The sequence below is a fragment of the Dermochelys coriacea genome, chromosome 3, assembly GCF_009764565.3.
Source record: "Dermochelys coriacea isolate rDerCor1 chromosome 3, rDerCor1.pri.v4, whole genome shotgun sequence".
Classification (NCBI taxonomy): domain Eukaryota; kingdom Metazoa; phylum Chordata; order Testudines; family Dermochelyidae; genus Dermochelys; species Dermochelys coriacea.
Window position 1 is genome coordinate 105,867,998 of NC_050070.1, and position 72,089 is coordinate 105,940,086.

Here is a 72,089-nt window from a genome sequence, read left to right on the forward strand (position 1 = left end):
TTGCATCTATAGGGTGTCAGTGTGACCTGTCAGCATTCTGTGGTTTCCCTCAGCAGATCATCCTCCCTTTCATGTATAGGAAAGTGACTGCTTGGCACCATGGCTCGGGGTAGGGTGACCAGACGTCCCAATTTTATAGGGACAGTCCTGATTTTGGGGGCTTTTTCTTATATAGGCACCTATTACCCCTTACCCCCATCCCGATTTTTCACACTTGCCCTCTGGTTACCCCTATCAGGGGTCCTTGTGACCCCTTGCTGGTGCAGTAGCTACACAGTAATTGAACTCCTTTCAAGGGACTGGAAAGGGTGAGGGATAGTCCCATTTCCCCAATGCATTCATCCACTGAGCTTCTGCAAAAGACTCATGGTATTCTTATACTCTGCCAACTCTTGTTTAACTCAGCTGTCCTTAGCAGCCCTCCTCCCTGCAGCTGAACAACCATGGCTTGGCTCAGAGAATTAATTAAAGGGAGTCCCTATGGCTGCTTGTGTTATTTGGAAGAAGTCATCCTGTATCTTGGCAGCAGAAACCTCCACTGTCTCCCTGGCTTAAATAGTGGCTTTGATGCTAGTACACTACAGCCCCTGCTGGGCTGCGACATTGCACTGACATTACAATGAAAGGACTGCAATGTTAGCCTGTACCTGATATAATGAGAAGTCTAATAGGTGTTTTTCCTACAGGCAAGCCAGGAGTTAAAGCAGCAGTCTAATGTAGGATGCAAAGTCAAGGATAGACCTTGCCTGATGTTAATGACTCAGCTTTACAGTCAGTATCTAATTGTAAAGGACTTGAACCACAGGCAGGCAGTAATCTGGCTGGCACAGTGAAAAAGGGCCATTTAACTTGCCCAGCACATTTGTGTATTCATAGCTTAAATACTAATGTGATGTAACAGTTACAGCCATCAATCACTGGTGGGTCTGCCAACAATCCACAGATCATTAAATATAAATACTTGTTAAGGTAAAAGTAGTTTGGGAGGGGGTAGAGACATATATCATGTCTGAAATAAGCCCTAACACTTTCCCTGGTAAAGAAAAAAAAGTTCTAAAATGATTTTAAACAGTTCTTGAGTTTAATCTGATAATTAACGTTGGCAGGATGTAACCACAAGGGGTTTTGCTACTCAGTAGGAGCAGTGGCTGTGCTGTGGAAGGCTCCAGAAATAAGGACAATTTTCTCCAGCTGATTCAGCAAGAGCATTGAAGAGCCCATTAGATGTTTCATTAATGACCCAAATGAAGTCACTAGATGCAATGCCAAGCTCTAGAAAGTCATGAAGAAAATGGGAAGGTGGCAAGCGCGGGCAAAAAAGATTTCTCTCTTCTCATCAACACCTGGCTTCACTTGATTCCATAGTTTTCAACTCACTCTTTCTCCCATCCACTAAAAACATCAAACGCCTATGGTGCAACCATCTAGGTCTATAGATACAACCACAAATGCAAGGATAGGGTCAACAGCCTGTCTTCAAATGTGACATTTTGTTTAGATATCAGTTTTCCCTATGTGGAAAGATTCCCCCCATCTGTCAAAATTCTTTGTCACTGGCCTCTATCATGGTATTTTCAATCTTCAAGCTGTTATCCCTCCTCCTCACTTTTAAAACAATTGAAATAGTTTTGTCTATTACATAGGGCCCTCATTTGGGAGTCAGGAGACCTGGATTCTCCCACTGATCTGCTTTCTGACTTAAGGCAAGTCCGATCACCTCTCTCTGCCTGTCAAACCTTTCCACCCTTCATTTGTCTTCCTATTTAGGTACCGTGTGGGACAAGGAGCATCTCTCACTATGTTTGTATGAGGCTTAGTACAATGGGGTCATAATCTTCAGGCTTCTAGACACTACCATATCATAAATAGTAAGGTAAACTGCTCGAAACAGGAACTCAGTTTTTGCAGAGCACCTATGACAATGCAGACCAATTCTGGCTGGGGCTGTTGGGCACTATATTTTTATGAAGACCCAATACTTAACAGAAACAGAGGCACAGAGAAGTTAAGCAACTTGCTTCAGGTAGCACAGGAAATCTGTGTCAGGAACTGAACCTAGACCTCTTAAGTCCCAGTCCTGTGCTGTAAACAAAGCCATATTTCTCGAACCTAATCCACCCATCTACCTTGACATTTATACCACACTCATTACTTTGGTCTCTAAAAATGAATGTGTTTCAACCATGTTTTCCAGGTATGATGAAGGAATCCAATCATTTTGGGGACATGGACTCCTGTCCATGTGAATACCTGCCTGATGCCACAAAATCATTTCACATAATCCACTGAGCAGCCATCAGATGGGTAAGGATTTGCTGGGTGCAGGTAGGATGCTGATGGAAAGGAAAGTGGTTTGGAAAGCACAGTGGCATTCTATGGTCATCAAATAGGGAAGATACATTTGTCCAAGTCAATTTGGATTAGCTTTCAGAGATGCAAGGCTATAAAGCTTCTGCAGCCTAGCAGCCATTAAGCCATTAGGTTAATTATTTGATCACTTGAGGAGCAAGCCCACTCAAGTACAGCTACTTTGTAAAATAAAATAAAGAAATCCTCTAGAAAATTCAAGTTGAACTGATCTCACTTTTCATATAAAAGTGGCTTAGCCCAGACTCAGTGGCTTTTGATTTTACTGTAGCCCCAGTCCCTGCAAGAGATGCTTGGTACGTATTGGTGAGTCTATGGTTAGACTAGGCTACAGCTGAGCTGTCTCCTACCTCTCTGCAGGTTTTCACGTACTCCACTGAAAAGCATGCAGAAATAAGTAGTAATCAAATCCAACTGGATGAAACAGAGCCATCTGCTGTGTATCTCAGGGATCAGAAGTTAGAGAATACACTACATTTACAAAACAAGTATCACTAAGGTCGCATGTTTGGTTCTTTAAATAAGTTTCTCAGGAACACTGATGTCAGTTCTGCAGCAGAAAGCCTGGAGATAAATGTTAACTGAATTATGAGAAACAGGTCTGTCATCTTATTGATGAAAACCATAAGCAGTAAAAAGCAAGTAAAAACACTATACTATCCAGTTAATTGATTGTGATTACTGTGGTTTTCCATTTACTGGAATATTTGGCTTTTGATCAGAAATGTCACGGTCGCATCAGAAAAGAGCCTTCATTGTCCATTCCCAAGATGGGCATTTTAACATCATCTCTGGCACTTAAGATGCCAATCGCCCTAAATAACTAGCAACATTGCCCCATCACCTCTCAATCTGTGCCTGGTAGGTAGGATAACCTTTTCTCACATATGCAATTGGAAGGGGTAGCAGGTATTGGAGGATACCACTAAGTAACATCCCAGCTGGTATTTCATTATGACGCTTCATAGAAGCCCTTGGAACCCATTCTGTTCATATTCTTGAAATTTTTGGAGTCCCCATTTCCTTCTCTACATTTTGAGGTAGATCTTTGTTCCACATAGAAATACCCCACCCATCTGCCTAACACTAGTGGTGTAATGGTCATCTACACAAACCAGGGGGAGGCAGATATGGTCTTTGCTTCTGACCACTTTTCACACTCTCTTCTGCGAAAGGAGACTACAGAGCCTGACCCCTTTTTGGTGAAAGTTCAGGGTGAGGCATGTTCTACTTCACTGTTCCCCGACAGGCCATGGATACAATGCATTGGGTCTGAGGCAGGAAGTGAAAGATCTTGATAGGATCTCCCTTGAAACTGAACAGCAACAAAAGGAAGCTAACTTTACTATTCAGTGCTTAAGCCACATAGCTGGACTTGGGGGTGATGTCTTAAGCAATAGGGTTAAAACATCTGTTGCAATAAGAAAGTAACAGCATTCGAAGAATTGGCCAGAAGGGTGTATCTGCAAGGCTCCCTTTGCAGGATCGGGGTCTTAGAGACCAAGATTGGGCTTTTACTCCTATGGTATGTCCCTCATTTTAAAAAGTGAGGATTTTTTCCAACAGAAATAGGCCTCAGTCAAAAACCTGGATCCCAAAACCCCACACTCCACCCAAGGGTGAGAGAGAAATCTGGATCAGCCTCTAAAAAAAAATGGAAAAGAAAAGCCAGGCTGTAACAGGTAAAGCTCCAACTGTTTCAATATGCAAAGTAGCTGGGATTTCCCTCTGCTGTTTGGGCTGGAACAGCTTGCCAGCGGATTGCATCAGCTTGCAATATGTTGCTTTTAATTTCACTTTTAATTATAACAAAATTGCTTTAGGGACACTATATATATATACATATATGTAAGATTACAAATGGAAGTTCAGGTTACTGTGTTTGCAATGTAAAGGTAAATAAAACACTATTAGCGAGAGAAGTGATTCCCCAGTTTATCATACATTAAACAGAAACATGACCTTCTATATGTTAAAATAATCTTTAAACCTTATGAAATATAATGGCCAGGGGAAAGATAATAGTGGTCTGGGGATCAGACCATCTGGGGTTGATTTCTGGCTCCACAGTTTACCATATTTCCTATGCGTCTTCAGTCAATCTTCCCCTGCCCTCCACTTTCCTGTCTGGAATACTGGGGTGGACAAACTTTTTTGGCCCGAGGTCCACATCTGGGAATAGAAATTGGGTCTGAGGCAGGAAGTGAAAGATCTTGATAGGCTCTCCCAGGATTGCTCACAAAATTGGGGTTGGGGTGAGGGCTCCGGCTGGCGCTGAGAGGTTTGGGGTTTAGGAGGGTGCTCCAGGCTGGGATTGAGGGGTTCAGAGGGCAGGAGGGGGATCAGGGCTGGGGCAGGGGATTGGGGCACAGGGAAAGGTTCAGGGGTGCAGGGTCTGGGGCAGCGCTTACTTCAAGTGGCTCCTGGAAGAGCAGCATGTCTCTTTTCCGGCTCCTACATGGAGGTGCGGCCAGGTGGGAAATAAGAAACTACAAGTAATTTTCAACATTGCTATTATGCCAGGCTATTGCTACCATGCTGACCTGCTTTTGATCAACTGGCACACAACATTTCTTAATGCCATTTGAAGCATTTGTTATAAATCAATCCTGATAATGCCTGTTTATGTCAGGTGCTGCCCCTGATAAGGACAGCACCTGCATAAATCACTAACGTAAATGAGAATTGATTCTGGCACTGTGAAACTCACTGTGAGAGTCATGCTGGTGAACTATTCCTTTCTCAAGCTGCCATTGGACGGCATAGTCGGTAGTATCTTTGACCTTGATGAATGAGTGGTTGTAACTTTCACAAGGGAATAATTAACAGCCTGCCCCAAGTCAGATTTATGCTACTAGAACTTCTAGTCTTTGAGTGATGGAGGATCTTACACAGCTATTGGTAAGCAGTTCCAATTGTTAATTACACTTGCTGTTAAAAAATTGTACTCTAATTCCAGTTTTAATATTTTAGCTTCAACTTCCAGCCACTGGATCCTGGTCTATACTTAAAATTTAGATCAACCTAGCTAGGTCACTCAGGAATGTGAAAAATTCACTCCCCCCCCTCCCCCCCGAGAGTTGTAGTTCAGCTGAGCTAACCCCCAGTGTAGACACAGCTAGGCCAACAGAAGAATTCTTCTGGCAGCCTAGCTACAGGTGCTTGGGAATGTGGATTACCTACAGAGATGGAAAAACCCCTTTTGTCAGTGTTGGAAGTGTATACACTACGGCACTACAGTGGCATAATTGCAGTACCATATCTGTGCCACTGAAGTGCCTGTAGCGGAGACATGCCCTGGGTCTTGTTATGCTTTCATCTACTCCTCTATTATAATGGTATTGTCTCCAGATGTTGGTACTTATGGACCAGGATCAAGTCACATCTTAGCCTTCTCTTCAATAAGGCCCAAGGCCTTATTCAAGACATCCCTATTCAATACAGTACATAAGCACAGGCTTAACTTTTTAAGATTTACCTTGAATTCAGTAGGACTTCAGTATGTGCATTAGTGATGTCCTGAATAGGGATGAACTTAAGCATATGCATTCCCAGTTAGGCAATGTGGTCTTTTATTGTAAGGTGTGTTTTCCAGACCTTGAAATCTTATACCTCTTTTTTTAACCCTTTCTAATTTTTCAATATCCAGTTTGAAATGTGGATGCCAAAAGTGGACACTATTCCCATAAATGGTTTCACCAATGCTGAATGCAGAAGCAACAGCACCTGCTTACTCCAATTTAATGTTCCCCGCTTATCTGTCTGAGGAATGCATTGATTTTTTTAATCTACAACATTTCACATGATGCTCCTATTCAGTTAGTTAACTCCAGTGACTCTCTGTAGCTGCAACTATGCTTTCACGTGAAAGTCTTTATTTTGTTGCTGGTTATTTTGGCTTGATAAAAGTACTTCGCCTATTTTAATAAGATTGATTTAGGGTAATTAGAATGTTTAAGGGTAATATATGCACTTTCCTTGAAGATGTTAAAAGTGTCACCAATAATTTACTGCTACTGCATTGACAGAGATTGGTGTAGCGACTGGGCGTGGGTGGTCAGGCAATAACAATATTTCTGTTTTTCCACCTTGGTTTAGATTGTAAACATTTTGGTGTAGGGACACTCTTTTACTAAGTATCAGTACAACACTAATGCAATGGGGCCCAAATCTCATTTGGGGCCTCTAAGAGCTTCTATAATATTTAATGACTATTGTAGATAATGTTTCTCCAAAAACAATATACAGTGGAAGTTGTTAATTCCCACAAAAAATTGGCCTTTTCTCCCCACCTCTCAGTAAGATTTTATAGTAGAGGCTGTAATGAGTTTATTAAAGCTTGATCCAATTCCAAGGAACCCTACAGCAGTCTGTCAAGCGACTTCAATGGGGGCTGGACTGGGCCTTTAAATAAGTCTACTTATTTTACCAAAATATGTGAAAGAACTTTCCCCTGTAAATCTGTCATGGCCCTTAGAATTCTTGTGGCAGAAGATGCCTCAGGTTCTCTCTCTGCTTCCTTCCTATTTTTTAATGATTTAATTCATTGCATAGTGAGAAAAGCTTCCCAACATTCACTAAAAATAATTGTTTTCAAGCACAGATAATTTGTTTTAAATGTGTATAGCACAAAGAAGACACCAGAATAATCCTTATAGAGCATCCACTTTACAAGTCTTCAAAAATATGACAACATAGCAGAGATTAGATAATTCCAGTACAAATCCAGCCTTGAGGCTAAATCGAGCCATGACTTGGATGAAATAAATACCTCTTGAAGGTATGAACAACAATTTACATTTAACATTTTAAGATCTTGAAGGAAAACTGTTCAGTCTTCCATTTTTACATGCAATCCCCATTGCTCCTTGAATTGCAGGAGATACGGTTCTTGGTTTTCTGATGGTTCATCAGACGCCTGGCTCTCATAGAGTTTGGACAAAAGCCCCTCTTTAGCAGGCTGATCACATGCTTCATGCTCAAATACTTCTTCAGGTGTATCACTCTCAAAACTGGACAAAGTAGGTATATAAAGTCTTCCAGTATGAGGATCCCAATCTACTAATATGGTCTGTTCATCCTCCTCTTCTACTTCTGTTGTCCCAGTTTGGTCTTGGAGGCTCTGTGTTATTGTTTTTATCTGGGGACAGTAAGACTGTCCTATTTTTTCAGTACCCAAATCCGTCTGTGGATCATCCAGTAGTTCTTCTGATGCAGCAGCCTCTTCCTTCCAATTGAGTTCTTTTAGTTTCTGCACCGAACACATGTCTGTAACCTGCACATCAAGCTGGGGACAGTATGGCTGTCCCATTTTATTGTCAGTGAAATCCCTCAAAGTGATCTGTGGCTCACCTAACAGTTCTCTTGGTGCAGACTTCTCTGTTAAACCACATTCTTTTAAGTTTTGCACAGGAAAAAGGTCTGCAGGCCTCACATCAAGTTCATACTCTACAACCCCTTCATTCCTTTGATCCAAAGCATAGTGGAATCCATGTTGGCATATACCATATTGCTCCAAGTCAGGTAAAATGCTCACAGCTTCAGAAGTATCAACCAAGTCTTTCACTTCCAACGCTCTTTTCACAGGCTTATCATCAACTCTGCTTTCATCATGAATGGAATTGCAACTGTGGCTGGTACTGTCTATTAAATTAATGGTTTCCTGGGAAGTCTTATACTCACCCATCATATTAATAGTGATGAAGTTAACCACTATTTTTTCAGAAGGGATAAAAATCCTTTCATCACGTTTGTCGGTGCAGTGCAATACCTGTAATGGAAAGACATTTTGATTTAAAAAAAATACAAGAGATACCATCTAACTGCAACTTATCTGGCATCTACTTTTAAAATGTACAATTAGGTCCCATCTGGTCAGGGTTCAGGAGGAGAGGAAGGGAGAAATATAAAATGGCCCACTCTCTTTAAGCAGTGACAAGAGGAGCTGTAAGTCCATTGGTAGGATCATTCAGAAAGTTTCTACCTTAAGGCAAAGTTCACAGTGCATTCAGTAATCAGGCTTAACTTCACATTGGAAGTTGTGGGTTCAAACACAGGACTGAGAGTCCAGAGATTTGTGTTCTACTTTCAGCTATGCCACAGAGTGCATTTGTGACCCTGGGGCAAGTTACTTCACCCTCTACGCACCTCCATCTCTCCATTTGTAAAATGGAGATATTACTAGTTACATACTCCTCACAGAAGTTGTGTGTGTTATAACTTGCTTGTTAGCATTTGCAAGGTGATCCAAGATCTTCCAATGGAAAATGTTACAGGATTGCAAAGTACTAGTTAAATTATAGCTGTACTTAGGTTTCTTCCAGTTTGAGAGAGATTACTGGTGTCTACCAGCAATCCTCATTTAAGTACAAAGAGCCTCTCTCCAATCAGCAGATCCTTTCAAATGCAGTAAGTGCAGGCACTGTAAATAAAATATACCCAGGGGGAAAAAAATCCCAAAACCAGAAACCATGAAGCTGTCTTTTTTTATTGTAAGTGTAGTGCTTTAATGCTCAGTAAAATGAGAGACTAATACCACTAATCTGAGAAAGGTGTAGTGTAGCACGAAAGCTATTTAAGAAAGTTCTCCTAATGCTCTTCAGTTCTGACTTGAAACATCTTGGGTATTCCACCTCCCCATGGCTGGAGACTCCCAATCCGGGGAGGAGGTTTGCAGATGTGGCCAAATGGTGGTTGGGATATGGACTAATTTTCACTTGTTACTTAAGTCATGATTTTAACCCAGATGTTGAGAGCGGGAGGTTGCAGAAGATGTACCTTCATGGGGTCTGACCACAGCAGCAACCCTGAACTCCCGAGTGCAAAGGCTGCCCTATGCTAGTGACACTGCCAGGTCCAGTCTCCCCAGATGAAGCTAGCTCCATATAAGACGGAAGGAGTGGCACATTTTTGGTGGTCCAAAAATAGCACAATGGTTGCACTTCCCCATGGTTTTTGAAAGTATTGCACCCTCCTGAGGCACAATCACTGCAAGAACTCTTGTAAAATGCTGCACCTACAGCACCAACCCTGCTATGGGCTGGCTTCTTTCAGATTTAATCGCATCATTCTCTCTACCTTCTTCAAACCCTCCATGCCATCCCCTGTCACAGAGAGTGAGTTAACATCACAAATGAGAGCTAATCCACACTACAAAAGTAGGTTGGCTACTATGGCTCAGGCCTGTGAAAAATTTCCCACCCTGTGAGATGTAGTTAAGACAACTTCAGTCCTGTGTAGACACTGCTAGTTGACGGAAGAATTCTTCTGTTGACCTAGTTACCATCTCTCGAAGAGGTGGATTTACTACAGCAATGGAAGAACCCGCCTGTCGCTGTAGTACATGTCTACATGACAGTGCTACTGCAGCTGTGCTGCCATAGCATTTCTAGTGTAGACATACTCTGAGTAAGGTATTTTTTTTATGATGGTGCATCAGTGTTTGTGCAACTTGCTGTGCAATATCTAGAAGATAAAGTTATGCTTTTAGGGATTAAAAATGAAATCTCCCACACCCTACCCTATTCTTTTAAAGATATTTTCTTTAAAAAATTGTTGACATAATAAAGAGAAAAACTTGTAAATGCTTTTACATACATCTTTGGGCTATCTAATTAGTAGTACAGTTGGATGCTAGTAGAATAATATACAAAACAGACCTAACTGAGACTGTATTGTTTTTAAAATACACTAAAATTGAAAGTTAAGTAATCTGCCCAGTGCAGACATGCTAAATCCTCCAGAAACATAATTAAACAGTGAACTGGAGTAATATCTAGTAATAGTCCAAGAGAGCATCACTATTTAATTTGGTCTTGACTTTTTCCATTTTTAATTCTCTCCTCTATTTGGTGATGAATTAATCCAATTAATAATTTTTGCTCATTGAATCCTCTCCATAGAGCTCCCTGGGTAAATATAGAAATCGTGCCAGCTTAGTAATGGCATTTGCCTCAGTGCACCTTAGTCCTTGCTTATAGCAATGACCCTTTCCAAGACTAAGAATAGTTCCATTTTGATGTTCAGTAACTTTGGGCATCTTTTTAGGAAAGACTGCCAGGCAGTCATGCCTAACACAGGCACAGCTGTTAATATAAGAAATACAGAAGAATTTACAATTATTTACAAAAATTAACAACCAGCATGTGAATACTGCGTACAGATGTGGTCCCCTCATCTCAAAAAAGATATACTGGCATTAGAACAGGATCAGAAAAGGGCAACTAAAATGATTAGGGGTTTGGAATGGGTCCCATATGAGGAGAGATTAAAGAGGCTAGGACTTTTCAGCTTGGAAAAGAGGAGACTAAGGGGGGATATGATAGCGGTATATAAAATCATGAGTGGCGTGGAGAAAGTGAATAAGGAAAAGTTATATACTTGTTCCCATAATATAAGAACTAGGGGCCACCAAATGAAATTAATGGGTAGCAGGTTTAAAACAAATAAAAGGAAGTTCTTCTTCACTCAGCGCACAGTCAACCTGTGGAACTCCTTGCCTGAGGAGGTTGTGAAGGCTAAGACTATACAAGGGTTTAAAAGAGAACTGGATAAATTCATGGAGGTTAAGACCATTAATGGCTATTAGCCAGGATGAGTAAGGAATGGTGTCCCTAACCTCTGTTTGTCAGAGGGTGGAGATGGATCGCAGGAGAGAGATCACTAGATCATTACCTGTTAAGTTCACTCCCTCTGGGGCATCTGGTATTGGCTACTGTCGGTAGACAGGATACTGGGCTGGATGGACCTTTGGTCTGACCCAGTATGGCCATTCTTATGCTCTTATGCTCTTTTCTTGATATGAGTGGGATTTAAGGCACTGATCCTGCAATATATGGCATGCAGGCAGGCTGTAGCGCCCACATGGAGTCTTAGTGAATTCAATGGGGCTCTGCACAGGTGCAGTGTAAATGGCAGGAATGGGGTCTTAGTGAGTAATGAGGAGCACTTACCAAGTTAGCCGGATGCTTTTGCTTGCTGACATGAATATACCTGTGCACATAATAGCCTGTCATAGACATAATGACGCCAGTTAAAATGATGGGTAGGATACATCCAAATACGATTGTTACAGTCTGCTCTACTGTTGGGTCTGTTAATAAAACAGAAGTTATTGTATTATGTAGTTTACTTCTTAATATTATGAGCTGTCACAGGCACCTGTCACGCTGCTGTCTGGATGGATGATGTAAGTGTGATGCATTCAGGGATTTTTGGCATCTGTAGGGGATGAAAATGGTGACATTTGATCCCGAGACCAAATTTTGATAATTCCACTTGTCTTTGCAGGTGGAACTAGTTAACCTGGTGGAACTAGCTCACCCTCACTGTGAGAAAAATGCCTACTGAAAGAACAGTTTTAATCCTGATTTATCTCAGATACAGAACCCCTTTTCTTCTGATAAAGCATTGTTTTATCCAAAGACCCCAACTTCACGTAGCAGAGCTGAACAGTTTGCTGTGTTTCCTGCTGCTACTGGTGTAGGCATACTCCTGTTTGATTTGAAGACTGGGTGAGTGGGTAAGGAGGGAGAAAGAGAGAGCGTGCGCGCACACAAACGTATTCTAGAATCCATTAAACTGCAACAAAGACTATAGGGCTACCGGGGGAAAAGAGAATAGAAGGTGATGAGCTTTATGCCCCGAGGAATAGCCTATTCACAGATGAAATCATTTCATGTGAGCCCCAGTGAGTGGGACCATGTGTATTTTACAGCCAGGGAAAAACATTTTGGGAGATTCTTCATCAGTACAATAGATCAAAATCTGGTGGGGGAAGAGAGAAGGGGAAACTTTCCAAAATCAGAATTGCCCCTTTCATTTAGCACCCTAGGCAGTTCTTACCTGCACCTATTCTTAGAATTGTCCCTGTTTTAACAAGACATATAACTGTGATAATTTCAAACTCTGATCTAAGTTTCATTCTCTGAACATGTTGCAGATTTGTACATACCTTTCAGAGTAGCAATGCAATGTTCTTTGGAAAATCCACTGAGCAAAAGTGGTGTTGTAACATATGTCTGTACATTGACACAGTAAACTGTATTGGATTCCAACCGGGGCACAAGCAGTGTATTGTTTTTAATGGAGAAGACCCACTAGAAAAAAAGAACATGGTAACTTTTATTTAGCGCCTACCCTAAAACATAGATGATGGATTTTATTAAAAACAAACAAAAACAACTTGGAAAGAGCACTATTCTAAACATTATCGTGAGCGAGAGCATGAATCCTAAATTATTTCCATTTTTCTGAACACTAATGAAAACAGAATTAGTTTTACATTACCTCATCTGAGCATTTTACCTTCTATTTAATGCAATATTCTGTAACATTACTGACCAATTCCCCCTTTACAGAAAGGAGAGAAAATGGAACACTACTAGCATATACTCAGATGAATAGTGTGATATACCAGAAACATCTCTCTAGTCTTTCTGTAGGGCATCCTAACAAGGTCCAATAAAGTTACATTTAGTTGTCATTTTAGTTAAACTCATTGAGGTCAACCCTGCTTCTACCAGTGTTAATGAGAGTTTTAACTTTGACTTAAATAGGAACAGAATTAAGCCCTTTCACTTCTCTATTGGCTTGGAAAGCCATACCATTATTGAACAGCACTGTTGGAGTCCCACTGCTGTAAAAAAGCAAACTGACATCAGAGGAAAAAAAGGCTGCTAAGAATGTCTCTCCATAGTTCATCTGTGGAATAATTGTAGCTTTTAGGCATTTTAAAGAAACAGCATAATATTAATACGGCGCAGCTGATAGGGTAGTATAAAGAGTGTAGATTAGTATAATAGTCACGAATGGTGAATTATGCAGGACAGCTCAAATAAGTATTAATAGAACCTTCACATTACACCCTTTATTCTCTACGTGCCACATGTTACAGGAAGACTGCTTAAGACACGTATTCAAGTTTTACAATACTTTTTTTAAAATTAGAATAAGGGTTTATTAAACTCTGCTTGTTAAACTAGGTGCCTGATCTTGGAGGCAAATTAAAAATAGCGATTACATTTAAAACAGGGGCAAAGAGATCTAAAAAAACTTTCCTATATATAAAATTGTTATTGCATCATTGGCCAATATTTTGGCACTTTGCAGAGCTTGCACCTAGCGAGTCCCCTTTGAAAGTTGGGCATCTCTCCTCCCCAATGATATAAATGCACCTGTTTCTAGCCCTGCAAAACTGTGAGAAATTGGACCTGGGCAGTGACTAAATTTGCTTATCCTGGACTTCACGGCATTGTAATTTGGAAGAGGTATTTTTGTGTGTATATGTTGGGGGTGGGGGAGTGGTAGAAATATTTTTATAGCAAGTCATTGTTTTTTCTTTTCTCATGTGCCAGATTGAAGCTGCTCCATGATTTGGAATGTTAGATTGAATCAGGTGAGATGGATTGGTGGGCAGTGTTCAGATGTGGTGGTCAAAGGATGTTGTTTATCACATAAGTTTTACAGCCAGATGTGTGGCATTGTGATGGGGTAGACTAGGCCCAGAGGGAGGCCTCAGGGTCCCACAACACTCGTCAAAGGAAAAGAACAGTGGAGAGGTCCTCCAAGCAGGCTAGAGTGGCTGCAGGGAAAGCATCCAATCATGGCTCAGGAGGGCCCTATAAAAAGGAGCTGCAGCGGCAGAGACAAGACAGTTCCCTGCTGGAATTAGAGGAGTGTAGATGGTGCACCTGGCTGGTCAAAGGAAACTGCAGGACAACAGACAGCTCAGTGGTAGTATGGACTGGAGGAGCAAGGAAGAGCTGGCTGGCTGCTGGGCCTGAGCTTAGAAGAGTAAGAGAAAGGCATCGGTGAAGTGTGGGGCTGCAGGGAAGTGGCCCAAGGAATTGAAGGCAGTTTTGCTAAGGGGACATGGTAGTGCACAGCTGCTATTCTTAGGGTCCTTGGGCTGGGACCTGGAGTAGTGGGTGGGCATAGAGCAGTTAAAGTGTTATGGTGGGAGTGTAATACATGAGCATACACTGGAAGGCTGCCTGGCTCTTCTCTCAAGGCAAGGTCAAGCAACCAGTCGGGAGGGGCAAGGGGGGCTTGGGGAGAGAAGGTATAAAATACTAAAAGACCAAAGAAATGCCTGTCCCTGACTGAAGCACAATCTCACTCCTTACCCCTCCCATGGGGTACAAAAGGGGTGAGACTGTGGGCATGCCTTGCAGGTATATTTCAGCCTCCTAAGGAGGAGGAGGTGGGAGTGGGGAACTGGAACATAGGCAAGACTCTGTAGCATCAGAGCTGGGAAGGGGGACATGGCACAAATGCTCTGCAACGTCACAGCTGAGAACAGACCACTGGGAAACAGACTCTGCTGGTGTGTCGAGCTATGGATATGTTTGCTTGGAACTAACCCCTAAACATTGCATTGCCTGCATTTTGGACTTCTGCTTTCTGTCTGTGTGACAAGAACCAGACGAGAGGATGAACGAAAAGCCCTCTAACAAAATGAAGTAAACCAGTTATGCTATTACTTACAGTGCAAGTTCCATAAACATGTGAAAAAATTTAATATGTACTGTTCTACGGCCTTTTCAAGCTTACCCTTTTCTTTGTTTTTTGATTGAGTACAGACACACTATATTGCAGGCCAGAGTAGACTTTATACAAAGGTATAGATTCCTCTTCAGGGGTTCTTTTCCATTTCTCAGGAGCAGTCAAAACTATTGATATAGATTTTTCAGTGGAAGACACAGTAACTGCTGGTGGATCAATTTTAGCTGGAAAGATAAGTTTATACACTTACATAAAGCAATTTCAGACAGCAATGGTACATTTGATATGACTACTATGATATTAAAATTTCCCAAACAGTGGATGATAAGTTTCATTATAGATTTTTGGGACTTAATATAAAAGGAATTACTCTAAGTTACAGTTATCTGGATAAGCAACTAAGCCTTAATATCAACAGCGTGTATACTACTGGATTGGGAGTTTGGGTTAGGAATCTTTGTGCCTAGCAGACTAAAAAGCCTTGAAATTTACATGACTTGACTTATGTCAATGTGCATAAGATTTCAGCTTACTAAAATGAGCTAGATTACTGGGAATTTCTGGAGAGCACGCAGATTGGCTGTCTGGCACAGAGGAGAAACATTGCACTATACGTTATTATTCTGGCTGCTGCCTGGTTAGTAGGAGCTATAATGGAAAAATATTATTATGGACACAGAACATTTTTGCTTCTTAATAGGTGTTCTCCCAACCACTCTACTTGAAAAGCTTGCAACAGTGCATGTATGAAGTATTACCATACCTTCAAATACTGGCCACCTATTATTCATCACATAGTAGATATATTTCCAAACATATTCAATATGCAATTGGCACAGAAACTCAAATTCTTATCAGATACACTCCAACTAGTTCTGCCAATAGCAAAAACAATTTTAACATGCTATGAAATTTCCTTCCTTTGTACTCTATGGCGAGCATGCATTGTTAATAAATGTTTCACAATGTAATCACAGCTATGAACCCCTAACTTTATTGTCTTTCCTTACTATCAGTGAGAGGATTGAACCGTGCAGTTTCTGTCCATCTGGAACAGCTGCCACTGAAAAAGGCTTTTACACTTGCATAGTATTGGTCCTCGTGGTCATACGTTTCATTGGAGAGGTCACACCATGTTCTACTGATGTTCTTGCATTCTGACTTTTTAATCCATTTACTTATGCCATATCTGCGTGAGAGAGAGAGAAAAGAGAGAGCTGAACAAGAACCATGGCCAGAAACATATTAGTCACGTGGTAAACTGCACACATGAAGAACAGAATTCGGAACCTTCTGCTCCCAAACTTCAGGCAGCTACCATTTGTATGGAGATTTCCCAGTAGCTGGTTGTAATTACTAAGGGTTTACGTCTTCTTTATAAATCAGTGCAATATAATTGCTTACCCGCCATCCAACAGAGGGCAGTAGTGAACATACACACAAGCTTACAACTATACTCCAGGGATGTAATTAAGGGTATGTCATTGCTCCCCTGACAAAATCCCTATTTTAAGGGGTTATCATTTGGATGCAAAATACAGAAAAGAGATCTCTTTATAGGACTACAAAGTTCTGTTCCTTGGGTCCTGTTTGTCAGTCTGGTTGGGCCATTTTGTTCCCGAAACCCGGCTTAACCAACCACTTGAGGATCTCACTACACTGAGGGAATCCTGAAGTTACGAAGACCCAGATGCAAAAAGATACTTAGGTGTCTAAATGCCAGATTTAGGTGCCAAAATCTGTTTTAGGCTGAGATTCACAAAACTCCCATCAAACCCTGTAGGTGCCTAAACTGACTCAGTGCCTCAATTTTCAAAGTAAAAGTTCCCTGGGTACCTAATTTTTTGTCTTTGAGCACACACACTGTCACATTCCTCTAGGCATCCAGACGCCCATTTGAGAAACTGCCTACCGGATCGGGTCCCATTCAAAAAATCTGGCTGCTGGAGGAGCTTATGGTGCCTGCCTTGCAACTTTTAGACCAGTGGTTAGTACACCCAGCTGGGATGTGGGAGACCCAGGTAAGGTTGAATTCGCTGCCTCAGGCAGAGGGGGAGAAAGGATTTGAATTTGGGTCTCCCATCTCTCTAACCACTGAGCTCTGGCATATTCTGATAGGGATCTCTGTAAGTCTCTCCTGTTGAAGCTCTTCCACTTTGGAATCTTATTTAAATAGCCATTGGGCCGGAGAGAGAGAGAGACAGAGAGAATGACTGTAGTCTAGTGAGCATCACAACACCTAAATACCTAAGGGTATGTCTACACTACAAAATTAGGTCAAATTTATAGAAGTTGTTTTTTAGAAATCGTTTTTATTTAGTCAATTGTGCGTCCCCACACAAAATGCTCTAAGTGCATTAACTCGGCGGAGTGCTTCCACAGTTCCGATGCTAGCGTCAACTTCCGGAGTGTTGCACTGTGGGTAGCTATCCCACAGTCTCTGCTGCCCATTGGAATTCTGGGTTGAGATCTCAAAGCCTGATGGGGCAAAAAACATTGTCGCGGATGGTTCTGGGTACATGTCATCAGGCCCTCCCTCCTTCTGTGAAAGCAACAGCAGACAATCATTTCACGCCTTTTTTCCTGAGTTACCTGTGCAGACGCCATACCACGGCAAGCATGGAGCCCGCTCAGCTCACTGTCACCATATGTCTCCTGGGTGCTGGCAGATGCGGTACAGCATTGCTACACAGCAGCAGCAACCCATTGCCTTGTGGCAGCAGACGGTGCAATAGGCCTGAAAACCATCCTCATAGTGTCCAAGGTGCTCCTGGCCGCCTCGGTAAGATCGGTCAGGAGTGCCTGGGCAGACATGGGCGCAGGGACTGAGTTAGGAGTGACTCGACCCGGTCATTCTCTTTAGCCCTGCAGGCAGTCCTATTGTACCACCTTATGGTGAGCAGGCAGGAGGTGAGGATGGCTTGCAGTCCTACTGCACTGTCTGCTGCCAGCCAAAGATGTAAAAGATAGATGGAGTGGATCAAAACAAGAAATAAACCAGATCTGTTTTGTATTCATTTGCTCCTCCCTCCCTCTGTGAAATCAACGGCCAACAATCGTTTTGGTGAGGTCTGTCAGAGGCACCTTGAAAACTTTAATGGCGATTCAGTCCTGCCTGAAATACCAGAGGGAGGGATAGCTTAGTGGGTTGAGCATTAGCCTGCTAAACCCAGGGTTTTGAATACAATCCTTGAGGGGGCCATTCTGTGTGACAGTTGTTTTTGTTTCTCCTTGATGTAAAGCCACCCCCTTTGTTGATTTTAATTCCCTGTAAGCCATGTCATCAGTCGTCCCTCCCTCCATCAGAGCAACGGCAGACAATCGTTTTGCGCCTTGTTTCTGTGCAGACGCCATACCATGGCAAGCATGGAGCCCGCTCAGATCACTTTGACAATTAGGAGCACATTAAACACCACACGCATTATCCAGCAGTATATGCAGCACCAGAACCTGGCAAAGTGAAACCGGACAAGTAGGCGACATCAGCGCGGTGACAAGAGTGATGAGGACATGGACACAGACTTCTCTCAAAGCATGGGCCCTAGCAATGCGGGCATCATGGTGCTAATGGGGCAGGTTCATGCCGTGGAACACCGATTCTGGGCTCAGGAAACAAGCACAGACTGGTGGGACCACATAGTGTTGCGGCTCTGGGACGATTCCCAGTGGCTGCGAAACTTTCAGATGCGTAAGGGCACTTGCATGGAACTTTGACTTGCTTTCCCCTGCCCTGAGGCGCAAGAATACCAAGATGAGAGCAGCCCTCACAGTTGAGAAGCGAGTGGCAATAGCCCTGTGGAAGCTTGCAACGCCAGACAGCTACTGGTCAGTCGGGAATCAATTTGGAGTGGGCAAATCTACTGTGGGGGCTACTGTGATGCACGTAGCCAACGCAATCAAAGATCTGCTGATATCAAGATTAGTGATCCTGGGAAATGTGCAGGTCACAGTGGATGACTTTGCTGCAGTGGGATTCCCTAACTGTGGTGGGGCCACTGACTCAGTTAGACCTCAGTGAAACCAATATTCCCACTGTTATTACTGCTTGCTATGCGCTCCACAATATCTGAGAGAGTAAGGGGGAGACGTTTATGGTGGGGTGGGAGGTTGAGGCAAATGGTTATGCGCAGCCAGACATCAGGGCGGTTAGAAGAGCACAGGAGGGTGCGGTGCGCATCAGAGAAGCTTTGAAAACCAGTTTCATGACTGGACAGGCTATGGTGTGAAAGTTCTGTTTGTTTCTCCTTGATGGAAACCCCCCGTCCCTTGGTTCACTCTACTTCCCTGTAAGCTAACCACCCTCCACACCTCCCTTCGATCACCGCTTGCAGAGGCAATAAAATCATTGTTGCTTCACATTCATGCATTCTTTATTAATTCATCACACAAATAGGGGGATAACTGCCAAGGTAGCCCGGGAGGGGTGGTGGAGGAAGGAAGGACAATGCCTCACAGCACTTTATAAGTTTAAAACTTATTGAATGCCAGCCTTCTGTTGGGCAATGGGCAATCCTCTGGCATCTGGGTGAGGAGGCTATGGAACTTGGGGAGGAGGGTGGTTGGTTACACAGGGGCTGTAGCGGTGGTCTGTGCTCCAGCTGCCTTTCCTGCAGCTCAACCATATGCCGGAGCACATTAGTTTGATCCTCCAGCAGCCTCAGCATTGAATCCTGCCTCCTCTCATCACGCTGCCGCCACCTTTCAGCTTCAGCCCTCTCTTCAGCCCGCCACCTCTCCTCCCGGTCATTTTGTGCTTTCCTGCATTCTGACATTGTCTGCTTCCACGCATTCATCTGTGCTCTGTCAGTGTGGGAGGACAGCATGAGCTCAGAGAAGATTTTGTCACACGTGCATTTTTTTTTTTTTGGCCTTCTAATCTTCGCTAGCCTCTGGGAAGGAGAAGATCCTGTGATCCTTGAAACACATGCAGCTGGTGGACGGAAAAAAAAAAAGGGACAGTGGTATTTAAAAAAGACACATTTTATAGAACAATGGGTACATTCTTTCATGGTAAACCTTGCTGTTAACGTTACATACATAGCACATGTGCTTTTGTTCCAAGGTCGCATTTTGCCTCCCCCAGTGCATGGCTAGCCCTTCCCCACCTCCCCATGGCTAACAGCGGGGAACATTTCTGTTCAGCCACAGGCAAACAGCCCAGCAGGAACGGGCACTTCTGAATGTCCCCTTAAGAAAAGCACCCTATTTCAACCAGGTGACCATGAATGATATCACTCTCCTGAGGATAATACAGAGAGATAAAGAACGGATGTTGTTTGAATGCCAGCAAACATACGCTGCAATGCTTTGTTCTACAATGATTCCTGAGTACGTGCTACTGGCCTGGAGCAGTAAAATGTCCTACCATGGTGGATGGAATAAGGCTGCCCTCCCCAGAAACATTTTGCAAAGGCTTTGGGAGTCATCCAGGAGAGTCACAAATGCCAGGGCAAATTAATCATTGAACATGCTTGCTTTTAAACCATGTATACTATTTTAAAAAGGTACACTCACCAGAGGTTCTTTCTCTGCCTGGCGGGTCCTGGAGGGAGCCTTGGGTGGGTCGGGGTGTACTGGCTCCAGGTCCAGGGTGAGAAACAGTTCCTGGCAGTTGGGAAAACCGGTTTCTCCGCTTGCTTGCTGTGAGCTATCTTTCTCGTTCCCAAAACCTGCTTCCATGTTGCCTCCATCTCCATTGAAGGAGTCAAACAACATGGCTGGGGTAGTGGTGGCTGAATTCCCTAAAATGGCATACATCATAGAAGCGGCATGTTTGGGGCTCTGACCTGGAGCAGCCATTTGCCTCTCTGGTTTTCTGGTAGGCTTGCCTCAGCTCCTTAAGTTTCACGAGGCATTGCTTCGGGTTCCTGTTATTGCCTCTGTCCTTCATGCCCTGGGAGATTTTGACAAATGTTTTGGCATTTTGAAAACTGGAACGGAGTTCTGATAGCACGGATTCCTCTTCCTCATACAGCGATCAGATCCCGTACCTCCCGTTCAGTCCATGCTGGAGCTCTTTTGTGATTCTGGGACTCCATCATGGTCATCTCTGGTGATGAGCTCTGCACTCACCTGCAGCTTGCCATGCTGGCCAAACAGGAAACTGAAATTCAAAAGTTCACGGGCCTTTTCCTGTCTGCCTGGCCAGTGCACCTGAGTTAAGAGTGCTGTCCAGAGCGGTCACAATGGAGCACACTGGGATAGCTCCAGGACGCCAATACTGTCTAATTGCATCCACAGTACCCCAAATTCAACCCGGCAAGGTCGATTTCAGCGCTAATCCCCTTGTCAGGAGTGGAGTAAGGAAATCAATTTTAAGAGCCCTTTAAGTTTGAAAAAAAGGGCTTCGTCGTGTGGACGGGTGCAGGGTTAAGTCGATTTAAAGCTGCTAAATTTGACCTCAACTCCTAGTGTAGACCAGGGCTTAGTGACTCTAGGACAAGGAGCCTATACTATCCCTCCTGCTAGCACAGAAAGCCAGGCCAAGGGAAAAGGGGCATGGCATGGATTCTCCTATGCCTGGTTGCCAGAACAACTCCTGGAGGCCTTTAGCAAAAGGCTTAAGTACAGCAACTTGCAGGTGGTCTGAATTTAGCTTCATGTTATGACAAAGTTATTACAGTAAGGAACAGGTAAAGTCACCTAGTAGCAGGGGGTAAGACAGAAGCACTGTGACCATCATCAATACTATTCAAGGGCCAAATTCTTCCACCATCATTCACATTGAATAGTATCTTAATACACAAGTGGTAACGGTGCTTCTTAATGTAGGTAACGGTCACCAGAGCCTGGCCCTAAGCAACATTCTTAGTCATTCTGGGTCAGATATAATCCTTCACAGATAAAGGCCTGATTCTGATCTCACATAAATTGATTTTACACCAGCATAATTCCATTAATTTCAATAGAGTTACCTCTAATTTCCAAGTGTATAGATCAAATTTGGACCCTTAGAAAATTTCGAAGAACAGGCACATTCTACCTTCCATCAACTACCACATCCCATGCACAAGTGTTAAGAATTTACACAGTTCTTCTATGATTTGGATCCAACCTCTCTATGGCACGATCTCCCTTCATCTCTTCGGCTCATATCTCCGCAATGCCACCATAAGCTCTTATTTTATATCCTTCACATATTCTGTCCTCACGCTTCCTTTAACTACATCTAAACTAAGTAATAAAAAAAATAGTTTCAACTATTTATTTTTATTTACATCTCCAAGCCCTGATTCATTCTCAAAATTAGTTTTCCATCCCTGCCTTTGCATAAAAGTGCCTTTACTTAAACTACTAGAATGGAGAAAGAGACAATGAGCAAACTTACATCAAATACTTCACCTTATAGAGTACTCCCTCTCCTAGTTTTTCTGGTGGTGACCAGTGCAGGATATTCTTCAGGTTTTTAGATTCAAAATGGACATTTCTAGGACTGGGCAAAGAACAGTACAGATCTGCTGGAAAAGAAAATTAAAAAGGAACAATATATACTAAGAATCCCAGAAGACATGTGCTTTAAAAAATAAATAAATAAATTTGCTTTGAAGAAACCCTAAAATGTGCAACACTTTTTTTTTTCTTGCCGAAAAAGCAGAGCAGTATTGGTCATGAAACCTGGATCATTTTCTGACATTGTCTCATAGGAATTGCCCTACTGGATTACACAAGAGGTCCACCTAGTCCAGTATCCTGTCTCTGATAGTGGACAGCACCAGACATTCAAAGGAAAGTGTAAGAACCACACAGTACGCACATGTAGGATAACCTGCCTCTCCTGTTAGGTCTCATTCTAATATTTAATAGTTAGAAGATGGCTTAAACCCTGAAGCAATTATTTCAACCTATTTGCCAGGAATGCTGACTGTTCTGTAATCCTCTGGAGCCATTTTAAACCCCCTGGATCCTTTTTAAAAATATGGGTTACAACTCATTCTGGCTCATTGAAAAATTCAGGTTAGAGAGGCTTTTTTTAATCTGCAGTCAGCTATTTCCCAAAATAATATTGTGTGTGTGTGTGTGTGTGTGTGTGTGTGTGTGTGTCTAAGAGCTCTGTGTAACTCAAAAGCTCGTCTCTCTCATCAACAGAGGCTGGTCCAATAAAATATATTATCTCACCCACCTTCTCTCTCTAATTGTTGGCTTTTGTGAAACAAAACTATTCTACATGAAGCCTGTGTGGAGAGTTCCTATGCAACAGGAGCCTTTCTTGGTTAAAAGAACATTGTGTTGAGTGATGCTGCTGCATACCCTTATTATAATACTGCTGTAGACTACGATCTCTTATTATTATTACTGAGACAGGCCTGATCCAGAATAGTAGGCTTCTACTGTACAGTTGCTGTGATAGTAGTAATTTTGTTACATTATTGTTCAAAATGGGATATTACCTTTAATGTTACTCACTGACTCTGTCTACACTGGAACTTCATTGGCAAAACTTCAGGTGTTTTACCTCTCCCCCCCGCCGAATGACAAAAGTTTTGCCTACGAAAAGGTTTTGCTCTCCTGCCGACAAACAGCAGCTACACAGCCATGTCGCTAAAAGCTGCCTTGTGTAGACACAGCCTGAGGTTACAGTCAAGATTCTGATCTTACTTACACAGGTGTAAATCTGTACATCTCCATTGACGTCACTGTCTGTATTCACCCAGACATAAATGAGATCAGAATCCGACCCTATGTTAGATACAGGAGTGTTACCCACCTAAATTACTACTCATTAAGCCAGTTCTTGAAATAAAGGATTAAACACGGAATTTAGTTTTGGTCTAATATGGGCCTCAGTTCAGCAAAGTACTTAAGTAAGTGCCTAACTTATATTTCCATGTCAATGGGAAAGCTCACATGCTTACATTCCTTGCTGAATTGGGGCCTTAATAAGGCTATCATAACGAGGGGCCAAACCGTGTACCCTTTACTTACAACTCAATCCCATGTGCCTCCTGCCAGGAGTATTGTTTGACATCACTGGAAGCTGAAGGCACTCAGCAACACTTAGAATCAGGCCTGAAATTTCTGAAGTTGAACAACAGCACAACTGTCTTCTTTGCATTATCTCTTGTCCTAAGTATGAGGCTAGAACATAAGAGGAAATTAAAAAAGGGAATCTGTGGCCACTCTGGTCTTTTCAAGGCCCCCTAAACTCTTCCTCTAGCAATGTAGATGTAGTTCTTCTTTAGCTGAACAAAGAACCAGAGGAACGAGGAAGTAAAACATTATAATGTAATGAACCACAGGAACCTAACAGAAGGGTTAGTCCTTGTGGTGAAACCCGACTTTGTTACTGCCTTAAATGGCCTTAAAGAATTATTTGAAGTTTATTTCAGTATCATTTAAATATTTATTCTCTGGATGTGTAACTCTGAAACCATTAATTACACTTGTGACACTGGTCTATAAATCAAATCAACATCACCACTGCTCTCTTAACGGACTTCTCTCACCTTAGGATAACCTAAGGCCAAACTGTAAAAACGAAAGTAGGAAATATTCTCAGATTGATTTTTAGAAAATATTGTTGCAATTCTGCTGGGGCAGCGTTAAGATTACTGCTTTTATTTGAAAGAGATTTTCTGGTTTAGGGTGGAAATATAATCTTAACTCTGGAGTTTCCAGTCATCAAAATATATATAAACATTTTTGAAAGGTAATATACAGTCAAAACACTAGTATGTACCTACATGCTTAACTTCAACTTATAAATATCCTCCACAAATCTCTTGATTAACGTTGCCCCTTTTGGCCTGAGCAATAAGCCAATATTTGGGGCCTTGCAAGATTGTCGCAGTTAGGTAGAGAAATTAATGATATGAGTTATGTATTTCTTTGTGCAATCCTGTATATTTACAAAGAATGTACACAAAAGCGAAGTACCCTTAATGCAGTAGAAACAAACCAACAGCAGGCAGTTTCCTTGCTCTCTCTTTCCAAGTCTGCCTCCCTAGTGATTTCTATGCCCAAGCAGCAGTGCCTCTCTGCTCCCTCTCAGGGCCACATTAGGGTTGCCAGGTGCCCAGTTTTTCACCAGAAAGTCCAGTCGAAAAGGGGACCTGGCAGCATCTGGTTAGATGTACTGACTGGACACCTAAAGTCTGGTTACTGAAGGTGGAAGGTGCCGAGTCACCAACCTGCACCAGTCCATGCTCAGCCGGAGCTGCCTCCTACTTGCATCTCGGGGGCAGGCAGGCAGGCGGGGAGAGGGAGGTGGAGAGGATCCAGCTACAGGGAAGGAGGATGGGGGAGAGCAGCAAGTGACAGGGGGAAGGGAGGGAGGGAATAAGTGAGTGAGCTGGGGCGAGGCCTTGAGGGAAGAGGTAGAGCAGGGGCGGGATCTCAGGGGAAGAGGCAGGGCAGGGCGTGGTTGTCATCAATTATAAAGCTGGCAACCCTATGTTACACTCCTGACTGCTTAGCTTGCTTTCTGCTGGCTTCTTCTTCCTTTTTTGTCTCTCACACACATCTTACAGATACATGAGCTATAGGATTATTAGGCAACCACTCCCATAGAAACTCCTCTTAATCTTCTAGGGTAACTTTTTGCTCAGGCCTTGCCAGGTGTCCCACTGCCTTGAGTGGTGGCTTCTCATGTTTCCAGTGATCTCACAACATAAAGAGGCAATTAATCAGACAGCTGCAGCGGCACAGGAGCTAGCAAACAGAGCTCTAAACAGGGGAGTTTGAGTGGGAGTTTGCAAGGGGAGTTTGGTTTGTGGTGCTTGTTTGGGGTTTGCTTTTGCTGGGGGGTGTGTGGTCTTTTGGGTGTGGCTTGTGTTTCCCAGATTAACAGGATTTAGGTGGGAAGGAGATGACAGATACAGAGGCAGCTGTGGGAGTGACTCCTGTAGTGAAAGACACATTGAGGATGACTGGATGTGGAAGCTGTGGTATGTACATGCTCCTGGAGGGGGGAACCGGTAGGAGTTTTTTCTGCATGAAATGTCGTCTGATAGAGCTGATGGAGGAAAAGATCCGAGGTTTGGAGATGCAGGTGGAAAGTCTGGTTGAGTTTAAGAAGGGGTTTGAGCAGATGATGGAGCAAAGATATGAGGTATCTGAAGGGAAAAGCTCAGACTCACGGATGGAAGCAGGGCTGGGGAATTTTGAGGAGAGACTGGGTGAGGAAAGTGGTCAGTGGAAACATGTGACTCAAAGAACCAGGCAGAGAAAAAGACAGGCTAGTGAAGGAGAAACAGAGCTTAGGAACAGGTTTGCAGAGTTGGAAAATGAAGAAGGGGCTCAGCAGGTACTTGTTGAAGGTGGAAGGGTAAGGAAGAAGAGAAGAGAGGCTAGTCCTATAGAAAAAGGGGAAGAGTCAAGGGAGACTACACCAAATATGAGCCCCAGGAGGATACAGGATGGGTTGAAGAGGATTGTAAGGGAAAATAGGAATGGAAAGAACTTGCAGCCAGAGGGAACAGGGGAGAGACTGGAGAATAGCACTGTCACCAGGAAAAGGCAGGTCTATGTGATCGGGGACTCTTTATTGAGAAGAATAGACAGGCCTGTAACTAGAGCTGATCCTGAGAATAGAAGGGTGTGCTGTCTTCCGGGTGCAAAGATACGGGATGTAGACCTGAGGTTGAAAAGGATCCTAAAGGGAGCGGGAAAGAATCCCCTAATTATCCTTCATGTGGGAACAAATGATACAGCCAGATTCTCGCTGGAAAGTATCAAGGGAGACTATGCTAGGCTGGGGAAGACGCTTAAGGAAATTGAGGCTCAGGTGATCTTTAGCGGGATCCTTCCTGTTCCTAGAGAAGGGCAACAAAGGTCTGACAAGATTATACTGTCAACAGATGGCTTACGCAGTGGTGCTATAAGGAGGGCTTTGGGATGTATGGCCACTGGGAGGCATTCACGGACAGAGGTCAGTTCTCTCGGGATGGACTTCATCTGAGTAGGGAAGGAAATAGACTTCTAGGATCGAGGCTGGCACAACTGATAAAGAGATCTTTAAACTAGGAATTGGGGGGAGATGGATGGGAGATGTCCAGAAAATCTCCACGCCAGATTTTAGCACTGGGAGGGAAGAAGACGAAGTAAGAAAGGATACAGCCATGGGTAGGAGAATGTATATAAGGAGCGAGGGCGGTGTGGATACTAGTCTAATAGGTTATACTGGCTGTAGAATGACTGTGCCTAATAGGGTACAAAATGTGAGCGAGTCCAAACAGAAAAAATTAAGATGTTTGTACACCAATGCGAGGAGTCTAGGTAACAAAATGGAGGAACTAGAGCTACTGGTGCAGGAAGTGAAACCAGATATTATAGGGATAACAGAAACATGGTGGAATAGTAGTCATGACTGGACTACAGGTATTGAAGGGTATGTGCTGTTTAGGAAAGACAGAAACAAAGGTAAAGGGGGTGGAGTAGCATTGTATATCAATGATGAGTTAGAATGTAAAGAAATAAGAAGCGATGCAATGGATAAGACAGAGTCCGTCTGGGCAAAAATTACATTGGGGAAGAAAACTAGTAAAGCCTCTCCTACGATAGTGCTTGGGGTGTGCTATAGACCTCCGGGATCTAATTTGGATATGGATAGAGCCCTTTTTAATGTCTTTAATCAAGTAAATACTAATGGAAACTGCGTGATCATGGGAGACTTTAACTTCCCAGATATAGACTGGAGGACCAGTGCTAGTAATAATAATAGGGCTCAGATTTTCCTAGATGCGATAGCTGATGGATTCCTTCATCAAGTAGTTGCTGAACCGACTAGAGGGGATGCCATTTTAGATTTAATTTTGGTGAGTAGCGAGGACCTCAGAAGAAATGGTTGTAGGGGACAATCTTGGCTCAAGTGATCATGAGCTAATTCAGTTCAAACTAAATGGAAGGATTAACAAAAATAAATTTGCAACTAGGGTTTTTGATTTCAAAAGGGCTGACTTTCAAAAATTAAGGAAATTAGTTAGGGAAGTGGATTGGACTGAAGAACTTATGGATCTAAAAAAGGTAGAGGAGGCCTGGGATTACTTTAAATCAAAACTGCAGAAGCTATCGGAAGCCTGTATCCCAAGAAAGGGGAAAAAATTCATAGGAAGGAGTTGTAGACCAAGCTGGATGAGAAGCATCTTAGAGAGGTGATTAAGAAGAAGCAGAAAGCATACAGGGAGTGGAAGATGGGAGGGATCAGCAAGGAAAGCTACCTAATTGAGGTCAGAAGATGTAGGGATAAAGTGAGAGAGGCTAAAAGTCGAGTAGAGTTGGACCTTGCAAAGGGAATTAAAACCAATAGTAAAAGGTTCTATAGCCATATAAATAAGAAGAAAACTATGAAGGAAGAAGTTGGGCCGCTTAACACTGAGGATGGAGCGGAGGTTAAAGATAATCTAGGCATGGCCCAATATCTAAACAAATACTTTGCCTCAGTCTTTAATAAGGCTAAAGAGGATCTTGGGGATAATGGTAGCATGACAAATGGGAAGGAGGATATAGAGGTAGATATTACCATATCAGAGGTAGAAGCGAAACTGAAACAGCTTAATGGGACTAAATCGGGGGGCCCAGATAATCTTCATCCAAGAATATTAAAGGAATTGGCACCTGAAATTGCAAGCCCATTAGCAAGAATTTTTAATGAATCTGTAAACTCAGGAATAGTACCGAATGATTGGAGAATTGCTAATATAGTTCCTATTTTTAAGAAAGGAAAAAAAAAGTGATCCGGGTAACTACAGGCCAGTTAGTTTGACATCTGTAGTATGCAAGGTGCTGGAAAAAATTTTGAAGGAGAAATTAGTTAAGGACATTGAAGTCAATGGTAAATGGGACAAAATACAACATGGTTTTACAAAAGGTAGATCGTGCCAAACCAACCTAATCTCCTTTTTTGAAAAAGTAACAGATTTTTTAGATACAGGAAATGCAGTGGATCTAATTTACCTAGATTTCAGTAAGGCATTTGATACCGTGCCACATGGGGAATTATTAGTTAAATTGGAGAAGATGGGGATCAATATGAACATCAGAAGGTGGATAAGGAATTGGTTAAAGGGGTGACTGCAACGGGTCCTACTGAAAGGTGAACTGTCAGGTTGGAGGGAGGTTACCAGTGGAGTTCCTCAGGGATCGGTTTTGGGACCAATCTTATTTAATCTTTTTGTTACTGACCTTGGCACAAAAAGTGGGAGTGTGCTAATAAAGTTTGCAGATGATACAAAGCTGGGAGGTATTGCCAATTCGGAGAAGGATCGGGATATTATACAGGAGGATCTGGATGACCTTGTAAACTGGAGTAATAGTAATAAGATGAAATTTAATAGTGAGAAGTGTAAGATTATGCATTTAGGGATTAATAACAAGAATTTTAGTTATAAGTTGGGGACGCATCAATTAGAAGTAACGGAAGAGGAGAAGGACCTTGGAGTATTGGTTGATCATAGGATGACTATGAGCTGCCAATGTGATATGGCTGTGAAAAAAGCTAATGCGGTTTTGGGATGCATCAGGAAAGGCATTTCCAGTAGGGATAAGGAGGTTTTAGTACCGTTATACAAGGCACTGGTGAGACCTCACCTAGAATACTGTGTGCAGTTCTGGTCTCCCATGTTTAAAAAGGATGAATTCAAACTGGAGCAGGTACAGAGAAGGGCTACTAGGATGATCCGAGGAATGGAAAACTTGTCTTATGAAAGGAGACTTAAGGAGCTGGGCTTGTTTAGCCTAACTAAACGAAGGTTGAGGGGAGATATGATTGCTCTCTATAAATATATCAGAGGGATAAATATAGGAGAGGGAGAGGAATTATTTAAGCTCAGCACCAATGTGGACACAAGAACAAATGGGTATAAACTGGCCACCAAGAAGTTTAGACTTGAAATCAGACGAAGGTTTTTAACCATCAGAGGAGTGAAGTTTTGGAATAACCTTCCAAGGGAAGCAGTGGGGGCAAAAGATCTATCTGGTTTTAAGATTCTACTCGATAAGTTTATGGAGGAGATGGTATGATGGGATAATGGGATTTTGGTAAGTAATTGATCTTTAAATATTCAGGGTAAATAGGCCAAATCCCCTGAGATGGGATATTAGATGGATGGGATCTGAGTTACTATAGAATATTCTTTTCTGGGTATCTGGCTGGTGAATCTTGCCCATGTGCTCAGGGTTTAGCTGATTGCCATATTTGGGGTCGGGAAGGAATTTTCCTCCAGGGCAGATTGGAGAGGCCCTGGAGGTTTTTTTGCTTTCCTCTGTAGCATGGGACATGGTTGACTGGAGGGAGGCTTCTCTGCTCCTTGAAGTTTTGAACCATGATTTAAGGACTTCAATAGCTCAGAGATGGGTGAGGTTTTTCATAGGAGTGGGTGGGTGAGATTCTGTGGCCTGCGCTGTGCAGGAGGTCGGACTAGATGATCAGAATGGTCCCTTCTGACCTTAGTATCTATGAATCGCTCCTTCCATTTAGCCTGAAAGAAAGGTGCTTAGGATACCCATTTATGTTAAGCAACTCTGTGATCTTATAGAATAAAGATCTGCTTGATGGTTGCCATTAACACCTTCCAGCATAATAAGAACAATCAGGGATGACCTGGTTCGGACAAAATCATCATCACAGGTAGATTTCCGAAGATACTTAGGTGCCCTACTCCATTGAAAATCTCTCTCAGTTGCAGGTCTCAGTGGTAGCTGTGTTAATCTGTATCAGCAAAAACAACTGAGGAGTCCTTGTAGCACCTTAGAGACTAAGAAATTTATCTGGGCATAAGCTTTTGTGGGCTAGAACCCACTTCATCAGATGTATGAAGTAAAAGATACAGGAGCAGGTATAAATACATGAAAGGATGGGGGATGCTTTACCAAGTATTAGGTCAGTCTAATGAGATAAATCAATTAACAGAAGGATACCAAGGGAGAAGAAATAACTTTTGAAGTGGTAAGAGAGTGGCGCATTACAGATAGTTGACAAAAAGGTGAGAGTAACAGAAGGGAGAAATTAGTATTGGGAAAATTAAGTTTAGGGATTGTAATGACCCAACCACTCCCAGTCTTTATTCAGGCCTAATCTGATGGTATCTAGTTTGCAAATTAATTCCAGTTCTGCAGCTTGATGTTGGAGTCTGTTTTTGAAGTTTTTTTTGTTGAAGAATTGCCACTTTGAAGTCTGTTATTGAGTGACCAGAGAGATTGAAGTGTTCTCCTACTGGTTTTTGAATGTTATGATTCCTGATGTCAGATTTGTGTCCATTTATTCTTTTGTGTAGAGACTGTCCGGTTTGGCCAATGTACATGGCAGAGGGGCATTGCTGCTCTGTGACTGTGCTCTCAGTCACAATTGGCCCTGACCCTCTTATTGAAAATGCCCATTTCCACCCTCCACCTTCCCTCCATTGTCTGGTGCTCAAACCCCAAAGTCCCCAGCTTCTCCCTATCTTTGAAGATCATAGTGGAGCCCATCAGGCATGATAATATTATAGGCCAGGTCTACACTATAAATGTACATGGGTAGAACTACATCGCTCAAAGGTGTGAAAAATCTACAGCCCTTGAGCAATGCAGTTCTACTGACCTAGCCTTTGGTGTAGACAGCGCTATGTCTATGGGAGGGCTTCTCACCTCAACATAGCTACTGCCTCCCATGGAGATAGATTAACTATGCCAACGGGAGAAGCTTTCCCTTTAGCAGAGTAGTGTCTTCACTGAAATGTTACAGTGGCGCTGCAGCGTTTTAAGTGTAGACCTGCCCCTAGTTTTGCTGTACTACTGTTTCTTTCACATTTCCCAGCACTCTGATGCATTCTTGTTAGGTGTCTGATGTCGAAGCTCCACAGCACACAAGATTCCAACAATCAAATGCTACTTGCCCTAGGTCACCCTATCAGAGGCACAAAATGCACTCTGGCATGGGTGGTGCGTCCAATAGGCTGGGGAAGGCTGTGCCTCCCCAAGCAGCCCCGCGTGGTCCTGCCCACACTCCCCCAAAACCCCTTCCTGCTTGCCCTTTCCCCCTTGGCCCCAGCCCAAGCAGACTGCTCCTCTTCAGTGCTGGTGGGGCTGGGGCTAGGGTGGCCAGGACTTGGGTGGCTGGGGCTGCCCAGCGCTGGGGGGCCCCTGGGTGCTGGGGCTGCATCGCCCAGTGCTGGGGGTGGGGTGGCGCACACCCTGCACTTAAGGGGTTAAGGTTGGTTAACGGTAAGCCTAATGCTTACCAGTTAACCGTTTAACATCCCTATCGAGGATCAATAATTATATCCAGATGAAAAGGTGAAACCTCCTGACCAGGGGAACCAACAAAGCTGCACAAAATTGGAAAGACTGATTAATATGCAAGAGCTGCATCTAAAACACCAATATACATATCACTGCAAAGAAAAAAAAAAAGCCAGCAATAAACTAGCCTGCTAAAGACGTATGCCCACAACCATCACAAGCAGGCTACTTCACCGCAGTGAAATGTATATGGCGAAGGCAAACTATCAGCAAAAACAGAACCAGTGACCACAAACAAGAACGGAAAATTGGGAGGCAATCTTACAAAAGAGCGATTGTGCAATCTATGTAACAAAGGACAGATTGAGAGACAGAGGCACTTTTCATGCCAATGCTCAAAATATGAGGAAGAGCAAGAAAGGGATTTTCTCAAGTTACCCGGAGTCAGAAGAGACTTCTCACTAAAAAGCTATGAGGAAAAACTGTGCCTGACTCCAGGAGAAAGACGGTAGACATGGTATCAGACTGCGAATCAACCTGCCACCAGATCATGAATGGATGCCACTGACCCCGGGGATCAAACTCCAAACACGGCGTTAAGACCGTGGGTCTAGATGGGTTGTAAACAAGTTTGACACTTGTATACTTGTCAGGCCAGTAAAGTCTCATTGAATTGCACCAGATAGAAGGTTTGCAGAGCAGGCATATAATTTGAAGTTGCCTTTCTTTACATAAGATTTTGTTTGGTCTAGAAAGCTGGTCAGCTTTAATTACAGGTCACCACCATTTTTGCACTGTGCTACAATCATATCTTTTTAGAGTGCAGTTATGGTTAGAACAGTGATCAGGTAAAATGTTACTTGTTCAATAGATCAGATCCTCATGCCTAGTTAGAGTCACGTCTTTATTTTAGTGAAAAATAGCAAGCGTTTAGTGCCTTTTGTTCCTGTTAGTGCTGCAAAGCCAAGACAGCTACGAGAGACTATGGGATTTTATCTGGGCATGCGCCTCATCAAGAGGATTGATAAAGTTCCTATTACAGATTTATTATTGCTGATGTGTGAGCCAGGAGAAAATGAAAAGGAGTACTTGTGGCACCTTAGAGACTAACAAATTTATTAGAGCATAAGCTTTCGTGAGCTACAGCTCACTTCATCCGATGCATTTCGGAAGTGAGCTGTAGCTCACGAAAGCTTATGCTCTAATAAATTTGTTAGTCTCTAAGGTGCCACAAGTACTCCTTTTCTTTTTGCGAATACAGACTAACACGGCTGCTACTCTGAAACCTGTCATTAGGAGAAAATGAGTTTGACATTCAGATTTTAAGCTGAGGTTGAAGAACCGGCTTTTAGAAGACATTTGTTTCCATGTGAGCAAAGAAAATTTGACCTGGACACCACTGAAAGCTACCCCAAAAATTGAATTGCCTGTGACAACCAATGGCAGCAAGAACCAAAGCTTTCTTGGAAGCTGGCCTACAGTCAGAGAGTTGCCTTCTGAAAGAGCTAAGAACATTACAGATTTCTCTGCCTTCAAAACAAAATCATCATCATTTATTGTTTGTATTAGAGAATCACAGAATCGTAGGACTGGAAGGGACCTTGAGAGATTATCTAGAGCAGTCCCCTGCACTCATACCAGGACTAAGTATTATCTAGACCAGCCTTGACAGACGTTTGTCTAACCTGCTCTTAAAAATCTCCAATGATCGAGATTCCACAAGCTCTCGGGGCAATTTATTCCAATGCTTAACTACCCTGACAGTTGGGAAGTTTTTCCTAATATCCAATGTAAACCGCCCTTGCTGCAATTTAAGCTTCTTGTCCTATCCTCAGAGGTTCAGAAGAACAATTTTTCTCCATCCTCCTTGTGACAATTTATGTATTTGAAAACTGAAATCACGTACTCTCTCAGTCTTCTCCAGACTAAACAAACCCAACTTTTTCAATCTTCCCTCAGGTCATGTTTTCTAGATCTTTAAATAATTGTTGTTGTTCTTCTCTGGACTTTCTTCAGATTGTCCACATCTTACCTGAAATGTGGCACCCAGCTCTAGACACAATACTTCAGTTGAAGCCTAATCAGCACTGAGTAAAGCAGAAGAATTCTTGTATCTTGCTTACAAAACACCTGCTAACTAATACATCCCAGAATGAGGATGATTTTTTTTTTTTTTGGGCAAGCGTTTCACTGTTGACTCATATTTAGCTTGTGGTCCACTATGACCCTCAGATCTCTCTCCACAGTACTCCTTCCTAGGCAGTCATTTCTCATTTTGTATGTGGACAACTGATTGTTCCTTCATAAGTGGAGTACTTTGCATTTATCCTTATTGAATTTCATCCTATTTACTCCAGACTATTTCTCCAGTTTCTCCAGATCATTCTGAGTTTGAATCCTTTCCTCCAAAGCACTTGCAACCCCTCCCAGCTTGGTATCATCCGCAAACTTTGAGTGTACTCTCTATGTCATTATCTAAATCAGTGATGAAGATATTGAACAGAACTGGACCCACAATTGATCCTTGTAGGACCGTTCTCCATATGCTTTTCCAGCTTGACTGTGAGCCACTGATAACTACTCTCTGGGAACGGTTTTCCAAACAGTTATGCACCTGCCTTATAGTAGCTCCATATAAGTTACATTTCCCTCGTTTGTTTGAGAAGGTCATGCAAGACAGTATCAAAACCCTTAGTAAACTCAAGATATACCACATCTATTGCTCCCCCTCTATCCACAAGGCTTGTTACCCTGTGAAAGAAAGCTATTAGGTTGGTTTGACACAATTTGTTCTTGACAAATCCATGCTGTTACTTATCACCTCATTATCTTCTAGGTGTTTGCAAACTGATTGCTTAATTATTTGCTTCATTATCTTTCTGGGTATTGAAGTTAAGCTGACCAATCTAATTCCCCGGGTTGTCCTTATTTCCCTTTTTATAGATTGGCACTATATTTGCTCTTTTCCAGGCCAATGGAATCTCTTCCGTCTTCCATAACTTTTCAAAGATAATTGCTAATGCGTCAGCTAAGTCCTCAGTCAGCTTCTCAAATATTCTAGGAGGATGCATTTCATCAGTGATTTGAAGACCTCTAACTTGTCTATGTAATTTTTAACTTGTTCTTTCCCTATTTTAGCCTCTGATCCTACCTTATTTTCACTGGCGTTCACTCTGTTAGACATCCAATCACTACTAACCTTTTTGGTGAAAACCAAAACTCATTTAGCACTTCTGCCATTTCTACATTTTCTGTTATTGTTCCCCACCTCCCATTGAGTAGAGAGAGTAGCCAATGAGCGACTTGACGGGGGGCACAACAGACCACAACAGAAACTGCTACTCAGGCAGATTTGAACTTGTGACCCTTGATTTACTAGGCCAATTCGCTAACCCCTGAGCTATGGCACCTAAAACTATGTTTAGGCATTTAAAAAAACAGTGACCTGATTTCCAATGGAGTGGAGTTGGAGGTCTTCTCTATGTACTAATGTGGCACTGCCAGATCAGGCACCAGCTCATGCCAAGGTTCCCATGTCTCAACTGGACAGTGACAGCTACACAGTTGGAATCTGGCTGGCTCACTTGTAGGTCAATATAGAAAAAACAGGCATTAGAATGATAAGGATGTGTTCAGTATTTAGACTCTATTGCGTGCTTTAATCTTACTCATACTATTTGTGTTCCATATTGTTATGTAATACTTAAGCAATTGTATTGAGAGCCTTTGTAATTGCATGCATTGCCATATAGGAGAGGGACATTAATTAGTGTGAAGAGCTGCTTTTCTACATAAATTGTTATGCCCCTCCCAAAAGAGGCGGCCAATCAATAACAGGCAGGCGATGGCTGGATCTTACAACTGGAAACTCTCCACATCTGGATAGAGGAATCATCAAAAAAAGAACTCAAGACTCTTATTGTTCTGCTCGCCTCCCCGTGAAGATGAGTCACGCTAGTGGACTCCTCCCATCAGCTGAGTTTGCAGCTCAGAGCACATGGAAGGAGGGGAAGGGTTGCTGGGACTGACTCCTGGGGAGGCGGTGGTGAAGGCAGACATCTTGGAACCCAGGCATGACTATTCTTCCCCATACAAAAGTAACTAGGGATCTATATGCTGTTTGGACTCTAGCATAGAGAGGCATAAGCAAGAGATTCCCAGCTGCTTAGCCTGTCTTAGTCCTAAAGGTCAAACAGCACTTGCTGATTATAGAAGCCCATAGTAGCTTTTGAAACCTAGGACTGTAACTCATTTGTACGTCTAGGTTCACTTGTTTTAACCTTTAAATAACTCTCTAATTTCCTTTTCCTATCTTCATATAGCTTATTATAGGATTGGCTACAAGCGTGGTCTTTGGTATGAGACCTAAAGTGCAACTGACCTGGGGTAAGTGACTAGTCCTTTGGAATCAGGAGTAAACTGAATATTTCTGTGATTCTTGGTGTATGGAGCAATCCTATCACAGAGATTCGTCATCCACATGAGCGTGACAGACCGGAATATCCAAGGGGACTGTCCGTGACTGCTTGTTAAAACTCTTAAAGAGCCTGCGGAGCTTGCAGGTGGTTGGTGAAATCTCAGCTTAGAACTCACAACCAATTAGGGGTTTGTGCCCTTTTTTTTTTTTTAAAATCAGTGTGCCGTGAGATTGGTACTCATGCTTTTGCATCACCATTGGGAGCACTACAAGCGGCACTCTCAAAAGAATCCAGGCCAGTCCTTGCTTACAGACAGCCCCCCAATCTGAAGCAAATACTCACCAGCAACCACAAACCACACAACAGAACCACCAACCCAGGAACCTATCCTTGCAACAAAGCCCGTTGCCAACTCTGTCCACATATCTATTCAGGGGATACCATCATAGGGCCTAATCACATCAGCCACACTATCAGAGGCTCGTTCACCTGCGCATCTACCAATGTGATATATGCCATCATGTGCCAGCAATGCCCCTCTGCCATGTACATTGGTCAAACTGGACAGTCTCTACGTAAAAGAATGAATGGACAGAAATCAGACGTCAAGAATTATAACATTCAAAAACCAGTTGGAGAACACTTCAATCTCTCTGGTCACTCGATTACAGACCTAAGAGTGGCTATCCTTCAACAAAAAAGCTTCAAAAACAGACTCCAATGAGAGACTGCTGAATTGGAATTAATTTGCAAACTGGATACAATTAACTTAGGCTTGAATAGAGACTGGGAATGGATGAGTCATTACACAAAGTAAAACTATTTCCCCATGAATACATCCGATGAAGTGAGCTGTAGCTCACGAAAGCTTATGCTCTAATAAATTTGTTAGTCTCTAAGGTGCCACAAGTACTCCTTTTCTTTTTACTGTAAAGAGAGTGATCACTTAAGATAAGCCATCACCAGCAGCAGGGGGGGGAAAGGAGGAAAACCTTTCATGGTGACAAGCAAGGTAGGCTATTTCCAGCAGTTAACAAGAATATCTGAGGAACAGTGGGGGGTGGAGTGGGGTGGGGGGGATGGGAGAAGCTCTCTCATCAGCATAGTAGTATCTTCCCCAAAGTGCTGCAGCGGCACCGTTGCTGTAGCACTGTACCTGAAGACAAGACTGAGCAGCAGGAGGAGGCATTGAAGCAATAGCAGGAAAAGTCAACAGAGTTGGTGTAAAGGGAGAGAGGAGATGTTGGGAATTGGAGAGAGAGGGGAAAGGTGTGATGGGGCAGAAGGCCTAGAAGGGGAAAGACAAGCACAGGATTTGTGATGAGAAAGTGGAAGGAGGCAGAGGAGGGCTCAAAGTTCTTTGCTTCAGCAGGGCTCCAAGATATGGAGACACATGCTGGGGAAAGGCAGCATTAGTTGAGGGGCCGCTGAGAGACTCCAGGGCAGTATGGGGTCATCCACAGGCCAGAGGAGAAAAGAAGCCAATGCACCCAGCCCTCTGGAAGGGTTGCTGGGACTGACTCCTGGGGAGGCGGTGGTGGAGGCTGACATCTTGGAACCCAGGCATGACTATTCTTTTTGGCTAACTTTGCTGACGGGGTGAAACAAACTGATCATTTGTCACTGCACTTGTCATGTTTGCTCCAACTCACTGGCAGGGTTGGTTCAACCAAACCCTAGGCTGCCTGCATAGTCATTTGCTTGAGGCATACTCGATAATTAAAGGAAAAGTTGTTATGGTGAATCTCTATTGCTTTATTTTGAATTCAAGTGATGGAAAGTCAGTACTGGCTTCAGACTACTTGTTGTTAAATGTAAAGGTGATATTAAATACAATGCTTTTTTCAGATTTGAGCAGTTTCACATTCAATGTTGACAAAAATGACTTTTTGCAATGGAAAGAGCTAAATCTGAATTTCTATATGTTTTAAAAGCAAAAACGATTTTTGCCTAAAGATAAATAAAAATGGCCAAATTCCTAAAAAAAAAAGTCTTATACACCAGCAGTTTTTCAGAAATAGGTTTATTTTGAATTTATAACAAAATGTGAAAAAACAACCCCATGTAAGTAACCATTTATGAATATTTTTCATACCTCTCTCAACTACACTTAGCATTGCCCCTTTATCACCACTAACAATATCCAAAAACCATGAGCTTCCAGTGCCCAGGACAGGACACCACCATCTGCTATCAAAAACACAGGTTCAGCCAGGAAACAGAAAGGTTTTGTGTGAAGATGTCTGAGCTTAGAATAATATTTTTCAAAATTCTAAAGGCTGGAACGAAGGTGTGCTTCAGGAATTAGTTTTGCACTTTTAGTGAGCAAAGACTTAGAGAGTCTTCATGAAAGTTATAATCTGATTTTTGAACATGGATGTGCTGGACCAGCTCCTAAATTATAAACATGGGGCATTAGAATGAGCCTCTCTTTGCACATGTCCTCAGCAAAGAATGGTTATGATGCTCACACTGCAGAGCGCTATTATCCATTTAGCAACAATGGTCCAGTTAAAATTGATAACTTTGTATTTATTGCCTGAAGGGTGTTTCTGACCTTATTATTTGACCTATTAAAGATTTCTCTGGACTAGAGTTTTTGCTCCTGTGAAATTAGAGTTAATTTATCGAGTTAAACTCCTATGCCTGAATCTCCACCTGTTCCTCGACCTAGGATCAAGCTTCTGGATGGTGCGTGAGACCTTGCTCCCCACCCCCCACAATTCTCCAGGGCTCATTGCTCCTCCAAGGTGTCAGTTCAATACTCCTCTCTAGCTTAGAATCCCAAAGGTGAGACAAAAATGGCCATAAGCCTAACTAAGGCTTCTCCATCTCCTGACCTATTGCAGGCAGCAAAACTATCAGGTCAGTCTGATATGCCATATTGAAAGACAGCAAAACAATCTCCTTGAACATCTATCTCCAGCCTCTAGCTAGGATTGCAAATGGCAGGATGCTATTCTGGGAGACAGCAACTCCATCCCTCTGATCCAGCCCAGCAGAGCAGAGCACTCTCAATTCAGCGTCGAACATCTATTAATTCCCCCAAGGCCAGCAGCCAAATAGCAGATAGTGCAAGAGGAATCCCTGCTCTATGTCATTTCCAACCCAGAGAATTAGGAAGGTGTTGGGACTATCTCCCTGTCTGTCCCAGAAGAGCACTACAGTTTTTTCCTATACAGTGAGCTCAACAACTTTGCTATGTTGTGATCTCTCACATGAAATTAGAGGCCAGCTGGAAGTATCCCAGTAGATTTGAAAGCATCATGCTTCAGTTCATAACATCGGGGTGCTTTTCACTGTTCAATATGCACACAACTTCTTTCTCCTCCTTGTGCCTAACATTCAAGCTTCCAGACACATGGAGCATATGACACAATCACATGGTTAACTGGTCCCATCACCCCCAAATCCAAGTCCCCCTGATGCTTCAGGTTTTTCAACCTTGAACTAGCCTTGCTCACTGGTGTGGTGAAAGGTAATTGTGTGAGAAGAACCTGGGTTGCCACATAAGCCTCAAGGAAAGGAGTACTGAAGTCTCAGGTTAAGCAATTGCTCTCTGATAACACGCAGGGAAAAACTGTTGAGGTGTCCAAACATTCAGTTCATTCTGCTGCAGGGAGGAGTCCAGGGTGATCCGAGACACTAGATGCTTCTGTCCCTGCTGCTTTATATAGCAATATAATCAGCCATCTATTTATAGCTGAAGCATTGTTTTAGCAGTCTTCCTGTATATTAAAAGTGCTTTATGATCATTTTTATAATCTGCTGCTGTTTTTAATTAGCTCACAGTTTTAAGTGACTGTTGCTGAACATGGAATCATAAACGGGGAGGTATTTAGCCTAACCATCTGCTTCTGTTACATATAGATACTAGAGTAACAGCAGCAAAAAAATACCTTTAATAAAATAAATATATACAGTAGGACCAGAGAGACAATGTTTTACACTGACCAGGGGTAGTTTGAGGGCAGGGTACACATATTTCAGTTACTTTCCAGACAAAACACTAACTACTGTACTTGCTATGATCAGTAAAAGGCTACGATTCTTGGATGGTGAAACCTGAAATACTGCCAAGTCTTGTCTATAAAGCTATCCAAGGTTGAATTAAATTTGGACAGTTGAACAGCTTCATCCCCACTTTGGTCTGCCACCTTTTTATCCAGGGACAGCAGGTTTGTATAATTTTTGGTCGTGCCCAGAATGGGTCCAAGTCCCCCCCTCCCCAACACCTGCCTTATAAGCCAATATATATTTTTTAAAATAATATAAAAATGTGTGGGCTCTGGGGAGGGGCTGGTGATATGGGGTTCATGGCATAGGAGGGGCTCAGGCAGAGGGTTGGGGTGCAGGGGGGAAGACTGCAGGGTGGGGATGAGGATGAGGGGTTCATGGTGCAGGAGGGGGCTCAGGGCTGAGGCAGAGGGTTGGGCTCTGGCTGGGGGTGTGGGCTCTGAGGTGGCACCAGGGATGAGGAGTTTGGGGTGCAGGCAGGCTTCCCCTGGGCTGGGGCCAGAGAGGACTCCCCCCCCGCCCTCTCTCTGTCGACAGCAGCGAGGTCCAGGGGAGGGGCCTCCTCTCCCCCCGGAAGCACACTCACCTCACACCACTGTCACTGCGTGTGCTCCCAGGGCCCCTCTCAGGTCCAGGAAGCCCCCTCGCCCCCCCTGTGGTGGGTGCCGGGGGGGAGGGGCTGCCAACACATGTGTGCCTCCTCTATTGCTGCTGCCCCTCACTGTAGCCTCACTGGGGATGGGGCTGCCCTTTTACCAGCGTGGGGCAGGACTGGTGACTGCGGGCAGGGGTCCCCCTGTACTAGTGGAGGGTCTCACCAGAAAAGGGAAGGGTCCGTCCAAGGTGGAAGGGCAGGGTCAGGGGCAGGGTCAGCCTGCCCTGGCACTAGTGATGGGGGGCACTAGGACCCTGTGGTGGCAGTTGATGCCAGGAGCCGGCAGAGTGGAGCACAGCGCAGAGCTGCAGGGGGCAGTTACCCAATGCCCAGGATGCAGGCAGGGATGCTCGGGGCAGGCGCGCGGGGGCGGCAGGCAGGGCCAGGGGAGAGACCTGGCCCTGAACATTGCTGGAGCCGGGCTCCCATGCCCTGAATATTGCTGGAGCATGGGCACCACGGGCCCATATAACTCGCCGCCCCTGTTTATGTCCAAACCTCCATGAGCAACCACACTCGCCTCCACCTTCCTAGAGCATAGCCGCTTTTAAACGTTTCTGATCTACATCCTGTACATCATCAGTTCAAACATTATACACTGCAAAAACAGGATACTGATGTACTTTCAGATGAGACAGTGAAAGATAAGAACAGTTAAGTCTTATGCAAACCACAAGCAAGAACACTTAATACCTTCACAGTGTCTGGGTTCTTGGAATCCCCTGAGAATCTAATAGAAAAATGATCTCCTTTTATCTAAATGCTGAAATCCCCATTCCTTGATGTCTATGTTTTCACGGTGTACTCAAGCTGAAATATAGAGATCGCTATAAGAGGATTCAAGGTTCTATACACCCAGTAAAGTAACACTCTACCGGTCTGATCTCTCTTATGCCATTCCTATGCTCAGCCTGGGAACAGAGGTGGAAACCAGAGGGGGCAAATAGGGCTTTATGTCATCTCTGTACTTCTTATAGTCCAAGTTCATCCAAGGGCTTGCCTGTGGCTCCTGGTCAGAGTAGCCTCAGGAGCTGTGGGTAGCAGAGAAGAACTAGAGTCCAGTGTGCTCTGGTCATGCCCCCTACGCTAAGAGCAGGGAGGAGCGTTGGGGTAGAGCCATTCTATCAGTTGGGAAGCACTTTGTGCAGGTTAGGCAGATTGGGTAAAGCCCCTTTACACTGATGGAGCAGCTAGTTCAACTCAGGATCTGACCTATATATCTTCTAAACAAGAATCTTCAAACAAAGGCTTATTTAAATCTAGAAATATATACACTGAAGTGTAAAATCCAGATACAAATCTAAGCTTCTTCAATTTGGTCTGGATCTGGAGCTTTGTTTTGAATTCCCATCTTTACTTAAAACAGTTTTTCCTCTCTCTTAATCATTGGTCATATATTATTAGGAGGAATTCCCCAAAAATAACAAAATCTCCAACAGCAATGACATAGTTTGTAAGTTTTCAATAGTCTCTTTTAGAGGAACAATAAAAATGAAGTTCCACACAAGTCACAATCATAAAAACATACATAACTGAAACCTCTACAGAAAAACAAAAACAAAAAAAACCACTCAAATACCACTTGATCATGCTTGTCTTGGAATTAGGAAAAGCCATCACATTAGAGAGCAATACTCCAAGGAGAGTAAAGTTAGCAACTGAAATTGAACGTTGACACGTGAAGCTGCAATACAAATCCAGCTTTCTTATTTATTCCACACCCCACTGCTATTTTATGTTTCTATGCCTTCTATGCTCAGCTACTTCTATTTCAAATTAACAGAGTAATTTGTGTGTTTAGTTCTGGAAATCAGAGTCAAAAGCATGAATCACACCATGAACTGAAACAGTTTCATATGAGAAATATATAGATTAGAAGGTAACAAAGAACCTCTTGATTGTGTTCAGAGATCATTTCTTTCTTACATAGTTTCCCTTATGCCTATACCTCTTTACTTCTTGAACCCAGCTCTTTTCTTCTTTCTGAATGAAATTCATCTTCCTCCACAACCCACTGCAAAAGCTTGAGAATACCATGCAATTATAGACCAAATAGTCATGCCAGACCCCTCCACCCCCGAGGTTCCCCTGAGTATTGGCTGATCTATGGCTGGTTTGGAGTCCCTTTCCCTAATATATAGGAGATATGGATGTTCCCATAGCAGCCATAATTCAACCCTGCTGCATGAATACACTATGTACACTTAAGAGTAATACAAAATATTACATATCCAGAAAGAGGTCAAATTTCTGATGCTGTGAAAGCTGTAATCTAGAATTTACTGAGTTTTCCCCACTGAAAATCTCACTTATAACATTAAGTCATCAACATAATTTTTCCACCTTGAATGATATACCTAAATCAAACAAATCATTTTTTCACAATTTACAGTAGCCCACGTTTTCTCTCAACCCATTAAGACCCACTGATCCGTGCCCCCAGGTGACTTGCACCTATTTTGAGGTTAACTCCGTTTTTATCAATGGATTGCAAAGACTTGTGCATATACACTGTATGTCTACACAATGGCCTGTTTTTTAGATGAATATTGCATGCATTAAATTGGAGATTCTCTTTTTGACACTGTATTAGGTTAGCTAATAAATATTCTGCTCCTTTATCCTCTTGCTCTTCTCTATTTCTCAGACAACAATTACGAAGTGCTATTTTGTGTATTTCAATGCTCCAGTGACTGTAAAAGGAAAACATATCCTCAAGTTTACTTAATGAGATGGCTAGGGGGGTTGCTTCTTGGTACTAACAGACTCCGGTTACTTTCCAAATCATGGAAAACGTGTCTTGATAGCAACAAAGTAGCAGGTTAACCACAAAGAAAATAAAATCAGATTTGGCTGCCCCTACACCGTTGGGAGCCTTAATTACAAACAAAATATCAGAAGGAATTTTGAGAAGGCACCTCTGAAGGTCTCATCTGGTATTCCCAAACCACAATTACAGTGCTATTTTAGCACTAATAAATAAATATATCAGAGAACTTGGACTTTGAAGATACAACACTTCTAATTTTTGTTTCCTATAATGAATAAAATATGAGTTGGGGGTTTTTCTGAAGGAGGGGTGGGGAAGATGTTGGTAGGATGATTTACAGAGCTGTTCATGAAAAGAGCTGAGTGCTTTCACATGGTCAAGAACTTATTAAATTCTCCTGACTTTTTTTGCCAATTCAACAGTGAAATCAGTTAGTGGGAGAAAAGGTCCTAAATCCTCCTCTTTCCAGAGGACAGATTTTTAAGAGGAGATTAAAGATTGATTTACAAATATCTCTTCCCACCCTCCACCAAAAAGCCTTCATTAACATAGCATTAAAATGTATTACTATTATTATTATATTAAAATGTAATGGGATTTCTCCCTTTAACACACATCCAGATAATTGTGAGATCACGCCCAGATCATCAGATAATGGGACTTCAGAACTGGGATGTCTAAAATTTCAGACATGTATAATATATCACAGCACAATCCAACTACTATATGAACCATGCACTTAAAAAAACAGACCAAACCAAACCAACAAAAACAAAACACAAAAATACCCCCGCTACCTCAAAACACTAGGTGATCAGTGAATTTGAAAGTTAAAAATCCAGATTAAGGTTGAATGTTGCTGCCCCTCTGTTTTACAGAAGGTTGCTAAACAACAGAAAATCCAAAGTAGAGGAATTATGGGACAGCTCTTGGACCATGCCAGAACTGACTTTGTGCAGCTCAGTTGCAAAGTTGTCTTTCAACCACATTTATGCCTCTAACAACAATCCCAGCCTGTTCCAGTTCCTGCCTAGGGCGTCAGGACAACTCAGGTAGCTTTAGGACTATATTATGCCCATCTGTCCAGGTCTGACAGCAGGAGCTCTCTGCAGCAAGAAAGGTGCTGTGGGCACAACCCCTCTGCTGAGAGTTAGGAGGACGACAGAATAGCTCAGCTGGCTCTGCACCACATGGGGATTCCTTTACAGAAGTATAATGTTGAGAGAGGCCAATTAAAATAGCTTTCCAGTTGTCTTGTGCTGCCAGAGTGTAGGGAAGGACTGAGGCTATGGCTCTACCCCTGAAGCTAAATGCATAGCTTCTCTGTTATTCCTTCATGTGCACAGCTTCTCTGTTATTCCTTCATGTGGTTGACTGCACATGGGACATTTGAGGGCATACTTAAAGCAAATGAGGATGAGATTTTGGGACAACATGCTCTCAGCCAGTAGCTATTCTCATCTTGTGTGCTGTTGGAGGAGAACACTGAGGAGCCATTCCCCGCAACCAACAAAACTCTTCACTTTTTTAAAAAAAAAAACCTTCCTCAAACAATAAAAAGCAAAAACAATTTTCTATCAATCAAAAAAGCAATTCTATGCCAATTTATAAAAGAATTGTTCCAGGACTTTTGTGCTAGCTTTTGATCAGGAGCAATATTCACTAACCTCCTGAATACCCGGGGATTTCTGACTGATTCATATTGATAGCATCACTGCCCTATGCTCATGAATAATTGGAAGTTAGACCTGCTGCTATAACGCCATCAGAACAATGCATGGTAATTAAGGCCACAATTAAGAAGAGCCAAATCAAACCAGGGCTCTCTCTGCTTGTCTCTAGAAGACAAGTAGATCCTATGGATGCATTTAAATTGGTGAAGACCCTGCATTCCATTTACTGAAATGTCAGGGTTAATGGATTAAAGTTGATGAAGTACAGACAATTAATTGCCCAAAAGAAAATGAGCTGCGTCAAATAGAGTGCACATAGTGAACTCTTATTAAAAAAGAATTTCAAAACCATGGATGCAGGGGACTGGACTAGATGACCTCTCAAAGTCCCTTCCAGTTCTATGATTCTATAACAAAATAGGTTGTGAAAAGAGGTAATAGACACCATCACTATAGATATTCAAAAGCATCCAGGATAAACACACTTATGGGCAATTCTGTTTCTCTTGGAACCAACAGGAGTTTGGCTATGGATTGAAATGGGAGCAGAATCCAGCCCTTATGGGTTTAGGTCCAGATCCTCAAAGGTGCTTAACTTCCAAGGAAATCAATGGGAATTAGGTGTCTAAATACCTTGGAGCATCTGGGCCTTAGTGTTGTGGAGATTGGCAGTAGTGAAATGGAGCAAGATGCCCCTACTCTACTTGCGCTACATTGATGACATCTTCATCATCTGGACCCATGGAAAAGAAGCTCTTGAGGAATTCCACCATGATTTCAACAATTTCCATCCCACCATCAATCTCAGCCTGGACCAGTCCACACAAGAGATCCACTTCCTGGACACTACGGTGCTAATAAGCGATGGTCACATAAACACCACCCTATATCGGAAACCTACTGACCGCTATTCCTACCTACATGCCTCTAGCTTTCATCCAGATCATACCACTCGATCCATTGTCTACAGCCAAGCGCTACGATATAACCGCATTTGCTCCAACCCCTCAGACAGAGACAAACACCTACAAGATCTCTATCATGCATTCCTACAACTACAATACCCACCTGCTGAAGTGAAGAAACAGATTGACAGAGCCAGAAGAGTACCCAGAAGTCACCTACTACAGGACAGGCCCAACAAAGAAAACAACAGAACGCCACTAGCCATCACCTTCAGCCCCCAACTAAAACCTCTCCAACGCATCATCAAGGATCTACAACCTATCCTGAAGGACGACCCATCACTCTCACAGATCTTGGGAGACAGACCAGTCCTTGCTTACAGACAGCCCCCCAATCTGAAGCAAATACTCACCAGCAACCACACACCACACAACAGAACCACTAACCCAGGAACCTATCCTTGCAACAAAGCCCGTTGCCAACTCTGTCCACATATCTATTCAGGGGATACCATCATAGGGCCTAATCACATCAGCCACACTATCAGAGGCTCGTTCACCTGCGCATCTACCAATGTGATATATGCCATCATGTGCCAGCAATGCCCCTCTGCCATGTACATTGGCCAAACTGGACAGTCTCTACGTAAAAGAATGAATGGACACAAATCAGACGTCAAGAATTATAACATTCAAAAACCAGTTGGAGAACACTTCAATCTCTCTGGTCACTCGATCACAGACCTAAGAGTGGCTATACTTCAACAAAAAAGCTTCAAAAACAGACTCCAACGAGAGACTGCTGAATTGGAATTAATTTGCAAACTGGATACAATTAACTTAGGCTTGAATAGAGACTGGGAATGGATGAGTCATTACACAAAGTAAAACTATTTCCCCATGGTATTTCTCCCTCCCACCCCACCCCCCACTGTTCCTCTGATATTCTTGTTAACTGCTGGAATTAGCCTACCTTGCTTGTCACCATGAAAGGTTTTCCTCCTTTCCCCCCCCTGCTGCTGGTGATGGCTTATCTTAAGTGATCACTCTCCTTTACAGTGTGTATGATAAACCCATTGTTTCATGTTCTCTCTGTGTGTGTGTGTGTATATAAATCTCTCCTCTGCTTTTTCCACCAAATGCATCCGATGAAGTGAGCTGTAGCTCACGAAAGCTTATGCTCTAATAAATGTGTTAGTCTCTAAGGTGCCACAAGTACTCCTTTTCTTTTTGCGAATACAGACTAACACGACTGCTACTCTGAAACCTAGGTTTCCAAGGGGTCACTTCCAGTCCTAACATCTAGAATTCTTTGAGCTATTTTATCTTAGAGGTGCAAAAAGATTCCTGTAAGTAGCTAAGTAGCATAGGCCCAATTTCCCTTCACAGCATTTAGCTCACTGACTTCACGGGAATTACTCTTGATGTACACCAGTGCGAGATGAGGATCAGGCTCTCATAGATCCTTAGCACTGTGCAGTCTAAGGGCCCAATCTTGCTATCCTTACACAGGCAAGGCTCCCACTGACCTCAGTCTGAGTAAGACTGAACATGCATTACAGGACTTGACACTAAGGGTATGTCTGCACAGCAGCTGAGAGGTGTGATTCCCATCATGGGTAGACAGACTCACACTAGTTCTGATTGAGCTAGGACGCTAAACATAGCAGTGTGGATATTGCTACACTGGTGGCGGCTTGGACTAGCTGCCCGAGTTCAAGCCTGCCTGACCCCTGCTGAGTCCAGGCTCTGGTGGTCAGCCCAAGCTGCCACCAGTACAGCAACTTCTACACTGCTATTTTTACCACGCTAGCTCAACTCTGTCAATCCATGCTAGGAATCACACCTCCAAGGCATACCCTAGGTAACCTCACTTGCAAACAGAAAAGCTAAAGTCACAAGTACTCTTAGAAACAATTCTGCATGTAGGTATTTTCTATCAAAGTGGTTCCTACTGCTTCCTTCACTGTGGTTCCTTTTGACTTGGGCAAAGAAGGGTGATTCTCAGCAGGGAGATATGGGAACAGTTCAGGGTGATAGGTTGGGGTTGCTGGGTTGAGGGAGGATCCAGGAGAATACTGGCATAGGTTAGCCAGGGTTTTACGGTTGGTTTGTTTTCTATAATAACACAAGGTAGATGAGAGTTGAGTCAGGAACCAATAACGGTTTGGGGAAGAAGGGGTTGGGGATAGTTTAAAACAAAACAGGGAACTAATGTGTGTAACTATCACTGACCTGACCAGTTTGTCTATATGTTGTCTCCCTTCCCTTTATCTCTCTCTTGTGCACTCAGCGTGAATACTCTTTGGGACTGTCTTCTTCTATGATTGGCAAGTACCTGGAATATGTTGGGCACCATCTAAATAATATTTCAAAGGGGCTCCATGATCTTACCTTTGGCTCAAAATTTACATTTGGTAAACATGCACTTTTAATCAAACCTGAAACCAATAAATGAAAAAAAAATCCAGTGAACACAGTTCTTTTAAAATACTACTATCCCCTGTAGCATTTGAAATCCTGCAGGCTAGAGAACCTGAAAGTGAAACCAACTATAAACAAAAGAGAAAATTATTTTATTGTCTCCTATGAAAGGTATGCTAAAGGTAAACAAAGAGCCCAGAGAAGTGCTTAGGGTACTATAGTTTAAAAATCTTTACATTTAGTCTACAGTGTTATTAGTAACACTAGTAAGGAAATTTGTTTACATATGATATTTAAATTGTAAGTGTCCCTTTATCTGTTGGTTTAGTGGCACTTCCAATTTTTTGTAAAACTAAAAAAAAAAAAAAGTTATGCTTTATGCCAATGACTATTTTTAAGATAATAGAGGCTTAGGTGAGTGATCTATCTGCCCTTTTGTTACCTAGTCATCTTTCCCCCACTTCATTATTGTCAGACAAGGGTTTGAAATAAAAGCCTGGATACAAACTTCAAATGGGAACTTCATAGGTATAATGGACAGCATCAAAACCATCACTCTCAAACTCCCAGAGCTGAATCCCCAAGCCTACCCAAAGTTCAGGGTGTTTGGATTCACTGATGTCCATTACAGAAAGAAAGCTGCAACTTGCAAACACAGATCCAGATGCTGCTGCGGATTCCAAACGGACAGACCTCTGCTGCTGCATAGTTCCAGCGGCAGGATTGGGACCACCGGGGCTACTCCTGTGAACGCCTAGCCAGTGAGTAAGTTCACTTTTGTGAGCTGTCCCATTTGGCTCAAGTGCTTCCCATAAGCAAGACTACTCAGACCCCCAAACATTTACAGGCTCAAGCCCTTGGAGCTAGGGATCTCCAATAAGGCCACACATCTAATCGTTCATATAATAATGCGGGCGGTCTCACGGAGCCACTAATTAGATGGGATCTGGAGAGCCACGCCACTAAAACGTCCTTAGCTGCAATTGGATCCCACGGGCCAGAACTCTCCAAGCGCTTACACCTAAATGGAGCGAGTTCAGGTGCCCACCCAGGCCCCAGCCCGCACGTGCCTAGGGAACAGGGCAGAGAGCGGAGGGGGAAAGAGCGGTTCCAGCCTACCTTGCGCCCCGAGAGAAGGCAGGAGCAGCTGCAGCACGAGGAGCCAGGGTGCTCCCGCCCGCCTCCCGGACCTGGGGGCGCACATGGGGCGGCCGGGCGGGAAGGTCTCACATCTCCCGGCTCCGCGGGCGGGAAGCGCCGTCCGCCTCAGCAGCGAGCGCAGGCTGCAGCTCCCCCCCGGCAACAGTCGGCTCCCTCCCGCTCCGGGCGCTGCTGCTGCTGCTGCTGCTGCTGCTCGGTGCAGGTGGAGAGCCGAAAACACTCGGCGGCAGGGGCGGAGCCGCCGCTCCGCGGGCCAGGCGAGGCGCTGTGCGCCAGCCTCCTGCTCGCTCCCCCCAGAGCTGGAGCAGGGCAGGCCGGCCGGGCCGCGGGCGAGACTAGCACAGGCCGGCATCCCGCAGCCGCATGCGGCCCGTAAAGACGCTGCCGAACGCGGTGGAATTTGGATCTGAGTGAGGCTGGTAAGGTGGGGCTGCTCGATGAAGCGCAACTCGGGCCCCCATGGGGCTGTTGAGTAAAGCGCATCAGAGGCCTGGTGGGGTTTTTTTTAAGAGGGGGTCTCACAATGCTCCGTGGTGCTGTTTAATAAGACCAAACAGGGCAGACTGTTTAATGCCACGCCCAACAGCTACTTTGAAAGAGTCTTAGTAAGGTCGTAATCCCTTAATCTCAGTTCAATCCCTTGTGCCTATCCATTAGCATAGCCTATATTTATACATGATACATTTATCCATTACAGTAGCCTATATTTATACACTCATCGTTTATTTAGTTATTTGTTTTTCCACAGGCAACCTTAATTCTGGCCTTTCCTAACTTTTGACTAAAAGAAAAGGAGGACTTGTGGCACCTTAGAGACTAACAAATTTATTAGAGCATAAGCTTTCGTGAGCTACAGCTCACTTCATTGGATGCATCTAATAAATTTGTTAGTCTCTAAGGTGCCACAAGTACTCCTTTTCTTTTTGCGAATACAGACTAACACGGCTGCCGCTCTGAAACCTGTAACTTTTGACTGTTTGACTTTGCAACCTTACAGGGGCGCTGGAACAATGTTTATAGTGGGGCTGCTCAGAGACATTGAACCAAACTGTAAATCCCGTAGATAATGGAATCCACTTCAAGATGGGGGGCTGTGGTAGCACCCCCAGTTCCACCACTTATGCAACCTTAATAATGTTCTCTTAACATAGTTTTTTGTGTAATTTCCTAGTTTTTTTTTTTTAAGCAATCTGAAGAAAAAAAAATTCCATCATATGGAACCATATTGACCCCCCACGTGGGTCATCAGTTAGATACATTGGATCCACTGCACAGAGGACTGCCATGTGAGCTAATAGAGTAACTGAAAGCAGTGTGTTGTCATCCTCTATGTGTACCAGCATTAGAGGGGGATGGGACACTTTGCCAGTTGGTTTTCTAGACATTTGCTGACAGTGAGAGGTGGTGAGAGCCAGGTATGATGGTTCTATTGCAGATACTGGAGGGGAGTGTGCTCTAGTGAGCACAGACTCTTTTGCCCGTTCCCTCCAACCTGTCCTTGTCTCAGTCCTATCTCTTCCCCATCCCTTGCTATTCATTCTAGGCACGTTTTCCTCACTTAGCCAGTCCCAGTCTCCACTCCTTAGGTTTTTCATCACAGTCCCACTCTCCTTTCTTGGCAATGCTAGACTCCCCATCCCAGTCTCCCCCCACTTCCAGTCCCAGTCTCCTGGCCCAGCCATACCGAGTTCCTCACTGCCAGTGTGCCATCCAACCTATAGAGCCCTGCAAATCAGTGGGTATCTGCTTTATATCCGCAGATACCTAGAGCCAGGTTGGGGAGCGCCGTTGGCAGCTGTGGGGAGCCTGGGTCCCTCCACTGCCATTGGTGTGGGGCTGGGGGGGGGCAGCAGAAAGCCGCCCCCGGCCTTGTCCCTGCCTGCAGGCTCCCCACCCGGCTGAGGACAGGTGGAGGGTCCGCAACTGTCCGCGGGCTCCCCACAGCTGCCTGCGTGATTCTCCCTGACCGGGCTCCAGCAGCGGGAGCCTCGGCCATGGTAAGTAGAGCCCTGCAAATCCACGGATATTTGCGGCCATCCACATCCGTGGATGTGCATATCCACAAACAATTTTTGCAGCTTGGATGCGGATACACATTTTTGTATCCATGCAGGGCTCTACCAATCTACCTCTTTCCCCAAATTGAACCTCCAATTGCTCTCCCACCCACATTCCCCATTGGCTCTCAGTCCCAATCTCTCTACCTAAACTCCCTGTTGAATCTGATTCTTTCACTGCTGGTGTCTTCTTCTAGTCTCCTTGCCCAGCCAGTCCCAGACTCCCACCCCAACTACCAGTCTCAGTTCCTTCTCCTTCACCCCCAGGCTTTTACATGTCTCAATCGGTATTTCTCCCCCATGCAAATCTGGTTCTTGTCTTCTTTGCATTTAAATCAGGCAGATTCTTCCTCCATACGTTCTGGGCCCAGGTTATATGTGTGTGTGGGGGGGGAGGGGGGGGCAGTGTCACTGAAAGGATGGGAGACATGCTTCCTGCTCACAATTCAGGTTCCTGGACCTGGAATGGGCATGGCTCACAGCAGCCCACAGCTGCAGTTACAGGGAAAATCCTGCTGAGCCCCAGGCTGGAGCATGGCCAGAGTGGATGGAGTCTTCAGGGAGTTTAGTTGTTAAAATCTAAGAAGCCTCTATTGAGCACATGCAGACTGCAGTTTTTCAAGACTTAGAACGTGGCCAGATTTGAGCAGATGTTCATATGGATGGCAAAAGGATATTTCCTTGCCACAATTTAAGTCCAATCTCCAAATCATGAGGGCACTAGAGCAGTGGTTCTCAAACTTTTGTACTGGTGACCCCTTTCACATAGCAAGACTCTGAGTGCAACCCCCCCTCCTCATATAAATTAAAAACACCTTTTTATATATTTAACATTATTATAAATATTGGAGACAAAGCAGGGTTTGGGGTGGAGGCTGACAGCTTGCGATCCCCCATGTAATAACCTCATGACCCCCAGTGCAGTCCTGACCCCCAGTTTGAGAACCCCTGCATTGGCAAGTTCCAGATTAACCTTATTATAAGGAGCACAGCCTATTATTAAAGTTGGCTGACACTTCCCATTAAAAGATTCTGTTTTCAATTCTTTATAACCTAGCCAAATATTAACTATTTGGGCTGAAATTTTCCTTGTTGGGTGTCTGCCAGAGGCTGAACTTTTTTGGATTTTAGCCAAAATGGCTCAGGCATTTCCAAGAAGAAAGCCAGGGAAAAATATGTTGTTTTTGCTAGAATTTTTTTAAAAAGGACTATCTTTTCTTTGACTAGTTCTCAGGCACAAGTGACACAAGCACACACATTGGGGTCTCACACCTTTTAAGGGTCAAACTCTGTAATCTTGCCTCGAGCAGAAAGTTTGGACTGTGAGGAAACTCACTGCCATTTGAGAATCCCCCATGCAGGAGTCTGCATCTTGGTGCCCCTACAAATCACATAGCTAGTCGTGTATCTGAATGCAAAATAAACAGTCTCCTCTCTTGCTCTGAGCGCACTTGCTATGTGTCCCTTCTCAAAGGCTGACAATTTCATTGTTTTCAAATTACTTATCTGACTGCAAAGCCCCAAATGAGAGGACAATTGTGATGAAAACACCGTAAAAAGCAGTTTCATTTGTGATTTTTCTTTCATTTATTCTCTCCTTTCTATACAGTGTGGTGTATATGCATGCAATCAAATGGAGATCTGTCAAACTTTGTGCACTCAGACTACAGTTTAGCATAAGAACATAGGAGCTGCCCTACCAGAATAGAAAAATGGTCACTGCTTCTGACAACGGTCAATGCCAGATGCTTTAGGGCAGGTGTGGGGAACCTTTATTCTTTCAGGGACCACCAATGCACAGAAAAAATCAGTCATGGGCCACACAGCCCCAGGGCTTTCCTTAGAATCCAAGGTGGGGCCAGAAATGAGGGGTTCAGGGTGCAGGAGGGGGTTCTGACTTGGGGCAGGAGATTGGGGTGCAGGCAGGGGTGTGGGGTCTGGGAGGGAGTTAGGGTGCGGGAGTGGGTTCTGACCTGGGGCAGGGGGTTTGAGGTGTGGGCTCCTGCCGGGTGGCGCTTATCTCAGGCAGCTCCTGGTCAGCGGCGCAGTGGAGCTAAGGCAGGCTTCCTGCCTGCCCTGGCTCTGCGCTGCTCCAAGAAGCAGCCCCCATGTCTGGCCCCTAGGTGGAGGGGGCAGGGGGCTCTGCACTGTGCATGCTGCCCGTGCCCACAGGCACTGCCTCTACAGCTCCCATTGGCCACGGTTCCTGGACAATGGGAGCTGCGGAGCTGGCACAGGGGACGGGGGAAGCACATGGAGCTTCCCTGACCGTCCCTGCTCCTAGGGGCTGCAGGGATATGCTGGTCACTTCCGGGAGCTGTGCGGTGCTGACTGGACTTTTAATGGCCTGGTAACCCCAGCTTCCCCCTGCAGAAGGGTGAGTTGGCGCTCTTGCTGCAGGCTGGATGAAATGAAGCAGCTGGCTGGATCTGGCCTGAGGGCTGTAGGTTGTTCACCCCTACCTTAGAGAAAGGGGGAAAACACAATCTGCCCTATCAGAATTGCCCCTTGAGACATTATACATTTTGCAATTACTCCAGGAGGCAAAAGAAATTAAGGTAGCTTTTTAGAACATTAAAGCAGATTTCCCTGTTGCATTTGACTTTCCTTTCATTTTTCTTCAGTTTCGTTGGCTGCTGTTTTATATGGAGGATAGGTCCATCAGTGGCCAAGAGGGTCAGGGATCAATGATGGGGTCTAAATTAGCTGTTAGCACTCAAGAGAGAGATCTTGAAGTCATTGTGGATAGTTCTCTGAAAACATCCACTCAATGTGCAATGGCAGTGAAAAAAGCTAACAGAATGTTGGGAACAATTAAGAAAGGGATAGATAATAAGACAGAAAATATCATATTGCCTCTCTATAAATCAATTGTATGCCCACATCTTAAATACTGTGTGCAGATGTGGGTGCCCCATTTCAAAAACCCTGAAAAGGTTCAGAAAAGGGCCACAAAAATTATTAGGGGTATGGAACTGCTTCCATATGAGGAGAGATTAACAAGTTGAGGACCTTTCATCTTGGAAAAGAGACGACTAAGGGGATGCATCTGATGAAGTGGGTTTTAGTCTACGAAAGCTTATGCCCAAATATATTTGTTAATCTCTAAAGTGCCACAAGGACTCCTCGTTGTTTTTATCAGAAGACAGGATATTGGACTAGATGGACCATTGGTCTGACTCAGTATGGCGATTTTTATGTTATGTTTGAGCTATTCTTTTTCTCCAAGTAATCCCTTCCTGCTTCCTCATCCTTATCATGAAATCAAGTGCCAGTGCCACTCAGAATGGCTGTTATGCAAATTTTGAAATCCAGGAACTTGATAGTAGCAACATTAAAAAAAATCTCTTTTAGTTAATTTGAACTACAGTGGAAGTTAAATGGAGTCCAGACTAGAGAGGATTTAGCCAGCAAGAGGAGTTGATATCAGTGCTAATCTTATATACATAAAAGAACTGTCTAGGCAGCAATGTTTTATTTTTTTCAATCTTCCTCCTCCCGTTCATTCACTGGGAAGCTCCAGCCACTAACCAACAACCCCTCACTACAGGGGGTCCGTTTTCTTCCTACTTAAGAAAAACAAGTATTTTATACCTGTACTTCCAGCCCTAGCACTTTGTCTGGAAAAGAAATGCCATGAATAAAGAGACCATGAGTGCTTGCATTGATCCTAGGATGTGTGGACAGCTTTGGCTGCTTCCATGCACCATGGAAGAATTGCAGTGCTGCCACTTTTAATTGTATTAGGATCGAAGAAGCACAATGGCTTGCATCCCAGAAACAGACAGTAGCGCTCCGAACAAGAGTCAGGTGAGTGATGAGCAGGAACCCCAATGGCTAGAGCCCTACCAAATTCAAGGTCCATTTTGGTTAATTTTATGGTCATAGGGTTTTAAAATTCATAAATTTCATGATTTTAGCTATTTTAATCTGAAATTTTGTGGTGTTGTATTTGTAGGGGTCCTGACCCAAAAAGGCGTAGGGGGGGGCAGGAGTCGCAAGGTTATTGTAGCGGAAGGTTGCGGTACTTCTACCCTTACTTCTGCACTAGCTTCGGAGCTGGACGCCCAGCCAACAGCTGCTGTTCTCTGGCCGCCCAGCTCTGAAGATAGGGCAGAAGTAAGGGTGGCAATACCACAACCCCCTTAAAATAACCTTGTAACCCCCCTGCAACTCCCTTTTGGGTGAGGACCCACCATTTGAGAAACACTGGTCTATGAAATCTATGTAGCATACTGTAAAAGCACACAAAAGACCAGATTTCACAGTCCGTGATGCCTTTTTCATGGCTGCTAATTTGGTAGGACCCTACCAATGGTTTAGCGGAGGAAAGGGGAGAGTAGTGAGTCATTCCAGCAATTGCCTTCCAGAGGTGGAGAGAAGCCCAGAAAACCAAAATCGAGTGAGATGGAGCCCTCAACACATAGAACTGTTGTCTTTGGAAAAAGATGAGGTATTTATATATGAACAGAAACATCTACAGTTATGCTAGTTGGCGTATTAATTAAGAGGGATGCCTAGCCCCTCTAGACCCCAGTATTTCCCAGTGTGGCATAGTCTGATGTCTGAATAGCTGCCTAATAAGGGTGAGACACACAGGAGTAGTACTAATAGATTAATCTTTATTTCCTGGCCCCAGTCACCTGGCATGGTCAGGGCTACAAAAGACTATGGGTAAAACTTTCAAAAGCGCCTAAGTGTCTTAGGACCCTAAATCCCATTTTCAAAAGTGACTTAGGCCCCTATGTCCCATTGACTTTCAATGAGTCTTAGGATTCTGTGTCATTTTTTAAAATGAGGCGTAGGTGCATATTAAAATTTTACGCTGTACCCCTGTGACATAACAGGTCAGTATCCACTGTGTCCAGTGTTACAGTTGTTATTCAAACTGAGAGATGAAATGTTTAAAACTTCTGGGCTGGGAAAAAAATCATTATTTTTGGAAGATGGCTTAAAATAATAAATATTTACACATAAATCTATTACAGTCTAGCATTCTCACCAGGTTTTTCATGTGATGTTAAGAACAGGTACATAGGGGCTTATAGCTCTTGAGCAGTTATTTATTAATAAACTCATTTAGGGCACTACTGCACCATCAAGAATAACAACCACAATAAAATGGAATTGTTTTAATAATTGTGGGGACAATATAAACACCATAAACCAGACTTCTTTAAATACTGTACTTTCAGCTGACATCATTTTTATTTACTAACAAAAGAAAAGATTGACTTTGGCTGCAAGAACCACTATCTTCTCCAGAGATTTGAATGAAAGATTATAGGGAGCATAGACTTGTTGGATGACTAACCCGGGGACTTTATGGCATAATACATGCCCTATGGGACACAGATCCTAACCATTTGGTTATATATTTATCTGTACTTTGGGTTAAATGAATATAATGATAAAACTTGCGATGGACAAAGAAATGCTGAAAAATATTTTCACAGTTATGACTTCCTAAAGCTGGCAGAGACATCAGTGGAATGTGTGTAAGCTTTGTATACAGGAGAAACAGAGTTCCTGGTAAGTCTGTAGGAATGAGGGGTGAAATTCTGGTCCCATTTAAGTCAATGGCAAAATGCCCATTTACTTCAGTTGAGTCAGGATTTCACCAGAGATGTTTTAGTTCTGCTTACCTGCTTCTGGAAATTCCTCTCTGAACTAAATATTGACACTTTGACCTGCCTGCAATCATAGAATCATAAAAATGTGGGGCTGGAAGGGACCTCAAGAGGTCATCTAATCCAGTCACCTGAGCTGAGGCAGAGCCAAATAAATCTAGACCATCCAACCTGTTGTTAAAACCTCCACAACCTCCCTTCGAAGCCTATTCCAGATCTTGACTACCCTTATAGTTAGAAAGTTTTCCTAATATCTAACCCAGCGGTTCTCAAACTGTGGGTCAGGACCCTAAATTGAGTCGGGACCCCATTTTAATGGGGTTGCCAGGGCTGGTTGAGACTTGCTGGGACCCGGCGCTGAAGCATGAGCCCCTCCACCTAGGGCCAAAGCTGAAACTCAAGGGCTTCACCCCTTGGTGGCAGGGCTCATGTTACAGGCCCCCTTGCCTGGGCCTGAAATCCTTGGGCTTCAGCTTTGGCCTCCCTGCCTGGAGTGGTGGGACTCAAACTTTGGCCCCCCCAACATGGGGTTTGGGTGGGCTCAGGCTTCAGTCCCCCCTCTTGAGGTTGTGTAGAAATTTTTGTTGTCAGAAGGGGGTCATGGTGCAATGAAGTTTGAGAACCCCGGAATTTTTTCTAACCTAAATCTGCCTTGCTGCAGATTTAACTAGCATTTCTTGTCCTACTTTCAGTGGACATGGAGATCAATTGATCACCGTCCTCTTTATAACAGCCCTTAACATATTTGAAGGCTGTTATCGGGTCCCCCCTCAGTCTTCTTTTCTCGGACTAAATGTAATATTAAATGTAAAATATATATACAGACACATATCTTGGAGATGATGCAAGAGGAATTAACAGATATCTAACAGAAGAACTCATTGAAGTATTGTGGGCCAGATTCCTTTCTCATTTACATCAGTGTAAACCTGAAGTAATTCCACTGACTTCTGTAGCCTTACTCCAGATTTATTGAGCAACAAAGAGCTGAGATCATAACCTGGCCAATAACTGTAGTTGTTGCTGTTAAAAGATGATTTACACTAAATTGGCTGAATAACTCTCCTGTTCTCTCAAGGGAATGGCTACAAATATGAAGGAGTTATTCATATACCAGAAGAAATTAAATCACTGTTTAGGATTATATACCAGGTCATTTTTCAGTAGCTCCCAGCCCTAGATTTGTTGCTTAACATTCCATTCTTGCTGTTGTGTTTGTAAGATGTATCTATCAAGAACTCTTTTGTCTTCATTAAACAGATGTGGGAAAGAGTTTTCAATCTTTCCCAATAACATGCAGTTGGTACTGGTGGCTGAAGAAGTGAAAGATTAATTCTCTGCGTGTTCACAAAGGGCTAGACTGGATCTTTAACTAAAGGGGTGTGCAGAGCCGGACTGCCACAGATGGTACAGCCTGCTCCCCAGTGAGTCTGTTCTGTGGGTAGGTATTAAGGAGTGTGTGACTTCCAAGGTGTTACCACTCTGAGCAGAGGATTGTGCTAATGAATGGCCTGGCATTGGGACCAGAGGAATGTGGAAGAGCAGCAAGCTTCTCATACCCTTCCTCCACTTGTGCAAGAGCCAATCAAAATTATAGTGGGGTGGCAGTGCCCCTGTGGTTAAGGTTGCATCACAACATCTATTTCAAGGTCGACCTTTCTAAGGCCAGGTCTACACTACAGACCTATGTTGGCATAACTATGTTGCTCGGGGGTTTGAAAATTTGTTCAGGGGTGATGTGAGTCAAAATGGTCTCACCTGTCGAGAGCTTTACCTGTCGACGTAGCTACCGCTTATCGGGGAGGTGGATTAACTACGCTGACAGGAGAGCTCTCTCCCATTGGTGTAGGAGCATCTTCACTAAAACGCTACAGCAGCGCCACTGTGCCAATGCAGTGTTTTAAGTTCCCTAAGTCCTCTAAAATCAACACACTTAGCATTCTTTGAAATTTGGTGTGCCTCAGGAGTTGCAGGGCAGAGTTATTGACTCTGTTTTAGTCATTTGAGCCAAGGGTTCTAGAGATATCATCCCTCGAAAAAAATACAGTTTTTCAAGAAGTTTCTAGGTTGTTGGTTTTTTTTTTTTTTGCTAGCTGTCAAGGTTCCTTCCCCACTCTGAACTCTAGGGTACAGATGCGGGGACCTGCATGAAAACCTCCTAAGCTTTCTTTTACCAGCTTAGGTTAAAACTTCCCCAAGGTACAAACTATTTTACTTTTTGCCCTTGGACTTTCGCTGCCACCACCAAACGTCTGACCGGGTTTTTTATTAGGAAAGAGCCATTTGGAAACGTCTTTCCCCCCTAAATCCTCACCAAAACCTTGCACCCGCCTTCCTGGGGAAGGTTTGGTAAAAAATCTCACCAATTTGCATAGGTGACCACAGACTCAAACCCTTGGATCTTAAGAACAATGAAAAAGTAATCAGTTTCTTAAAAGAAGAATTTTAATAAAAGAAAACGTAAAAAAGAATCACCTCTATAAAATCAGGATGGTAAATACCTTACAGGGTAATTAGATTCAAAACATAGAGAATCCCTCTAGGCAAAACCTTAAGTTACAAAAAGACACAAAAACAGGAATATCCATTCCCTTCAGCACAGCTTATTTTCTCAGCCATTTAAAGAAATCATAATCTAACGCATATCTAGCTAGATTACTTACTAAATTCTAAGACTCCATTCCTTTTCTGTCCCTGGCAAAAGCCTCACCCAGACAGACACAGACCCTTTGTTCCCCCCCCCACCTCCAGCTTTGAAAGTATCTTGTCTCCTCATTGGTCATTGTGGTCAGGTGCCAGCGAGGTTATCCTAGCTTCTTAACCCTTTACAGGTGAAAGGGTTTTTCCTCTGGCCAGGAGGGATTTTAAAGGTGTTTATCCTTCCCTTTATATTTATGACAGTAGCCCAGAGCTAGAGGTCATGCTATTGATGCGATGTAGGTCAAAATGGTCTCATCTGTTGAGTTTTACCCAAGACAGTGCATGATATCCACTAAATATTTGGGGGCCCAAACTGAGAATGGAATTTAAGAAAATGTAACGCAGTACTCCTGTTGTGGCCACACCATTGCCAAATCAAGGGGAATAATCACTTCCTTCGATCTGCTGGCAATGCTCCTACTAATGCAGCCCAATATGCTGTTAGCCTTCTTGGGAACAAGGGCACACTGCTGTCTCATATCCATCTTCTTGTCCACTGTAATCCCCAGGTCCTTTTGTGCAGAACTGCCGCTTAGCCAGTCAGTCCCCAGCCTGTACGAGTGCCTGGGATTCTTCTGTCCTAAGTGCAGGACTCTGCACTTGTCCTTGTTGAACCTCATCACATTTCTTTTGGCCCAATCCTCCAATTTGTTTAGGTCACTCTGGACCCTATTCCTACCCTCCAGCATATCTACCAGCTTAGTGTCATCTGCCAACTTGCTGAGGGTCCAATCCATCCCATCATTCAGATGATTAATGAAGATGTTGAACAAAACTGGCCCCAGGACCCACCCCTGGGGCACTCCGCTTAATACCGGCTGCCAACTAGACATGGAGTCATTGATCACTACCCGTTGAGCCAGACAATCTATCCAGCTTTCTATCCACCTTATAGTCCATTCATCCAATCCATTAGGTATGGAATGCTTCCTGGGAAGGGTATTAGGAAATGGAAGAGCAAAGGAATAGGGGTAGAGGGGTTTGGGGCTGCAGCTAGAGGAAGGAGTTGTGGGGAGGGGGAATAAATGGGGAAGTATGGGGATTCAAGAGACGTTGGGGGCTCATGTGAGGGAGGCAAGGCCCCCCCAACTTTGCCAGTGCACCCCAATTCTGCCAGTCAGGGATTTGGAGCAATTAAATTTTTGAATTGCTCTGCTCCAGCTCTGCTCCGGCACCAATAGTGACTGGTCCAGCTCCACTCCGATTCCACTCCGTGCTCCGACTCAAATTAAATTTTAACTAAATAAAAAAGGGCATCCTGTAATTTTGAAAAAACATTATTTTTATTCAGACTTTTAAACAATTTAAATGTCATCAACAATAATACAAACTAGAATCATTCATAATTCATTCTGTAAAAAATTATTGCAGCAATCAAGTCGTCTTTCATAGCCTGCCAGAAATCATTTAAAATTAACTTTAAAGCCAAAAGCGGTCGCTCTACACTAGCTTGAGTTGTTGGCATGCTCGAAGCAATTCTACAGGCAGCCTGAATGTGGTGTGGGTAGCTGTGAATGGCCTCAAAAACAGACTTAACTTTTAGCCTACCAATATACTACATCGCCTCACAGTCTTCCCGAAAGTTTCTCTTGAATAATGCTTCATTACAGTTATGAATCACAGAAGCTCGCCGGCGTCTTTCTTGTTTATCCAATTCCTTTTCAAAGGCATCATCTCCTGAAGAATTGGTGCTTGAATTATCTCCATTTCCGTGTGATGGTTGAAGACGTCTCAGGGATGGATGCTCGAACAAGTTCAGAGTGGAGACGGAAGTTTGAGAACAGCCTGCTATTTCTGAAGGATGTGAACTTTCTGAAACCGCAGATTCGATTGTTGGTGACTCCTTTTGTTGTGTTTTGTTTTCTTCAACTTCTTTTGCCAAGTACAAATGTAGCAATAGATTTTGTTTTTTGAGTCTCGAGCAATATCAAGGAGCCCTTCCTTTGCCTTTGGTATTTCCCTTGAGGTAAGAAGAATCCAATACCGTGGGTCAACATAAACTCCAGCAAGGAAATGAATATCGTCAAAAAGTTTCTCTTCACGTTTCTGCATGGAGGATAGAATTCCTTCTGCAATTTCTCTACCATTTTCTTGCAAGAATTTTGACAGTTTTCGCCATTCTTTCATTAAAACTCCCGGGGGTTACATCTACAGCTTGAAGATTCACCGTTGTTTGGTTTGGCTTTGCCAAGAGGTCTCACAGGTTCTTCACTTTGTCCCATTCAGCTTTTGTTAACTTGAGTTCTCTTGTTCCAGCAGCAGCCACTTGTTCACAGTAAGATTGAAAAACGAGAAGCCAATCAATCATTGCAAATGTTGAATCCCAGCAAGTCACAGTACCCAATGATTGAGTTACCTCATGTAGATCAAGCAGAACACTTCGAATAGTATGGGTTCGTAGTTTGACAACGACTTGTCGAATTTTTGCCAGAAATTTCTTTGCATGTTCTTTGTTCAGTCCATCCCAGATTGCCAACTGAAGAGTGTGAATACCATGCGTCATCAGTTGGACTTTTGAGTCGTCCTCATGAAGCCATGTTGGAAGTATGAGGCTAGGGTTATAACCCCATTTCGCAGCAGCCTCCATGTTGAGTTCGATTTCATCCATTTCTTTAGTTCCTTCATCAGGAAAAATAGCTTCAGTTCTGTCCACATCCCTGTTCTCAGAGGTAGAAATTTTTTAATTGTCCTCACTGAAATTTTTGACGGCACATGTCATGTTTGCTGCATTGTCAACGCAGATGCTCAGCACTTGCATTTCACTGATCCCAAATTTTTCTAAAATAGCTTTTACTTGACTTTTCACGTATGAAGAATTGTGACGTCTTTCAGTGTCGATTATGTCCAAGGTTTTTACGACAGCTTTATCTTTTTCTTCATCATAGTACTGAGCATTGACTGCAAGGAAATTTCTGTTTCCATGAGTTTCCGCATCCATTTTCAGGTAGCACAATTTTTGCTCCAAAGCCTTCTTGAGCTCTTGGCGACCAGACTCAGCTGTGCTGACAACTAAATAACGAACCACATTGTGCCCCATCAAAACGCCAAGCTGCCGACCCATTTCACCTGCAATTTTTTGGTATCCTTTGTTCTTTAGCCTAAAGGTAGTGAGTGGTGTTGAACTCAAGCAAATCATTTCCATCAGCCCTTCATGGAAAGTATTGGCATCCATGGTGACTGTAACCTTTGAGGACTTCAGATATGAGACAAGTTTTGTTTGCTCAAATTTGGGTTTCTTTTCAGAGGAAGCTTTGCAAAAATCTTTTCTCCAGGTGTTTTCAAAGAGCCAGATGAATGTTGTTTAGCAGCGTCAGCTTTCTGTTTTGCCTCATCTTCCTGGTCCTTTTTTGTAACCAGAGCCGCATAGTTTTCAGGATGGTTACATTTTACATGCCGCCAAAGGTTGAAACTTTTCATGGCACTTGCTTCACTTGTCTTGAAGCTACATGGTTTGAGCTCGCCATTCACTTCCTTTTCCACATTGCTGATTTTTTCTTTGCTTTTCCCAAAAGCCCAAATTTGGGCTTTTCAAATTCTAAAGTAAAGACATAGTTGAGATCCTTTTCCATAAATAGGCTATCAATCATGGGGTGCAGATTTGATTTTTTTGTTGAAGACATGGCCAAATCTTCGTGCCACTATCGCATCCAAATGTTTCTTGTTATGATCTTCGAAAATCAATGAACAAAAGCATTACATTTTTTTATAAAGTACCCGCGTGTGATATCTTAACCACTTAAGGTACTCTGAATTTATTTTGGATTTTCTGGACAAAAATGATAGCATTTTCTTTTTACACAAAATTATTATTAAAGTATATTTTAATATTTTAACATGTTTCTTGCAGTTTTAATGAAGTAAAGTATTTTAATATACATAATTAATATAAAATTTTATTTATAAATTGCAAGTTATTTTTTCTTATGAAATTTTGCTGTAAAAATATTTGAAATATTTTCCAAGTTTTTAATTAATATCTCAAAAACGCTTTAATATAGATATATCAGTGAAATTTGGTATGTGCCTTAGTATTAGTACATGCTCTCACTGTTCTACACAACATTAATTGTTGGGAAGTAACGAGGCTACATGTTACAAGGTTGAAAATAAACTTTAATGGGAAAGCGGATTCAAATTGCAAGCACAGTCCTTTTAGTAAAGAGAGCAAATTTTCTGAAATATATTTTTGCTTCATCAGCCTGAATAGATTATACACGATAGAGCAAATAACAGTTTCTATCTTGTATAATGTTTCCAGCCTGATGAAGGAAAAATGTATTTCCGAAAATTTGCTCTCTTTACTAAAAGGAGTGTGCTTGCAATTTGAATCCGCTTTCCCATTAAAGTTTATTTCCAACGTTCTATCATACAACATCATTCAAATAAAATTATTTAAACTACAGGCGTCGTGAAGTGGGGGGACTAGGCCAATTTTATTTAATATTTTTTAAATCTTCAACTGTTTAACAGATATGACCCTGGAATATGATTTAATGCTAAAACATATATTAAAATAGTACTCTTAATTTATTTTGTATAATTAATCGTTTCCAAGAAATCTATTTAAAATTTTTTTAATCTGCTTAGATGCTTAGAATGATACAAACAATTTTACTTCTTACTTATGTTTCAACTTTGGAACCATAAATTTTAAATGTAATAATAAATAATAACAAAAATTATTAACTTATTATGGAACATAATATTACCGCTCATAGCTAGGGGCAGTCGACAACAAGCCTTTCTTGAAATATGAAATAAAAATGACCAACCGCCAGTTTGGGAGGCCTATGGTTTAAATAATTTTGGATAATGTAATATGGTAGCACATACTAATGCTAAGACACAGACATAATTTCATTACTTTATATTATAGCTTTTTTGAGATATTAATCATAAATTAACTTTTCATCACCTGCTTGAAGGGACTGTAACTCTCTTAGGAAAACTTTTAGGACACGTGTTCACAGAAATGTTTTTTCTTAAAATGACTCAAGGATTCACCCCCAAAGTTGTGTTGGACATTTTCCAATCACTCTGGATATATCACAAAAATTACTTCTAATTTATGCAAAAATGTTTACTGTATATTTATATGCCTGCTGCACAGAACTTTTTCAGTACATTTAAAATTACAAGCAACGCAACCAAAAGACCGTTGAACAGGTGACATATAAAATAAGTCTGCCAGAGTGATAAGGGAGCATGTTCAAATGAACAAATGTACCGGTAATGGGAGCCCATGTGAGAAATGAGCTTAAGTGGTTAATATTTTTTATGATATCTTAATATATCAATAAACAAAAACATTTTTTTTGCAATATACCTGTTTGTGATATCTTAAATGTTGCGTCTTGCATCACACTTTTCCTTAATCGCAGCACTCAGCGTGTCTTGTGGATGAACCCTTACAAAAGAAGTATCAACACTTTCTTATCTAATTAATCTACGTGAGTACGTACTCACCTAACCTTGGCACAAAAGATGGGAGCAGTCTGCAGTGTTGCCGCATGTCTGATAATTATCTGGTTTCAGAGTAGCAGCTGTGTTAGTCTTTATCCGCAAAAAGAAAAGGAGTACTTGTGGCACCTTAGAGACTAACAAATTTATTTGAGCATAAGCTTTCATGAGCTACAGCTCACTTCATCGGATGCATGCAGTGGAAAATACAGTAGGGAGATTTATATACACAGAGAACATGAAACAACATGAAACAATCATTACCATACGCACTGTAACGAGAGTGATCAGGTAAGGTGAGCTATTACCAGCAGGAGAGCAGGGGGTGGGGGCACCTTTTGTAGTGATAATGAAGGTGGGCCATTTCCAGCAGTTGACAAGAAAGTCTGAGGAACAGTGGGGGGGGGGGAATAAACATGGGGAAATAGTTTTACTTTGTGTAGTGACCCATCCACTCCCAGTCTTTATTCAAGCCTAAGTTAATTGTATCCAGTTTGCAAATTAATTACAATTTAGCAGTCTCTTGTTGGAGTCTGTTTTTGAAGTTTTTTTTGTTGAAGAATTGCCACTTTTAGATCTGTAATCAAGTAACCAAAGAGATTGAAGTGTTCTCCAACTGGTTTTTGAATGTTATAATTCTTGACGTCTGATTTGTGTCTATTTATTCTTTTACGTAGAGACTGTCCAGTTTGACCAATGTACATGGCAGAGGGGCATTGCTGGCACATGATGGCATATATCACATTGGTAGATGCGCAGGTGAACGAGCCTCTGATAGTGTGGCTGATGTGATTAGGCCCTATGATGGTGTCCCCTGAATAGATATGTGGACAGAGTTGGCAACGGGCTTTGTTGCAAGGATAGGTTCCTGGGTTAGTGGTTCTGTTGTGTGGTGTGTGGTTGCTGGTGAGTATTTGTTACAGGCTGGGGAGCTGTCTGTAAGCAAGGACTGTCTCCCAAGATCTGAGAGAGTGATGGGTCATCCTTCGGGATAGGTTGTAGATCCTTGATGATGCATTGGAGAGGTTTTAGTTGGGGGCTGAAGGTGATGGCTAGTGGCGTTCAGTTATTTTCTTTGTTGGGCCTGTCCTGTATAGGTAACTTCTGGGTACTCTTCTGGCTCTGTCAATCTGTTTCTTCACTTCAGCAGGTGGGTATTGTAGTTGTAAGAACACTTGATAGAGATCTTGTAAGTGTTTGTCTCTGTCTGAGGGGTTGGAGCAAATGCGGTTGTATCGTAGAGCTTGGCTGTAGACAATGGATCGTGTGGTGTGGTCTGGATGAAAGCTTGAGGCATGTAGGTAGGCATAGCGGTCAGTAGATTTCCGGTATAGGGTGGTGTTTATGTGACCATCGTTTATTAGCACCATAGTCCAGGAAGTGGATCTCTTGTGTGGATTGGTCCAGGCTGAAGTTGCTGGTGGGATGGAAATTATTGAAATCATGGTGGAATTCCTCAAGGGCTTCTTTTCCATGGGTCCAGATGATGAAGCTGTCATCAATGTAGCACAAGTAGAGTAGGGGCATTAGGGGACGAGAACTGAGAAAGCATTGTTCTAAGTCAGCCATAAAAATGTTGGCATACTGTGGGGCCATGCAGGTACCCATTGCAGTGCCGCTGATTTGAAGGTATACATTGTCCCCAAATGTGAAATAGTTATGGGTGAGGACAAAGTCACAAAGTTCAGCCACCAGGTTAGCCGTGACATTATCGGGGATACTGTTCCTGACGGCTTGTAGTCCATCTTTGTGTGGAATGTTGGTGTAGAGGACTTCCCCATGTTTATTCCCCCCCCCCCGCCACTGTTCCTCAGACATTCTTGTCAACTGCTGGAAATGGCCCACCTTCATTATCACTACAAAAGGTCTCTCTCCCCCACCCTGCTCACTTGCTGGTAATAGCTTATCCTTAACTGATCACTCTCATTACGGTGTGTATGGTAACACGCATTGTTTCATGTTCTCTGTGTATATAAATCTCCCTACTGTATTTTCCACTGCATGCATCCGATGAAGTGAGCTGTAGCTCATGAAAGCTTATGCTCAAATAAATTTGTTAGTCTCTAAGGTGCCACAAGTACTCCTTTTCTTTTTGATAATTATCTGATTCTTTAATAAAACATACCTCCAAAAAACTTTGTAATTTTATATCTGTACATTAAATCGTGATTTCGGCTGAAGTGAGAAAAACTGTGACGTATTATGTAAAGTGGTAAAGTAGATGTTAATATTAGTTGTTATGCAATCTGAAACTTTTTGGCACCTTTAGGAATTGCTTGCTAAATATAATTCATTTTGGATTGAAAATGAAAAAAAAAACCTGGAGCAGTGGAGCAGTCAAGATTTTCTGTGCTCTGGCTCCGCTCCAGCTCCGGACAAAAACCTGCAGCTCCACCTCTGGGCTCTGCTCCAAAGCCCTGCTGCCAGTGCACCCAAACCACCCTGCACCCCAGCTTTTCTAACCTTCCTGCACCCCCAGCTCCACCAGTGCACCCCAACCCTTCTGCTTTCCACAGGTCTGCCAGGGCACCCCAACCACCATGCACCCCAACTTGCCTACACACCACAACTCTGTCAGTGCACCCAATCCTGCATCCCAACCCCTGTTCACCCCAACCCCCCTGCTCTGCCAGTACACCCAACCCAGTGCACCCCTCCCACTTTACACCTCAGCCTCCTGCATTCCCAGCCCTGGCAATCACCCTGCACCTCAGCCTTCCTGCACCCCAAAGCTATTCCACTGTAACCCTAGTTGTTTTTCGCACCACGCATTGGCACTGCATATGAGTCAGTTTATAGGAGAGGGGGAGTAACAACAATAGACACATTTGTATGCCAGGGAATGAAGACTGCATGGAGATGCTGCATTTCCTGCTTGCGGTGAGGGGGCCTCGATACAGTCATAGCATTGGGGGCTAGGTTGGAGGAGGGAGTGCAGTCAGGGGCATGGCTGTGGTCTGGGGAGGTGTGCTGAAGCAGGGCTGGTGGAATGCAGTTGTTATGGGGGGGAGTGTCAGTTGGGTCAGTATGCTAATTGCTGGGGGGTTTTCTTTTTGTCCTTTAACAGTGTTAGCTGGAATCTTATGAGTGAGAGTGAATGGGTTGTAGAAGGAGGTGAAGAGCTTGTTCATTTCAGGCACTGTGGGGTTGGCTGAGTAAAGGTATACGTGTTAACAAGGTGTATTGGGGTATTGCTGAAAGAGGCAGAGTTAAATTTGCATTTCCTGGTTTTCAGAAGTTTGAGTTTTACTCAGCTAAAAATTCTGCAAGGGGACACCATACCACCAAACAACCGTATCTCAGTGTTTAAGTAGTTTTTTGCCACTGAATTATAACTGTCTGTCTCATATTGAACAGTCTATGTACATTATGTGTGTATATATATGTATATAGGGAGAGTGTATATGCTCTAATTCTGCACTTCTGACTTGGGCAAAACTACTACTGGAAATTCTGCCTGAGTAAGGTATGAAGGATCTGGTCTTCTGTTTGTACTAGAATTGTGAAAATGTATTTTTGTCACTATGGGAATGTGCTTAAAATAAAAGAACAAAAAGCATAAACTATAAAGACTGAACAGATATTATTATAGATAGATAATGTTTATGAAGACAAAATAACCAAGTGAATAAAGCATGATATAATTTGTATAATTACTTCACTCTTCTCTCATGTTCCCTGTAAATTTGTATGCAAGGGAATTAAGATAAAATTTTACAAGAGAGTTGATAACATTTTTCTCTTCCAGATAAAATTCAATAAATGGAAAGATTCATTCAGAAGATAAAAACCTATGCATTCTGCTGGAAACACTTTAAATTAGAAATGTAAATGGAATGCTCAGATTCAATCTAAATCGCATCAAACGCAGCCAGATGGTTTAAGTCAGCAAAATGCAGGAATTTGGAAGCAAATGGAGAACTCACAGAGATGCCAAAAATCTAAGCCAAATTTGCAAAACTCATCTCTTAGGCAAATGTTTAAAAAATGTAATTAAAAGTACATGGAAGCAATCTAGTGCCTAATTTAAAAAAAATATACACAGGAATGGCAGTGTTATACTGTAAATCAGAAAAAAGCTGCTGCAAAATCTGGGCCTTTTTAAAGTAACCAAATAGGACAATACCTATTTAATATTATTCTTTTGTGCTTAAAAAAGATCAGTTTGACAATATGTCAGATTTCTGGTTTTGAAATAGAACTGTGGAGAGGGCTTTTTTCTTTCTTTCTCTTTTTGCATGTACTGGGAAAAATCCTGCATATCCTACATATCCCAAACTCACTCATAGACTCATGGATATTAAGGTCAGAAGGGACCATTATGATCATCTAGTCTGACCTCCTGAACAATGCAGGCCACAGAATCTCACCCATCCACTCCTGCAATAAACCTCTCATCTATGTCTGAGCTATTGAAGTCCTCAAATCATAGTTTAAAGACTTCAAGGTACAGAGAATCCTCCAGCAAGTGACCCGTGCCCCAAGCTACAGAGGAAGGCGAAAAACCCCCAGGGCTTCTGCCAATCTGCCCTGAAGAAAAAATTCCTTCCCGACCCCAAATATGGCGATCAGCTGAACCCTGAGTGTGTGGGCAAGATTCACCAGTCAGATACCCAGGAAAGAATTCTCTGTAGTAACTCAGATCCCACCCCACCTAACATCCCATCACAGGCCATTGGGCCTATTTACCATGAATAGTTAGAGATCAATTAATTGCCAAAATCAAGTTATCCCATCATACCATCTCCTCCATAAATTTATCAAGTTTAATCTTGAAGCCAGATAGGTCTTTTGCCCCCACTGCTTCCCTTGGAAGGCTATTCCAGAACTTCTGATGGTTAGAAACCTTCATCTAATTTCAAGTCTAAACTTCCAATGGTCAGTTTATATCCATTTGTTCTTGTGTCCACATTGGTACTGAGCTTAAATAATTCCTCTCCCTCTCCGGTATTTATGCCTCTGATATATTTATAGAGAGCAATCATGTCTCCCCTCAACCTTCTTTTGCTCAGGCTAAACAAGCCAAGCACTTTGAGTCTCCTTTCACAAGACAGGTTTTCCATTCCTCGGACCATCCTAGTAGCCCTTCTCTGTAGCTGTTCCAGTTTGAATTTATCCTTCTTAAACATGGGAGACCAGACCTGCACACGGTATTCCAGGTGAGGTCTCACCAATGCCTTGTATAACGGTACTAACACCTCCTTATCTCTACTGGAAATACCTCGCCTGATGCATCCCAAGACCGCATTTTCTCCCATTCACCATTGACTTCAATGTCCTTAATGACTTTCTCCTTCAACATTTTTTCCAAGACCTTGCATACTATAGATGTCAAACTAACAGGCCTATAGTTACCCGGATCACTTTTTTTCCCTTTCTTAAAAATAGGAACTATGTTAGCAATTCTCCAGTCATACAGTACAACCCCTGAGTTTACATGTGCCAATTCCTTTAATATTCTTGGATGAAGATTATCTGGGCTCCCCGATTTAGTCCCATTAAGATGTTCGATTTTCAATCTACCTCAAATATGGTAATATCTACCTCCATATCCTCATTTCCATTTGTCATGCTACCATTATCCCTAAGATCCTCATTAGCCTCATTAAAGACTGAGGTATAGTATTTGTTTAGATATTGGACCATGCCTAGATTATCCTTAACCTCCACTCCGTCCTCAGTGTTTAGCGGTCCCACTTCTTCTTTCTTTGTTTTCTTCTTATTCATATGGCTATAGAACCTTTTACTATTGGTTTTAATTCCCTTTGCAAAGTCCAACTCTACTTGACTTTTAGTCTTTCTCACTTTATCCCTACATGTTCTGACGTCAATAAGGTAGCTTTCCTTGCTGATCCCTCCCATCTTCCACTCCCTGTATGCTTTCTGCTTTTTCTTAATCACCTCTCAGAGATGCTTGCTCATCCAGCTTGGTCTACAACTCCTGCCTATGAATTTTTTCTCCTTTCTTGGGATTCTGATAGCTTCTGCAGCTTTGACTTGAAGTAATCCCAGGCCTCCTCTGCCTTTAGATCCATAAGTTCTTCAGTCCAATCCACTTCCCTAACTAATTTCCTTAATTTTTGAAAGTCAGCCCTTTTGAAATCAAAAACCCTAGTAGCAGATTTATTTTTGTTTATCCTTCCCTTCAGTTTGAACTGAATTAGCTCATGATCACTTGAACCAAGGTTGTCCCC

General features: G+C 43.0%; 1 protein-coding gene across 5 annotated transcripts; it reads right to left on the reverse strand.

The window, feature by feature from the left end:
• Window positions 1-7,019: 7,019 nt before the first annotated feature.
• On the reverse strand, window positions 7,020-50,454 carry IL20RA (interleukin 20 receptor subunit alpha). 5 transcript variants are annotated; one of them, XM_043511063.1, is made up of 8 exons: window positions 50,147-50,454; window positions 50,007-50,114; window positions 22,199-22,325; window positions 15,882-16,060; window positions 14,920-15,095; window positions 12,320-12,464; window positions 11,319-11,374; window positions 7,020-8,137 (listed from the first exon to the last, which is right to left on the reverse strand). In XM_043511063.1, the coding sequence occupies exons 2-8, from the start codon at window positions 50,089-50,091 to the stop codon at window positions 7,199-7,201; spliced, it is 1,707 nt and encodes a 568-aa protein (XP_043366998.1). In that variant the 5' UTR covers window positions 50,092-50,114; window positions 50,147-50,454; the 3' UTR covers window positions 7,020-7,198. The 5 variants fall into 5 exon arrangements, with proteins under 5 accessions (XP_043366998.1, XP_043366996.1, XP_043366997.1 ...); XM_043511061.1 differs by having other exon boundaries at window positions 11,319-11,458; window positions 22,199-22,328; window positions 50,147-50,443; XM_043511062.1 differs by having other exon boundaries at window positions 11,319-11,458; window positions 50,147-50,442.
• Window positions 50,455-72,089: the final 21,635 nt, after the last annotated feature.

Bases quoted from the DNA above. Each gene is read 5' to 3' on its own strand.
- IL20RA (XM_043511061.1), bottom strand. From the start codon at position 50,091: ATGTGCGCCCCCAGGTCCGGGAGGCGGGCGGGAGCACCCTGGCTCCTC. The intron at 15,096-15,881 runs GTAAGGAAAGAC...TTATCTTTCCAG, and splicing joins GTTCAATCCTCTCACTGATA to CTAAAATTGATCCACCAGCA. The intron at 12,465-14,919 runs GTAAGCTTGAAA...CTTTTTTTCTAG, and splicing joins ATCAAAAAACAAAGAAAAGG to TGGGTCTTCTCCATTAAAAA.